General features: G+C 40.8%; 3 protein-coding genes across 3 annotated transcripts; 1 reads left to right on the top strand and 2 right to left on the bottom strand.

Annotated features, from left to right (window-relative positions):
- Positions 1–596: 596 nt before the first annotated feature.
- Positions 597–2475, bottom strand: LOC141588330 (protein FAR-RED IMPAIRED RESPONSE 1-like). Its single transcript, XM_074409777.1, has 3 exons — positions 2409–2475; positions 1312–1528; positions 597–1134 (listed from the first exon to the last, which is right to left on the bottom strand). The coding sequence occupies exons 1-3, from the start codon at positions 2473–2475 to the stop codon at positions 597–599; spliced, it is 822 nt and encodes a 273-aa protein (XP_074265878.1).
- A 15297-nt stretch (positions 2476–17772) lies between these two features.
- LOC141586973 (ferritin, chloroplastic-like) lies at positions 17773–21864 on the top strand. The gene is made up of 8 exons (XM_074408382.1): positions 17773–18307; positions 19825–19908; positions 20037–20097; positions 20514–20601; positions 20818–20879; positions 21281–21346; positions 21473–21536; positions 21629–21864. Exons 1-8 carry the CDS (start codon positions 18018–18020, stop codon positions 21661–21663), a joined length of 750 nt encoding a protein of 249 aa, XP_074264483.1. The 5' UTR covers positions 17773–18017; the 3' UTR covers positions 21664–21864.
- Positions 21865–31463: 9599 nt separating this feature from the next.
- LOC141586972 (small ribosomal subunit protein eS4-like) lies at positions 31464–34626 on the bottom strand. The gene is made up of 5 exons (XM_074408381.1): positions 34490–34626; positions 32877–32954; positions 32603–32783; positions 32304–32401; positions 31464–32025 (listed from the first exon to the last, which is right to left on the bottom strand). Exons 1-5 carry the CDS (start codon positions 34490–34492, stop codon positions 31594–31596), a joined length of 792 nt encoding a protein of 263 aa, XP_074264482.1. The 5' UTR covers positions 34493–34626; the 3' UTR covers positions 31464–31593.
- Positions 34627–72089: the final 37463 nt, after the last annotated feature.

Consider the following 72089-nt stretch of genomic DNA (forward strand, 5'->3'; position numbering starts at 1 on the left):
AACGCTTGATGCTAGATTCAGAACCAAGTTTCACAATTTTACGTTCCAGTTTCATAAAATAAGGATTCACAACGTTGACAAAAATAAAACAAGCTTAAAACTTGTCTTCTTCAATCATCTTCCTCTTCTTCCTCATTACATCATTCTTCATTCTCAACCTCTTCCTCTTCTTCCTCTTCTTCCGATGTGTCTCCCTATGTGAAGAATCAAACCTTTATTAGATACTTTTTTTTGAGAAAAGTTGCGTTTTCAAGCAACACTAAAATGGAAAGACAAGAGTAGAATTATACATACTTGATTCTCAGGAGGATGCTCTGCAAACTCATTTGGACAATTTCTTTTATCATGGTGTGACATGCGTTTACACTTAGCACACAACCTTTTTGGTTTTTTTGCCTTCATAATTGCCTTATTTTTCTCTTTGCTCACCATCCTTTTACCACTACCTTTGTTTCTAGAGACTTTAGGTGGTAAGATCTTGATTTCTTTTGGAGCCTTGCAGTTGAGAAGGGCCTCCAATTCTTGTTCTTTGGTCAAAGGCTTTGGGTTTGGCTCCAACTTCTCTCGGAATTCTTTTATTAGCTTGGCAAAGTCTCTCATATCTGACTCATCTTCTTTTCTTTTAAGCATACCAACGATTGCGTAAATCTCGGACACACACGAGACATCTTAAACTTACTATTACCAGTAAGATCATTGTTTTCCAGTAGATTTCCATTCAAATCATAAACCGGGTTTCTGAGTGCATTCTTACTCCACCTACGCAAAATGTATTTCTCAGGAATTTCCTTAAACTTCCCCGAGCAAATCCAAATGATGTGGTTGCATAAGATACCTTTCCTTTCAAACAATTTACATGCACAACGAACATCCATTGTTCTCCGATTGTACTCAACTGCATATCTCTTTCGCTTGTTCGCGTCCTCAACAATTGAAACTTCAAAGTTAGTTACTGGATCTGGTGGGGTGTATCCACAAACACTACACGCATTTACCGAAAATTTAACCTCCTTTTGGAAATCAAAGAACACTTCATGTGTATAGACCTTCACTGCATGGGCCTCCCAGTTTGACCCGAATAGGGTTTCAGGCATTGAGTTGTGGCTCTGTGCTTCGAGAAGCTTTAGATTGTGCCTTTGTTGGTCCATGGCACTCTCAAATCTCATCCAAAATTCTACAAGAGTCCCATATTTATTTTCAAATCTCTTGAAGAAGCTATTCGAACTCTCTGATCTTTGTGTGGTTTTTAAAATGTTGCCCATCGGCACATTCCTGAAATAAGCGGGTATCCATTGATCTCGTTCCGCGAACTTGTCAGTCAACCGTTTATTCTCTTCTAACGAAAACTCGCTAATGACTTTAGCCCAATTCTCTTCAAATTCCTCAGGCTCCAAGTCCTCGCTCCATACAACATTATTCAGACGGCTTAAGAAATCAGTCTCTTTGCAAATTGTGCTCCCAACCTTGTCTGTTACTTTCTTCATAATGTGCCACATGCAAAAGCGATGTCTTGCTTTTTTGAACACGGCTGCAAGTCACAAAATCCACATTATCTATTGTCAGAGATCTTTTGTCACAAATCAAGCTCTAACATTCACAAAACAAGGTCTCAGATTCACAAGATAAGAGAAATAACAATATAGGCAATTTCAAAACAAGGTCTCGCAAAACAAGTTTAAGAATATTAGCTTTGTGTGTCATATAACAAGCCCAAAGATTCAGTGAACAAAGTCTGAGATTCACAAGATAAGGTCTGAGATTCAGAAAATTAAGAGCAAAATAGATTATTTTAAACCAAGACCAAGTTTCACATAACAAGCACTGAGATTCACTGAACAAGGTCTGAGATTCACAACATAACGTCTGAGATTCACAAAATTAAGAGGAAGATAGATGATTTTAAACCACGACCAAGTTTCACAAAACAAGCCCTAAGATTCACTCAACAAGGTCTGACATTTCACAAGATAAGGTATGAGATTCACAAAATTATGAGACTGATAGATGATTTTAAACCACGACCAAGTTTCACATAACAAGCCCAAAGATTCACTGAACAAGGTCTGAGATTCACAAAATTAAGAGTAAAATATATGATTTAAAACCACAACCAAGTTTCACATAACAAGCCCAAAGATTCTTTGGACAAGGTCCGAGATTCACAACACAAGGTCTCGATTCACAAGTTAAGGTCCGAGATTCACAAAACAAGGTCTCGATTCACAAGATAAGAGAAATAACAAAATAGGCAATTTCAACAAGTTATGACCATGTTTAAGAATATTAGCTTTGTGTTTTACAAATCAAGATCTAACTTTCACAAAACACGCTCTATGATTCACAAATTAAACTTCAAGATTCACCAAATAAATAACCAGATTCACAAAAGTAAGATATTCCAAACACACCTGGAACTGCATTTATTATTCCGGCATCTTGGTCACTGATGATGTAATTGGGTTCTTTGCCACCCATTGCTTTCGAGGCTATTTGAAATGCCCAAATAAACGAGTCATCGTCTTCATGATCTAAAAGCACTCATCCAAATGTTATTGATTTTTTGTGATTGTCAATGCCAGTGAAAGGTGCAAATTTCATGTTATATTTGTTTGTTCCATAGGTTGGATCGAATGAAATAGCATCACCAAACAATGCGTAACATCTGATGGAATCCGCATTTGTCCAAAAAATTCTTGTCAAGGCACTGTCAGCATCTGTTTCATATGAAAATACCAACCCTTTTGTTTCTCGGAGGGTTTCTAAACGAGAGATGAACATATGTCCATCCTTGCCATTAAGTAGACACTTTACTTCCCTTTGGAAATTCTTGAACTGCGTAAGGGTAGCTCCAACATTTTCGAAACCCTCTTCTTGTTCCTTGCATAATTTGTATGTTAAACTAGCCCCGACATTCAATCTCGAATTTTTTATAATCAATTGCTTATGATATTCGTTCAGTTGATTTATATTAAGAGCAAGTTTCTCAAATTCCCTATTTTTTTGACAAAGGCGTCTTTGGGTGATTGTGACCCTCACGGAATTGTTCAATTTTGTACATCTTTTCATGGTACATGAATTTTATCATTGCTTCACAACCCCACCTTTTAATTTTAGTTATTCTTGTACCACTTTGCTTATTGGAACGCTCAGCTTCACCTGCACCTGCAACTTCACCCTTTTTCGTACTGGTTTTAGCAGTTTTTGTTTTTCTATTTGCACTTATTGCACCAGCTTTTGTTTTGTCACCAGTTTCAACAGTTGTTGTTTTTGCATCAGCTTTTGGAGGACGATTTTTCCTGTTATTAAAACCTTGACGATGACAAACCATGCATTTTGTTCGAATAGTCCCATCTTTAAACCTCTTAGTTGAAGACTTCCTTGCTTCAAACCCACAAGCAATAGCATAAATTTTATAGAACAACATTGCTGACTCTAAGTCCACAAATGTTTTGCCAAGCACGGGTGTAAACTTCTCTTCAATCCTAGTTATCCATTCCTCAGTGCCACCCGGTGTGTAAGTTACCAAAGTAGTAGGTGTGGAAATAGTTGGCATTGTAGGGGTTTTTAACACAGCAGTAGAACCCTCACCATCCTGACAAGAACCAACATTAGAGCAAGGAACCTCACCACAACCGACACGAGGCGTCACACTACACTGTGAGTTGTTGTTGACATTTGAATCAATACCTAAGAAGATAAAAGGTTCACAAAGTCACATCTCACATTCACAAAACAAGGTTTAAGATTCACTAAATAAGGTCTGTGATTCACAAATAAAGTCCGAGGATATTATCTGAGCAAGGAAGAGAGCAGAATAGGTCATTCCTCTAAAGGGTTCACAAAAGGAGCTCTAGGATTCACAAATACAATGACTGAGATTCACAAGTTCACTTTTTGGTTCAGATTATTAGTTCAGTTTTTAACTTTCACAAAATAACCTTCTAGTTTCACAAACTAAGGTCTCTGATTCACACAATAAGAAATAAATAAATTGCATTAGTAACGTTTAACAACAGAGATTCACAAAGTAAGGCCCAAGATTCACTAAATAAAGGCTGAGATTCACCAAATAAAGTCCGAGATTCACTAAATAAAGTATCAGATTATTAGTTCAAATAATTTAAAATTTTTTGGTGAAGATTATGAATTCACTTTTAAGAAAAAGTCAGGTTGTATGTATGAGGATATTTTGTTGATTTGTTAATAACACTTCCATTCCCAAGAAAAGGAAATTGAACAATCAAAAAATTTAATATATGGGTAATGTGAACAGGCACTGTTGGCAGTTGTGCCAAATACCAGGCCTATAAATATCTAATTTCTGAAACATAATAGTATATACCAATAACCTCTCCTCTCTTCTATAAAACATTTCAAAAATCCCTATTGCACACAATGTCTCATTTATTTGTATTTCCCTATACTTGTGTTTTGGCGAATGTTCCAGGTTATATGGATAAAAAAGGGAAGTATGTTTGTCCTGACCTCTCTAAATTGGCAGATTATTTAATGAGCCAAGGTTATGAGATAGAGTCTTATGTCCCTGTTATGTGCAGGCAGACTTGTCATTTTATGGGATTAGTACTAATTCAATTTGGCACAAATGACAATGGCTGCAAACAGGCTTTTAAGTTGCAGGAGAAGTTTGAGCAATTTGGGCGTACTAGATCCGAATGGTGGCTACTTATTCCCGAGTTCGGGGGCCCTTTCTATGGGTAGCATCAAGGCTTGATTCAAAATATTTTAACTACACTCCAGTATGTAGAAGAGTCCCATATTCATCTAAACATGCGGGAAGATCACTCATTGATGCGGATGAATCTTTGCACCTATAGCTATATCAATATTGCTCTATGTGCATTGCCTCGAACAAATAGGGGTGATTGATAAACTAAACAAATATCATATCTTGCTTAATTTTTCAGCTTTTCATTTTATTTTATTTTTGAATGTTGTTGTTTAGTTAATTCGAAAGCCATGAGTATGCGAATTTTTATGTGATGACAAATTACAAGATTTTTAAGTTTTCTGAATATTATGTTTTAATTAATTTTTCTAAGATTCACTGAGTAAGGTCTGAGATTCACAAAATAAGGTCTAAGATTCACTAAACTAGGTCTGAGATTCACAAAATAAGTAAAAGAGTAGAAAAGGTGATTCTAACCACTTATGATAAGTTTCACAAAACAAGCTCTAAGTTTCACTAAACTAGGTCTGAAATTCACAAAATAAGGTCTGAGATTCACCAAACAACAAAATCCACTCAATTGATAACTGTTACACTAACAATTCAACCAACTCTTACAGTCACACAATTAGGTTCTAAGATTCACAGAGATACAATATCAATCCATATATTGCATAATAATCGAGCAGAAATTTTGACAAATGCAAATTGAATGATAGAACATGAGATTTTTACAAAATTACATAAAAAACGATATACCTGATTCAATAACACTATTATCATCAGTCATTGTGATATCTACAATCTCCATAGCAATTAGAGCTGCAAAATCGTCAAAAACAATTTAGTAAGTAATACGAAATCCAGGAACAATCTCCATAGCATAGCAATTGAGAAAAAGGAAATCGCTCAAAATATTGGTCAAATTCGAACGTTTTATTTACAAAAATCGTTCAATTTGATCAAATTGAACCCGATATCATCAATTTATGAGTGAATTGACAGAATTGTATGAATATACTCAATTTTGATGAAAATTATGAAATTACACCGTAAATTATTCGATTTTTCTTCCGAAATTAATTGAATCAACGTTGTTGAATGTTGTTTTGATGAAATTCACGAACAATCGATGAACAAATTGATGAGCTCGCTTCTTTGAAGAATTTCCGTTGAAGACGAGTTTGCTTGATGAAGAAAATTTCAGAAAAAAAATTTTGTTTGTTATATTTTTAGAGAGATATTTCGTGATTGGGCTATTATATGATATAATATTTTAGTGAGAGAAAGTATTTTGGGCTAAATGAAAAGATTTGGAGTGACCCCTAAATTTTAAGCCCAATGAATAATAGGAAGTTAGTCCATATAATGAAGGATTAATGAAGGAATTTGGTGAGGCCGGCCGCCTCGCCATAATTAACGGCCTCACCGGATTCGGCCTCTATATATATATATATATATATATATATATATATATATATATATATATATATATATATATATATATATATATAAGAGGTAGGATCCGGTGAGTCCACCTAAATATTTGAGTCCATGAGTCCATAAAACAATATCACGCACTATACAAAACAATATCACGAATTTTTTTTTTTCAAAATAAAAAAAAAATTTCGAAAATTTTTTTTTTCGAAAATTTTTTTTCAAGATTTTTTTTTTTCAAATATTTTTTTTTTCGATTTTTTTTTTCGAAATTTTTTTTTTCGGAATTTTTTTTTCGTGTAAACTGTGATATTGTTTAGTATAACGTGTGATATTGTTTAGCATAACTTGTGATATTGTATTACAAAACAATATCAAGAATTTTTTTTTTCAAACTTTTTTTTTTTGAAATTTTTTTTTTCATGAAAACTTTGATATTGTTTAGTACAACGTGTGATATTGTTTAGCATAACGTGTGATATTGTATTACAAAACAATATCACGATTTTTTTTCAATTTTTTTTTTTCAAAAAGTTTTTTTTTTCCAGCTGTGATATTGTTTAGTATAACGTGTGATACTGTAAGCTGTGATATTATTTAATATGACGTGTGATATTATATCATGGACTCACGGACTCAAAAAGATAGGGTGGACTCATGTGATCCTAATTCTATATATATATATATATATATATATATATTAATGGGGCATATTCTGCACCCGCTGACCAAGTCAACATATTGAGCAAGGTCAAAGATATCCACAGCAAGTCAACGAGTTAGACAGCTTCACCGACGCAACCTGTCGGCCTGTCACCTATGTCCCGGCCACGGCGACTAGCCAGCCGGGGCACATATCCGCGTACTCATATCCAAGACCCCTCGGCATGGAGCCAACAGGGCCCGCCGGCCTGCCACGGGTCCCTCGGCCGAGGGTACATCAGTCTTTCCACCTGCTAGCCACTACGTGACAAAAGGTGAAAGTCTATAAATACTCCTCAACTCTCATTGAGGAAAGGATCCACAATTTAACCTAAACACCTCATAATCTGGTAATATCTTCCTTATCTCTCTACAACATATACTTCGCCAAGTAACACATAACTTAATCCCTTTAAGTTTACTGACTTGAGCGTCGGAGTGAGTACGCTCGGTGCAAAGCCGAGCCCTCAGTTTGTTCATTGTTTCAGGAGAGACCGAGAGAAGGATTCGATCAAAGACGTCATTCTACAAGAAAGTGTGGTAGCAAATAACTGCTCTGGAATTACACCCGGAACAATTGGCGCCGTCTGTGGGAAGAGAGATACTAGAAGCTAGTCACATTCATTCCCAAACAAAAAAAAAAAACAAACACAAAACAAAAACCCACCCAAAAAGCTAAGAAGATGTCGAAACAACAAGAAGTATTCGTGACTGACGAAACCGAATTCTGCCAACATGATACCGTCCACAATTCTGGAGTTGTGCAGCCCCCCATCGGCCGAGAATTCAACCGGCGTACGGGATGCCAATAATACCAGATACACCGCTACCCGCCGACCAAGTCACCATCATGGGACATGTGGTTGATGCAGCTAAACTGAAGCTACTCCTGGACCTAATGGGTAGCACGCCGGCTCACATTGTCACTCCGACAAGAGCGGCGGCACCCACACAGGAGACCAGGGCCCAAAATGTGACTCCGAGAGACTTGAACGGAGCATTGGAAGAAGCTGACCCTGTCAAGACGCCGGGGGAGCCCAGAGTGCTAGTGGTAGACCTGAGTCCTTCCCGCACTCGCGGGAGGACAGCGTCGCCGCAGCACCGACGAGGCCTGCCCCAGAGGAGTGAAAGAAGCCCGACTCGCCAGAGTCGGAGAAGAAGCCCGACTCACCAGAGTCGGAGAAGAAGCCCTTCCCGCCACGGGGAGAGGAGCCGGACTAAGGATGCGAGGAGCCGATCGCCGCGTGTCATTCGACACGTGGTCAGACAGCTCCTCAATGATTATGTCCTAGAAGTCCCGGTGCCGACTAAGCTAAAGTTGCCGCCCATATCATACAAAGGAGAGAGCGACCCAACCGACCATGCCGAGGCTTTCGAGTCTTACATGTCAGTGTGGGAGCAACCTGATGAGGTTTGGTGCAGAGTCTTCCCAACGACCCTGCATGGGATGGCACAAAGTTGGTACAAGGGGCTACCCGATGGGTCGATATACTGTTATTCCGACCTAAGGGACACATTTTTTGTGATATTCTGCAATAAGAGGAGGCCGTCGAGACATCGGATCTCCGACTATCGACGGGAGGGGGCGAATCTCTCCGAAGTTATGTAAAGAGGTTCGACGCCAAGGTTCAGCAGATTCGTGAGCTGAACAGCGAGCTGGCGGCCTTCGCACTGATGAAAGGCCTCCCAAGAGGAGACTTAAAAAACGAGCTCATCAAGTGCGGAGGCCTGAACTTAGACTCCGCCAGGAAGATGGCCGACCAAGCCATTAAGGTGGAGGACTACCACAAAACCTGGGTAGGCCCCAGCGAGACCGGGCACTCAGAGAGTAAGAGCCACCGGGAGGACAACCCGGATGAAAGACGCCGTGACAATAATAGGTCACGGTCTGACAGGTCCGCCAGGAAACAGAACTCGGCGGGCGCCGGGGAGAGTTCGGGGCCGTACTACCAAAAGCGGTACAATGATCACACCCCCCTGGTTGTATCTGCTGCCGAGGTCTTCGCCCTGAGCAAGAACGAGGGTCAGAAGTGGGAAAGGCCTCCCAGGCCGAGGGGAGACGGTGACACGAGCTAGTACTGTGAGTACCATGGCCACACCGGCCACTTAACTGGCAACTGCCGGCATCTCAAGAACGCAATTGAAGAGCTGATCCGGAAGGGGAGCCTCGGCAAATATGTTGCCAAGGGCCAAAAGACTGATGCCGGCGGCTCAAATAAGAAATCCGTCTTTGAACGGATAGGAGTAATCCATGTTGTCATCGGGGGCAACGAGAACGGTGGGTCCGCTCATGGGCACAAACGGCACCTGAACGAGCTGTATCAGGCCATCAACTTTGTGCCCAAAACAGCGATCCCCGCTTCCAACATCCCCGATATGACTATTGGAAAGAAGGACTACGAGGGAGTCATCGCCCCTCACAGCGACCCACTTGTAGTCCACTTGGACATATCCAACCACCTGGTCAAGAGGTGCCTGATTGACACAGGCGCCTACACGAACATCATGTTCAGGGAGTGCTTTCTCAACCTCGGTCTGAAGGTTGAAGACTTGAGCCCCTGCACCAATCCGCTGTACAGTTTTTCCGGGGCCGGCCTGGTACCCCTGGGATCAATCAGACTGCCAGTGATGTTCGGCGAGGGGAATGCGGCTAAGAATGTCCTAGCTGAGTTCGTGGTCATTGACGGCTCGTCCGCCTACAACGTTCTCATAGGCCGAGTCACTCTGAGCGAGGCCGATGCAGTAATGTCCATCCGGGCCCTGACACTAATGTATGTCTCGTACCGGGGGGAAGCGCACAAGCTCGTCTCAAAGGACGAGAAGGACGAGGTGGTCAACGTCCAGATATCTGTCAGAGGGTGCAACATGCAATCCCTCAAAGTGGCAAAGAAGTCAGAGAAGGGGAAAAGCCCATCCTTACAACGGGAGGGCGACCTCATGGATGCAACTGTCGGCATGGTCGAAGGAGCCGAGACCAAAGAAGTGGAGATTGACCCAGGGCGCACCGTAACTGTCGGTGTCAACCTGGAGCCAAAATTCAGGGCCGCTCTCCTAGACCTGCTGAGGAAGAACAAGGACGTCTTCGCCTATTCAGCGGCCGAGATGTCAGGCGTGAGCCGGGAGGTAATTGTTCACAAGCTGAACGTACTCCCCACTGCTCGCCCTGTCAAGCAGAGGATGAGGAACTCCTCAGCCGAGAAGGATGAGGCCATCAAAGCCGAGGTAGATAAATTACTAGCGGCGGGCTTTATCATGCCTTGTACTTATCCTGAGTGGTTAGCTAATGTTGTAATGGTGAGGAAATCATCGGGGGCGTGGAGGATGTGTGTAGATTTTACCAATCTTAATAAAGCGTGCCCCAAAGATTGCTACCCCTTGCCTCGAATAGATAGTTTAATTGACGCCACGGCCGGCTACACTATGCTGAGCCTGCTGGACGCCTTCTCAGGATATCATCAGGTATTCATGGCCGAGGAAGACATGCCTAAATGCGCATTCATCACCAGTAACGGCACATACATGTATAAAATGATGCCGTTCGGTTTGAAGAACGCCGGCGCAACTTACACAAGACTGGTGGACAAAGTGTTCCAAAATCAAAAAGGGCGAAACATTGAGGCTTACGTCGACGATGCTATTGTAAAAAGCAAGTCTGACGGCGAGCACTTAGCCGATTTACACGAGACATTTTGTTCACTAAGGAAATACAAGATGAAACTTAACCCAATGAAATGCAACTTCGGTGTCCGGTCAGGTAAGTTCCTCGACGTGCTTGTCAGCGCCAGGGGAATTGATGCCAATCCAGAAAAAGTCAAAGCAATACTGGACCTGCCGGAGCTGAGGAATCGAAATGAGGTTATGATGTTGACCGGGAGGATGGCGGCTCTCGCCCGCTTCATCTTCCGGTCAGCCGATAAAAGCACCCCATTCTTCAAAGTGCTGAAGGGGAATAAAGACTTCAGCTGGGGGGAGGAACAGAGCACAGCTTTCAGGCAACTGAAAGCTCATCTTCAAACTCTCCCAACCCTGTCCAGGCCGATGCTGGGGGAGATGCTATACCTATACATAGCAGTTACCTCGTCCACGATCAGTGCCGTAATCGTCAGAGAAGAGGACAAGCAGCAACACCCAATCTACTTTGTCAGCCATACATTGTTGCCCGCCGAAAGAAATTACCCACTGATTGAAAAAGCAGCCTTTCCTGTCGTCGTTGCCGCAAGGAAACTGAAGCCTTACTTCGACGCACATCTCGTGACGATCTTAACCGACCAGCCATTGGAGAAAGCATTGGAAAAATTTGAGCAATCCGGCAGGCTCATCAAATGGGCAGTAGAGCTATCCGGCTTCGGCATTCAATACAAGCCGAGGCCCTCGATAAAGGGACAGGCACTTGCAGATTTCCTGGCCGAGTTCACATATCAAGAAGAGCAAAACCCCGGAGTATGGGAAGTATACACCGACGGGTCCTCCACGGCAAACGACTCGGGAGCCGGCATACTTATCATCGGTCCAAACGGGACGAGTTTGAGTACGCCTTGAAATTTACCTTCCGGCCTCAAACAACGAGTCCGAGTACGAGGCGGTGATAACTGGAGTCGAGTTAGCTAGAGCTGCCGGCGCAGAACACATCATTTTGAAAACAGATTCACTTTTAGTGGCTAATCAAATCAGAGGAGAGTACGAGACTCGAGACGACGGAATGGTAAGATACCCGGAAAGGGTAAAGCGACACTTCAAAATTGAAATCTTTTCGATACAATGCATTCCAGTGCGAGAACAACCGAGCCGACGCTCTCTCAAAGCTTTCCAGTTCAACCATCAAGAATGTCGGTCGAACCGTCTTGGTGGAAATCGGGAATACCAAAAGCATTACTCGAGACCGTCGGCATGGTAGGCGACATAGAGGCTGAGACGACGTGGATGACTCCGATAATGAAATACAAACTGATGAATGAATTACCGGAGGACCGCAGTCTCTCACAGAAGATAAAGAGGATCGCAGCAAGGTACTTGGTGTTTGAAGGAGAATTATACAGGAGGTCCGTGATAAGGCCACTCTTGAAATGTGTCGGCCCAGCCGACGCGGAGCTATCTCGACGAGAAATTCACGAAGGCATCTGTGGTCATCACATGGGGGCAAGAACACTAGCCCACAAAGCTCTCCGAGCCGGCTACTTCTGGCCCACCATGCTTGAGGATTCCAGAGCCAAAACCAAAAAGTGCAACAACTGTCAAATGCATGCTCCGGTGATACATGCACCTTCCAGAGACTTGCAGCCGGTACTTAGTCCCCTTCCTTTTGCACAGTGGGGGATGGATCTACTAGGGCCGTTTCCAACGGCATCCGGAGGAAGAAAGTATTTGATTGTCGCCGTTGACTACTTCACCAAATGGGTGGAAGCTGTAGCAGATGCACGCCAAGACCACGCGCCGTAAAAAGGTAATCTGGGAAAATGTCATAACTCGTTTTGGGTTACCCCAAGTCATGGTATTTGACCACGGCCAAGAGTTTTGGAGTGACACAATAATGAACTGGTTGGAGGAACTTGGTATCAAATTTGCATACTCCTACGTCTGCCACCCACAGAGCAACGGACAGGCGGAGGCAGCCAATAAAACAATCCTCAACGGTCTGAAGAAGACAGTCGAAGACCTAAAGGGAAGATGGGCCGATGAACTACCCGGCGTCCTGTGGTCCCTCCGGACCACGGAGAAAGAAGCAACGGGGTACAGTCCATTCCACTTAGTCTACGGGTCCGAAGCAGTCCTGCCAATTGAAGCAACGGTGCCCACATTCAGAACGGCCACCTTTAACCCGGTTGAAAATGAGGAAGGTCTGAGAGCCTCCCTAGACCTGGTCGAAGAAAGCCGAGATACAGCACGCCTCAACTTGGCAGTATACCAAAACCGCATGAGAAGAGCCTACAACCGAAGAGTCCACAAAAGGGATTTAAAAGTAGGGGATCTAGTCCTAAGAAAGTCGGCCGCCACCAACAAAGGAAACATTCATGGTAAATTGACGGCTAACTGGGAGGGTCCCTACAAAGTGGTTGAAGAAATGAGGTCGGGTACATACCGGCTGACAGATATGGAGGGTGTGCCTTTGATGAGCCATTGGAACACTGACAATCTCAGGAAATACTTTGTATAGCGGCGGAGGTGTCCAAGACAACTGTTGGCACCCCGACGCGTGTTTATATCTAATAAAGAATCATCCAAGTTTTCCATCAAAGTGTTTATCCCCTCCGTACTCATATCGAGGTAGACGCCACGGCCCAAGCCGGGCAGTCACCCCAAGAAGTAGACGCCACGGCAGTCACAACCAGCGCAGTTGATACTCGCGAAAGCGACCAACATGCCTTAGGAACGTATAAGTACAGTTGAGACGCAATTCTAGCCGCCTCGGCCAACTGAAGGCCTGGCAGAGGAAGCGATCAATATGTCTACAGATACGAACGCTGTCGAGCCGTAACCTCTAGCCGCCTCGGCCAACCGAAGGCCTGGCAGGGGACACAACGGTCGATAAGCTCACATGTTTACAACGGCGGTTGGAAACGCAAATCGGACGCCTCGGCCAGACCGAGAGTGAAAGAGGAAGCGACCAACATGCTAACATGTTTAAAGAAAAAGACGTTAAACACAGTTGAGATACACATTCTAGCTGCCTCGGCCAGGCCGAAGGTAAAAACGAAAAAGCGCTCAATTAATAACGCAAGAAGACAAGTGAAGGATTGTGATCAAAACCCGGCCAAGCCGGGGGCCAATAATCAAGCTTTATTAAAAAATGATTACAAGTGAGGAGAATACAGACGACGACCGTCCCCATAGGGATAAGCCAAAACACAGCCTACCAAAGTTTTACAAAATACAAGGAAAAGAAAAGCAAAAGGTTACAGACATATCATTTGAAGCGCCAAAAGATGGCAGGGAGGAAAGGCTTAATAATTGGCCCCCGAACAGCTGAAGCTATCCGAGATGCCGGGTGAGCCTGGTGACGACCGCCCGTCTCCCTATGCTCTGTTCTTGCTTGCCATCGCAACGTTAAAAGATCGTCTTTGGTGGGCGACCCGGAAGCTGTCTTGGCGGCCTCGGCTTTCTTGGCGACCAATTTGCCTTCATCCTCTCAGCTTCCTCCTTGGCCGCCTTAGCCTTCTCAGCAAGGGCCGCCTTCTCCGCGGCCTCCTCTTCCTCCTTCTTCACCCTGGCCTCCTCTTTGTCTTTCGCCTCCGCGGCCTTCTCTTTAGCCTCGAGCTTGTCATCAAGCAGCTCGTCGAATTTTTGCCACGGAAAGGAGCCATCAGGATAGAGCTCCCCAATCACTTCCCTGGCGGCTTATTCGACCTGGTCCCGTATTGGGCGCACATGGTAGGAAGAATCTCGCTTTAGAGCGTCCCAATGTCCAACTCCCCGGGCGATGATGGCCATCTTATCCCGAAGCGCCTCCCCCGGGCCCGAACATGTCCCTCCACTCGTCCCTCTTCTTAGCATTGAAGTCGGCGACGGCCTGAAGCTTGTTGCGCTCCTCCTGCAGCTTAGCGAAATCGGCCTTAGCAGACCTCAACCTTGTTGTCTCTACAAGGACAGCCTTTTCGGCGTCCTCCCTAAGCTTCCGCTCGGCATGGACCGCCTTTTTAGCCTCGTCTTGGCCCTCTCGGCTTCCTTCTTCGCGACATCGAGCTCGAGCCCGAGCCGCTCAAGGCTGTGGGGTAGCTTCGGCCAAGACCTTTTCTGCTCCATAATATGAGCAGGCCGCCTCGGCCCACTTCATCCGCATCCCGGCCAAACTTAGACCCCCGCCCTAAGTCTGGGCGGGGGTAGGCTTCGGCAAGGAGGAAACGACGGAGGCATCTTTACCACCTGTCTGCATAGGTCGCTTGTCAAGACGCCGTTCGACATTGTGTTCGGTGGACGGCAGCGGTTGATCTACAAAAAATTCAATCAAATCATCCATGTCAACATTCATGGACAAACCGTAGAGAGCTTTGTCATCGAACGCCCAATGAACCAAGCTAAGTCCGAGCCATAGGATAGATCTGTACCAGGCTTGGACTTCTTGGTCGGAGGACCCATTTCCTTGCCGCCCTCGGTAGCGAGCAGCCAGATAAAAGCCGCGGCAACGAAAGCGGCAGCAGAGGGCTCCTTTCTCTTACGAAAGAGAGGAGGTTCCTCTTCCGCAGCGACTTCCTCCTCGGCGGTAATATCAACGACCTCCACCGTCTCTATCCGGATCGAAGGGATGGGAGGTGGAAGCGATGTCGACGCCGTCGCCGCCGAAGGCTTTGTTTTCCGCGTTCGGCGCGGTATGTTACCAGCAACCTTCGCCTGGGCCGCCTTCGTATCCAGGGCCTTCAGCTGCTGATCCATGAGATCATTTGGCGGCGGTCTGCGATCACGGGTTAGGGCCTTAGGATGCGAGTCAACAACTGTCTTGTCCTTGGCAAGCCCCATTCTCCTAAGGATATCCTCTAACAGGTCCTGGCCAAAATTATCTGCAAAGAAAACAAAGCAAGGGTTAAGTAGAAGGAACAAGTCAAAGTTCAAATAACAGAAACATTAAAAGCAGAGATGGGCCTCACACCGACCCCACTCACTCCGTCTGAGGGTCGGTATGAGGCCGACGTGGCAGAGCAGCTCATCCTGAAGAATGATCTGCGTCGGGGGCATCCATCCCTTCGGCATCCCGTTCTTCTCAGCCTCAAACAGCTTCATCGCCCGCTTCTCATCCGCATTAAGAGGGACCCATCGGCGTCCATCTTAAGCTTACTCGGAGACCCATTTGTCATGCTCCCCTTACTCTCGCACCGCAAATTGACGATCTTTGGAAGGACCGGGGCAGTGGGTAATCCTTCGTAACCTCGACGTACACCCACCGCTCCTTCCAGTCCTTGCAGGAAGAAAGCTTATCAACGGAGACATAACCCGGCTCCATCTGCACGCTGTACCATCCAACGCGACCAGGGGCTGACGGCCGCAGGTGATGTAGCCGGCGGAATAAGTTAACCGTTGGGGCTTCCCTCTTGAAAAGACAGAGCCACACAAAGCTGACTATAGTCCTAATGGCCAACGGGTGCAGTTGGGCCACGGCGACGTTCATAGCTTTAATTATGGGCACGACGTGTTCATTAAGAGGAAACCGGAGCCCATACTCCAGGTGTCTCATGTACACGCCGATGTAACCCGGAGGAGGACAACAGACGGCCTGACCCGCTCTAGGAATAACAATCTTATACTCCCTGCCAAAGGAGAAATGACGCCCAAAGTAGTCAGGACCAGAACAACTGGCAAATTTATGGGTCCAAGCACGGTCAGGGCCGATCTTACAGGCGTCGCCGTGATCTAGGACGTACGGCCTCTCGTCATCAAAATGACCCCTTTCCTCGTCATCACCGTCATCATCAAAGTCATCGGCATCATCGTCCCTCTCATCATCGTCATCCTCCCAATTCTCCAAAGCTTTTGGATCAACTTCGGGAGAAGGAGGCCTAGGGCCCCCAGACCTTATCGTAATGGCGTCTAGTATCTCCTCCTCATCAAGACGCGACGGGGAACCCCCCGGCGCAGGATTACTAGGTCCGGCGTCAGCAAAAGACATGTTTACAACAAAAACTTAAAAAGTTAAAAAGTTGGAAAATTTATTTGTTTACCTTGAAGAAAAAGTGCTACGCCGAGTAACGCTTCGAAGAATAGAGAGAAGTTTCGTCAAAGAAAATTAAGCAAGAAGAAGGAAATTTTTTGAAGGAGAAAATTTTTTGAGAAAATGAATTTGGAAGGCCAAATTCAAGGGCTAACTCTCCTATTTATAGGGCAAAGCCCACTCAATCCGACCAATCAGGGCAAAGCCCATGAAGCGTCAACCAATCAACGCTGAGCCACGTGTCAAGCATGCAGCCGTGGAATGTCAATCGACAAACAGTTGCAAAGCTTCTTCAACACGCTCCTTGACAGAATACCAATCGACGAATCTTCTTCGACACGCTCCTTAAATAATCTACTTGCCAAACGGCCAGCTGATCATCCAAGCTTGGCAGCACCGGCCGGGGGCAATCAAGGCATCCGCCACTCTCAACCTTAGACCCGCCGGCCAGCGACATCTTCTCTTCCACATTTGATGTCCATTACACATCCATGTGGAGGGGGGATATGGTACGGCCTGAACAGAACCATGCCGAGGTAGAAGAAGCCGGGGCAGAAAATTTTTACTTGCGCAGAATACGCTCAACACTCATCGAAGGTCCATACCACGGCATAGACTACGCTGGGGGCAAATTGATGGGGCATATTCTGCACCCGCTGACCAAGTCAACATATTGAGCAAGGTCAAAGATATCCACAGCAAGTCAACGAGTTAGACAGCTTCACCGACGCAACTTGTCAGCCTGTCACCTATGTCCCGGCCACGACGACTAGCCAGCCGGGGCACATATCCGCGTACTCATATCCAAGACCCCTCAGCATGGAGCCAACAGGGCCCGCCGGCCTGCCACGGGTCCCTCGGCCGAGGATACATCAGTCTTTCCACCTGCTAGCCACTTGGCCACTTGGCCACTACGTGACAAAAGGTGAAAGTCTATAAATACTCATCAACTCTCATTGAGGAAAGGATCCACAATTTAACCTAAACACCTCATAATCTGGTAATATCTTCCTTATCTCTCTACAACATATACTTCGCCAAGTAATACATAACTTAATCCCTTTAAGTTTACTGACTTGAGCGTCGGAGTGAGTACGCTCGGTGCAAAGCCGAGCCCTCAGTTTGTTCATTGTTTCAGGAGAGACCGAGAGAAGGATTCGATCAAAAACGTCATTCTACAAGCAAGTGTGGTAGCAAATAACTGCTCTGGAATTACACCCGGAACATATATATAAAAGAGAGCAAAGTTGAAAGTATCACATGAATTTTCGGAATATAAAACAAGAAACACAAATGGTTGATAATACACAAGGTGGAAGGGGATATTTCCAGTGATTCCCCATATGACACGAGGCCGCCACACGCCTCTGATCCACATTTTATCTAAACCGTACAAATCACAACTTGATCCAACGGCTAACATCCATCTCGAATACCATTCAAACACTTGTCGATCTCCTATATATCTCCTCCTCCTCCTTCCTCCCATTAATCCTCCTCATCACCTCATCAACATCGAATCTTTCCCATTTTACCCTTCTTCTCCTAAAAAAAATGATGCTAAGAGCTCCTCTTTTTACCGTCGCCCCCGGTGGCGGCTTCCCGGTCATATCGGACCGGACCCGTGTTAGAACCGGGGTGTTGGGAAAGAGGGAGAAAAATAATGGGTACGCGTTGGGAATAGTGGCGGCGGTTCAGGAATCCGGGCCGATGACTGGGATTGTTTTCGAGCCGTTTGAGGAAGTTAAGAATGATAATTTCATAGTGCCCACTTCTTCACAGGTGTCCCTTGCTCGTCAGAATTTCGTTGATGACTGTGAATCTGCTATTAATGAGCAAATCAAGTATGGAATACTAATTTTTTTTGTTTCCATCTATTTATTTCATTTTATTGACGACTTTTTGGTAGTGGCAAGTTTATTTAGGTAATCATTTTATGTGTCTTTCATAACACCTCTTTATTGTTGATCGTGTTTAAACCGACCCTTTTTTTAGTACGGTTTATTTATTTTCATAAACAAAGTGATTCATTATATTGTTAATAGTGACCATTTTTATCAATAAATCATTTATCATTGGTCTGGAATTATTAGCTAGTTTGTTTTAGTAATTTTGATACCATTTTTATTTTAAAATGTGAAATTGTCTCGTAATAAACTTATTTTGGGACAAATGGACAATCTAGATGTACCTAAACCGGGCAAACTAGTCGATTAGGTCTTGTTATTTTCGGCTTAATTCCAACTCTCTATTCATCTCAATAAATTTCAATTAAGTTTAGTGTCATTTAGCGTACTTCATCTCAATTTAGTTTCATTCAGCCCAAAAAAATAGAGCCTTAGTCATTCATATTGAATGTCTATAGTATGTTTTGGTGTTTGCCATTTTGGATATGTTTGGGGTGTTTGTATTGACCCACTATAGGATAGTGTCACCAAAGTTTAGACCAAATTGAATAAAATTTGGGTTTTCGGGTCATGTGGTAGGCATGAGCGATTTTAATGGGTGTTCATCTAGTTGAACACCTTTTGCCCGAGAAAATGTAATCCTCCCTCCGTCCCGGTCATTTGTTGTCCTTTGGTTTTGGCACAAAGACCAAGGAAATGGGAGGAGACCCATTACTAAATGACAAGTGGAATAAATTGAGTATGAATGATGAAATTACTCATCAAATTCATTCTTAAAATAGAAAGGACAACAAATGACCGGGACAGAGGGAGTATATATTGATAAGTTCCAACATAACTTCAATATATTCTCAATGGCGCAATGATAAGCTCATTTGGTTTGATGTTCAAATCCCCTGCTTGTTGTAATGTTGCTCGTTGTGTACACAACAAGTTTGGAAATAGAAGGTGGAGTTTGAAATTTGAACTTGGAAATACAACAAATGGAAGTTTAAAGCCCGTGGAAGTGACATGGAACAACGGGAAGTAGACAAGATGTTTGTTAAAATGAGACAACGAAATTCGGCATATGTAGTGTGTTCCTTGTCTGTGATTAGTGCTTGGTTTTTTTTATATAGATTGGTCTTTATTAAGGATTCGTTATATAAGAGGGGAAGTATTAAACCTTATAGGAAATAAAGCCAAGGATATAACATGGACCTTATTGGGTCGGTGTATTATAGGTTTTTGCTGTTTAATGTGTTATGTGTTATGTGTTATTTCTTTCACTCATGGATGACTCTATATATCCATTTTCCTGACGTTGTGCCATGAGGCTGTGTCGTCTTCTAAAATCTTTAAATGAAACGAAATGAGTTTGGATGTTTATATTATCAAACCACCTAATTGAGAATACTTGGTTTTCTTAGAACTATGACCAAACTCTAATGAGATTTCTTTGGTCTAATTTTCAGTGTGGAGTACAGTGCATCCTATGTGTACCACTCTCTTTTTGCCTACTTTGACAGGGACAATGTTGCTCTCAAAGGCTTTGCCAAGTAAGTGTACATTGTAACTTTGTAGCATAAGGTTTCACATTCAACCATTAAATATTGAAAATCTTGTTGCTTTGACTAGATGGATGTGTAATACTTATACAAATGGTTTGATCCATGGCATCGTGTAGATTTTTCAAGGAGTCAAGCGAGGAAGAAAGAGAGCATGCTGAGAAGCTAATGAAATATCAGGTATTTAGTATGCTGTTCTACGGATCTTTTTATTTTCTTTTTCAACTCAAAACTCGCCTACGAGGTGTGAATAAGCAAATGAGTAAGACTATGTTTATCCCCAGACCGGAAGTGAGTCTTAAACATCTACAATTTATTTTTAAGACTCGGTTAAGACTCTCTTATTTTTCCACTTTATCCTTATATCCACTAAAATTGCAAAAGACTATACAAAGGACCCCACAGTTCGTACACATAAAATACTATTCACGAGTCTTAACATGAGTCTTGGGTTTCCAAAACCCATCTTAAGACCCAATTATTTTTAAGCCACATTATTGCAAGTCTGAAGTAAAAGTGCTAAAATCTTAAGCTCAGACCGTCCTTTGAGACTGGGATAATCTTAGTCTAATGGTATCTTTCTTAATGCTTGTTAGAATATGAGAGGAGGAAGGGTCAAATTGTTCTCCATTTTGATGCCCCCATCCGACTTTGAGCACGCTGAAAAGGGAGATGCCCTATATGGTATGCCTTTATTCCTATTCTTCGGTTTACAGATTTGAGACCAACTAACAAAATATTTTTCAAATAATGATAAGAAGGTTATTTTATTAAAACAAACACTATGGTAAAACTGCATAAGGTTTCTAACAAACTATGATTCAAGACTTTAGCGACAAAGTGAAACATGATTCTCCTTTTTTATTAGGAATAACTTCTGATGAATTGTTATTGTTGCAGCAATGGAGCTCGCATTGTCTTTGGAGAAGCTTGTGAATGAGAAACTCTTGAATTTGCACAGTGTAAGTTATAAGAACTTGCTCCCTATTACCCAATAAACAAGGAAGAAGGATAATTTTCCGAAGCCGAAAAACTAGATAAGGGAAAAAATAGACAGTGAAATTGTTGATATTACATCCCGGAAAGCTCGGAACTGTGGCAATGACTGTAATCACGATGGTTCCTTTTTACTGAACTCAACCATTGCTTCACTTGGATAGTGGTTTTAATAAATGCAAAGGTTATAAGGAAGTTTTAATGTTGACGGGTTTCGAACCTATATTATGAGTTCCACCAGTTAATAACTTTACCATATAAACAAGCTCATAAGTGGGTAAGATCATATACGAGTTTGAATGTTGTATCTTTAAGATGGTCATTTCACTCATTTGTATGTTCTGCTGTTACTGCGTAACTTTTACAGGTTGCAGAGAAAAATAATGATCCCCAGTTACAGGAGTTTATTGAAGGCGAGTTTTTGGCGGAGCAGGTAGTCTATCTTTAACTGTAGAGCAGTCTAATAATTTCCCTGATGTGAAAGTGTCTAGTACTTGGGTTCAGTTCAAGCGTTTTCTGTGTAAGCCTAATCAATCCTTTTGTTTTCGACCACATTCAGGTTGACTCAATCAAAAAGATTGCTGATTATGTCACGCAATTGAGAATGGTTGGCAAAGGACATGGTATGACTTGGGACTCTTGGTTTAAATTACTTGAGTTGCTCTACATATATATTGCCGATATGGGTTCTGAATCAGTTTACTTGTACTTGCAGGAGTATGGCATTTTGATCGGATGCTCCTTAACTAGGGAAACTGTTGTGAACTTAGAAGTTTCGCGTAGCTGTAGGAATGAAGTTTTTCTCTGAATAAGTACGTCTTTTGTTTCAAGTGAATGTTAGAAAAACATAGGTAGCTTGTATAAAGTATCACGTGTGCATCTCCGATGATCTTCTATGTTCATGTAAAATGATAGCAAGTTTTTTTTGGCACAATTTTCACTATTTTCAGATCTTGCAGGTCTCCCGAAATGTCTATTTTTGGGTCCTGAGCTTTGACTAATTTCACTTCAGTATGACTATGGTGCAATCTATGATATGGAGTAAATTAAAGTCAAATTCCATCCAAGTAATTGTCACTTTTCGACGTAACAAAATGTTGAAATAAACGATAAACCCTACTACAAATTCTGTAAAGAAATGGATAGAAATCACTCTTACTAAATCGTCCTCTGACGATATTTTGAAGTGGCTTGGCAACCTAGAAAAATAAGATGTGAGCAAGAGGTTTAGGCCGTTTAGCGACCCAGGTCGGCTAAAAGAAGACATTAGCAAGCGGCCGGAATCCCACTGAAGTTTTGCTCTATCATTAGCTTTCTTCATTTCCTAAGAGAAACGCTTGGTCCATTTCTTCTCAACGTTCAAGATTTACACTTGTGGCGATTTTATGGACCACGTTTTATACCCAAAAATAAAGACAGAGAGTTGAGACATAGTTTACTTGCTCTCCTTATTACTTTCATTGTTTATTATGTCACCACCTACGGTCCGACCGACGGAGTAATTAATAAGCAATTTAGTCACACAGTTTACACAGATTACTTTCATTCCTTGCGTATTCGAATACATACACTTACAGAAATCGTCAATGTTGAACTATCCGACACTAACAACTACGGAGTAATTAATAAGCGCAATTTAGTCTCACACAAAAAAATGGTTAATCAGAAAATTTAAAATATGAAAGAAGATGAATTGGACCTACGTCGAGAAAATCAGCATTTCCATGTCCAAAACTAGTTACAACAATTCAGGTGGTGCTTGATGAGATCTCCATCTACTAATTTCACAACATAGGACCGCCCATTCGGGACATTATGAGATATCTCCCTGTAAATAGAACCTCACAATTGCTTGACGACATTGGACACTTGTAGAGCAAATCACAGAACGAATACTCCACTCGTTCAACTCCATCGGATCTTCTCTCTCTTAAACTCCACTTCCCCCACTGCTTTCCACCAGCGACAGTAAAATGCAAGTGCTCTAAACTTGACGCCCTTGTTAACAAATACCCTACCAGCTCCAAAAAATATTTTTTAAGCCTATCACCAAGTTCACGGCTTGAGTCTATCTCGATTCTCTTGACTCGTCCTAAGGTTCCTGGGGATGCACGCTTTGGTAGTAACCACCTCATATCATCTATAGGCATTTCCACAAATTTTAAGATAAGAACGTCTAATATTGGACAAAATTCCAAGAATTTTGAAACCATCTTGAAATTGCAGGGCGCTTTCATAGTCAATGTAAGACGAGTAAAATTGGGATACATGGTGGATAAGTTGAGCGCATTAAAATTTAAGGTGAGGATCGTAATATTGTATATAGCTTTGAAAAAGTTTGAGCTTAACACCTTCTCATCATCATTGCAAGGAAGGTGGTCATCGTAAAAATCGATATTTGCTTGGTGTAACCTATTCGGTTTGTCAGCGTAAGTGAATGTGGATGATTTAAGAGCGCAAGCAAACAAGTACTCCAAGTTTGGGGCACTAATCATAACGTTGCTCAATTTAACGAAACTTAGATTGATCGACAATCGTTTAAAATTAGGGCTTGAACAATTAAAAACAATGGCTTCATTAGAAGAAGACGTAACCTTGAAGGACAAGCCCTCGAGCAATGGACAAACATCAATCAATTTTCCAAGCCACACGCATTGCCAAGGTGTAACATATACATTCAACTTCTTCAAATTAGGAAGCCTAACAGGATCAGCACTGTTGTTGGCCAAGTTGGACCTCAGATCAATCGAAACCAACGACGTCGTTTGGAAAATACAAGACGGCACTTCGAAGACATAGTCAGCGGAACCCAAACTTTGTGGACATGTTAACTTTAAGGTGACGAACGCTCCGTTCACAAACTTGACGAATCCAGGAATCAATCATAATCTGGTGATATGGCCTCCCATGAAATACCCCAAACTCGAGGATGAAAGTTTGAATCAAAGGTGAGGAAAGTTTGTGCATGATTGTAACAAACCTTCTAACAAACTGGACACGTCAGCAAGATAGTTAGGAGTTTGTTGTTAGGCGGTTAGAAAGTTGTTATACTTCTTGTTATAAATAAGCTCATCTTACACTTAGAATCATTCATTCAATCATTTTACTCTCACATTTCCTCTATCTTTCTCTCTGTAATCTTCTGTAAAAATCAGTTACCAAATTAATAATCAATTGTCCAAATTCTTTTCTTGTTCTCAAGAATTTCTGCAATTGTTTCAATTGTGTACAACGATTAGGAATTAATCCGATTGTTGTTACAATTGGTATCGAGACCCTTCGGTCCGAATATCACACGCCATTTCCGCCATTATAGCTAGGGTTTCAAGCTCCAATTGCTCTTTCTGGATAATTTGGGGAAAAATTCGAATCAACACTGGCTAAGCTAACAGTTGCTCAATTAATTACAATCTCAAATGGAGGAAAGAATGAAGCTGATGGAGGATTCCATGGGGTTAATGCGGGAGCAAAACCAGAGAATTGAGCAATTGCTCTTGGAACTGCAGAACAATGGGAATAACATCAACAATAATGGTGGAACTCGGGAAGGTATACCTCAACAAAACACTCGCAATTTCAATTTTAATCCCAGAGTTGAATTCCCTGTTTTTGATGGAAGTAATCCGCGAATTTGGGTCAAAAAATGCAAGAAATACTTTGAATTGTGTAAAGTTCTTGATGATCGAAACTCAATCTTGCTTCCTTGTATATGGTGGGTAAAAGTGAGTCTTGGGTGCACAGTTATATGAGTATGAGATTAAATGTAGATTGGGATGAATTTGTGTTGGATTTGTGTGCCAGATTCAAAGAAAATTTGGGAAGTAATGTTGTGGAGGAATTCAATAAGCTCCAACAAACTGGGTCCTTGGAAAATTATCTTGATGTCTTTGAAAATTTGAGGGGATTGATGTTACAGAGGAATGCATTATTACCTGAGTCATATTTCTTGGATAGTTTCATTGGTGGTCTAAAACCCTTGTCAAGCCTTTCGTTAGAGCATTAAAACGATACAATAGGCTGCAGCAGTAGAATTAGCTAGATGTCGGGAAGAAAGTCCGCAAAGCGTGCAAGAAGCGTGAGTAGACCTTTGCTTGACAGACCCCAAACAAAATTACACACGAAAATACCCAAAGATTCACCAATCCAGGTTATCGAACAATAATAATACCAAATTCACACAACCCTTCCGAAATCAAACACTTATCAAAGACCCACAAAACCAAACTACAAAAGATTAACTCTGCTTTGAGATTGAGGAGAAAAGGAAGAAAAATCTTTGTTTTCGGTGTGATGAACCATACACATTTGGTCACACTTGTAAAGGGAAGTTGTACAATATTGTGTTAGTGCCTATGGAGCCGGAGGAGGACGGTGACACATTAGACTTCCCTGGAATCCTGGATACACTGAATTCGGGGGAGGAAGGTGAAGCTGAAGTGGAGGACATGGGGACGAGCAACCTGTGATCTCTCGAATGCCATCTCTCGGTCATACTTCTTATCGGACTATGAGAGTACGGGGGCGGGTGGTCAAGCATCTGCTGTCCACATCCTCATTGATTCTGGAAGTACACATAATTTTTGTGATACAAAGACTGCACAAAGGCTTGGTCAAAATTACAACAACATATCCTCTAGAAGTTTCATGTTGCCAATGGGGAAAAATTTATGACTTCAAAAGTGTGTAAGGGGTTCAAATGGTTACTACATGGAGTTGAGTTCACAACTGATGTCATGGTTGTGCCTTTAGGTGGGTGTGAGATGGTGTTAGGAGTCCAATGGCTCTCATCTTTAGGGTAGGTGGTATGGGATTTTGACCAGCTGAAGATGGAATTCATGTATCAAGGGAAGAGGGTGGTCCTTAGGGGTATCACAAAAGGCAGTCTAAAATGGATCTCTGGTAGGCAAATGGTTGCTGAACTAAGCAAAGGGGGAGAGTATGATAAGGGTCAATTCTTTGCCATTCAAGTGCAACCTACTTCCTCACCACTATTGATACATGATCGGTATCTCTTGTACCCCCTGAAATTCGAAGGTTTTACATGAATTTGGTGATTTATTCATTGAACCAAAGGAGTTACCACCCCATAGAAATCATGATCATAGGGTTCACCTCAATCCTGGAATCCCACCCATTAATGTAAGGCCATACAGGTATCCTATGATACAAAAAAATGCCATTGAACAAATTACTAGGGAGATGATGGAAGCTGGTGTGGTCAGACCTAGTCAAAGCCCATTTTCTTCTCCTGTTGTTATGGTTAAAAAGAAAGATGGTACATGGAGGTTTTGTGTGGATTATAGGGAGTTAAAAAAAAATACTGTCAAGGACAAATTCCCTATTCCAGTTATTGATGAATTACTAGATGAGTTACATGGGTCATGCATATTTTCCAAAATAGACTTAAGGTCTGGATATTGGCAAATTAGAATGCATCCGGAGGATATTCAAAAAACTGCTTTTAGAACTCATGTAGGGCATTATGAGTTTGTAGTAATGCCTTTTGGCCTTACCAATGCTCCCTCAACATTCCAGTCACTGATGAACTCCATCTTTAGTGAGCAATTAAGAAAGTTCATATTAGTGTTTTTTGATGATATATTGGTCTATAGCCCTGATATTGCATCTCATGTTGTGCATTTGAGGGATACATTGGGAATTTTGAGACAACATCAGTTGTTTGCTAAGATGAGTAAGTGTAGCTTTGGAGTGGACCATGTGGAATACCTGGGACACATAGTGTCTGAGGGAGGAGTAGCTACTGACCCTACCAAAATACAAGCCATGCTCAAATGGCCACCTCCTAAGTCAGTTAAGGAACTCAGGGGATTCTTGGGCTTAACTGGATATTATAGGAAGTTCATTAGGGGTTATGGGATCATCAGTAAACCCCTAACTAATCTACTCAAGAAAAATGCATACATATGGAGTCCTGAGGCAGAAGTGGCTTTTGAAACCTTGAAACAAGCAATGACAGCAGCCCCAGTACTTGCCTTACCAGACTTTAACTCACAATTTGAAGTAGAAACTGATGCATCTGATATTGGCATAGGAGCTGTCTTGACTCAAAAGGGTCATCCTATTGCTTTTATAAGCAAGGCCTTGGCTGACAAACATAAGTCTCTATCTACATATGAAAAGGAGCTGCTAGCCTTAATATTAGCTGTTGATAAATGGAGACCTTATTTGGTAGGCCAACACTTCATCATTAAAACGATCACTTCAGGTTTAAAGTACCTATTTGAGGCGAGAAAATAACAAGCTCATTTCAGAGCAAATGCCTACCCAAGTTGATGGGATTAGATTATGAAGTGCAATACAGGAAGGGGAAGGACAATACAGTAGCTGATGCTCTTTCTAGAGTAGGAGGGGCTGAATTATTGACCATATTAGTATCTCAAGTGAGAACTGATCTCTTACAAAGGATCAAAGATAGTTGGCAGACCCCTGAACTAACACAGCTGATACAAGACCTTAAAGATGATCCTAGTGTGAATACCAAATTCCAGTGGCAGAATGACCAGTTGGTGAGAAAGGGAAGATTGGTTATAGGTCCTGATGTTGACCTGAGATTGGAAATTTGTGCCTTAATGCACAATTCTTCTCTTGGAGGACATTCTGGTGTTCATGCTACATACATGAGAATGTCAGAGCTGTTTTATTGGAAGAATATGAAGAAGAGTGTGAGGCAATGGATTAAGGAGTGTGGGGTGTGTCAGCAAAATAAAACCCTATTGCAAGCACCTGCTGGTCTCCTACAACCATTACCAATACCTGAGGCAATTTGGGTTAATATTTCTATGGATTTCATAGAAGGTCTTCCTAAGTCACAAGGGAAAGACACGATTTTGGTGATAGTAGACAGATTGAGTAAATATGCTCACTTTCTATTACTCACTCATCCTTTCAAGGCATCTGATGTGGCAAGGGTATACTTGGATCAGGTCTTCAAATTACATGGGAACCCCAAGTCCATAGTAAGTGACAGAGACAAGATCTTCATAAGTCAATTCTGGCAAGAGTTCTTTAAACTACAAAAGGTGGATTTATTGATGTCCTCTGCTTATCATCCCCAGACAGATGGACAGTCAGAGGTAGTTAACAAATGCCTTGAAACATACCTTAGATGCATGATAGGGGAAAAACCTAAGGACTGGGCACAATGGATACCCTTGGCAGAATGGTGGTACAATTCTAATTTTCACTCTGCCATAGGGACAACTCCTTATGAAGTGGTGTATGGGCAATCACCTCAATTACATACCCCTTATGTTAATGGTGATAGTGCAGTAGCTGCAGTGGATAGGAGCTTAAATGCTAGGGAAGAATGCATTCAAATGTTGAAATTTCATTTAAAAAGGGCTCAAGACCGGATGAAAAGTCAAAGTGATAAGCACGGGATCGACAAAGAATATCGGGTGGGAGATTTGGTGTATGTCAAATTGCAACCATATAGACAACAATCAGTGGTATACGAAGTTGTCGAAACTCTCACCAAGGTACTTTGGGCCATTTGAAGTGTGCAAGAATTGGCAAGGTGGCTTATAGACCGAAGTTACGAGCAGGTCCAAGATTCATCCTATGTTCCATGTTTCTCGATTAAGGAAACATCATGGAACTGTGCCTGTCATTAGTGTGGTCCCTATGCTTGATGACGACCTACAACTAAGGGCAGAACCTGTAGCTATTTTGGAAAGGAAGATGATGAGGAAGGGCAATGGTGCAGTTGTATATTTTCTGGTGCAATGGTCTAATGGCACTACTGAGGATGCTACATGGGAACTGTCAGATGATTTCATTAAGAGGTTTCTGCATTTTGATTTCTTAAGCTTGAGGACAAGCTTCACTTTGGAAAGGGGATGTATTGTAACAAACCTTCTAACAAATGGACACGTCGCAAGATAGTTAGGAGTTTGTTGTTAGTGATTAGAAAGTTGTTATACTTCTTGTTATAAATAAGCTCATCTTACACTTAGAATCATTCATTCAATCATTTTACTCTCACATTTCCTCTATCTTTCTCTCTGTAATCTTCTGTAAAAATCAGTTACCAAATTAATAATCAATTGTCCAAATTCTTTTCTTGTTCTCAAGAATTTCTGCAATTGTTTCAATTGTGTACAACAGTTCCGGAATTAATCCCTGATTGTTGTTACAATGATTTCATTAAAAGTAGGGTAGAAATCAATGAGGGATTTGAAAAAAGGATTTTGGAAACGGACGGAGATTAAATGGGTCCAGAGATGACGCCATCGACTCGATAAAACATCGGTAATAATGACAGCTTTGAGAGGAAGAAGGGAGAGGATTTCGATGAGAATGGCGTGAGGTAGTGAGCTTAACCTGTCTTCTCTGTTGTCCGCCATCATCAATAACCTTCGCTTCCTTTTGCTCGTCTGCAAGGATTAAACGTGCTTTCTCTATATAATATTTAGGGTTTTAATAGCTCACAAATTCTTACGTAATACATAACACAAGCTCCGTGTAACCAGGAGTAGGAAGAATCAAATTAAGGAAAAATGCAAAATAAAAAGTAGAAAAACCCTCCACTTGGGAGTCGAACCCGAGTTGAATGCGTAAAAAACTAGTATCAGACCACTACAACACAGGTAAAGCTAACTTATTAGTTTTTTTTTTTTTTTTTTTTGAGCTAATTTATTAGTACTCCCTCCTAGTCTGATTGTTGGTTCCTCTTTCCTTTTCCATGCTAGTCGGGTGTTGGTTCCTCTTTCCTTTTTTGGTAAGTTTTGTGTGGTCCAAATTTAATTCCATGTGGGGTAGGCTGTTTTGTGTGGTTTAAATTCATTTCCTTAATTTTGGTGCCCAAAAGAAAGAGAACCAACAATCAGACTAGGGGAGAGTATTAAATAACGTATATATTTGTTGCCTGAAAATCTACTCGGGCTTTAGCCCCAAATGGGGTTCTTTAACAAACTAATTAACGAAATAGGTCGAGTTTGAAAGTATTTGCCGAAAATGGGTCCGCGTAGGATCGGATTTGGCGAAGCTGTGGGAAGAGATCAAGTCGCTCTGTCGGACAGCGACTTGCTTGGCTGCTCTAATCAAAACAAAAACACCCCTTTCTCCCTCACTTCGTTCATCCCCAATTAAGGGCCTGTTTGGCTTGGCTTTTAAAACTGTTTTTGTACTATAAAAATACAACCTTGGTCAAACACTAATTTTTGGAAAAGTAAAAACAGCTTCATCTAAACCCAACAAACCAAAATAACCCCCTAGAAACAGAAGTAGAAAATAGGAGTTTCTGCTTCTACTTCTCAAAATCTTCTATTTTCAACACCATTTTCTTTTACGTCTAATAAATACGTACATATATGATTTGCTCCATAAAATACTTGTGTTCTCCGGGAGTACCGTCTTCCTTACACCTAAGCCTTTATAATATTTTATTTAGTAGATTGCTTTTAGGTGTAAGGAGGACGGTCCTCCGGGAGGACACAATGATTTTTCTTTGCTCCATATATTTTTTTTCAATGAAAATTGTTTTAATTATCATTTTTCGTAAGTCGGTATAATTGTATGATTCTTGTTATTTTATTTTTAAAATGGCATTGTTTAGCATTACATGAAAATTTTAAAAAGAAAATAAAATTTAAAATTTGTTAGGCCAAACATCAACAAACTAACAAAAACAATTTCTTATAACTTTTGGCCAAACATTGAGAGCTTTTTCAAAAAACAGTTTATGCAAAACTAGTTTTTAAAAGTAGAAAATCATTTTTATAAGTTAGGCCAAACAAGCCCAAAAAAAAAAAAAAAAAAATGAAAACCGTAACACAACCACTTCATTTTTTCCTCAAAATCCCCTCAAATCAATCAATTATTTCAAATAAAACTCAAATTATTAGTTTCTAGGCAATATCAAACAACTATTTAGGTCTTTTTTGTTCAATCTCCATTGAAATCCAAGGTATTAGTAGTGTCTTGTTCAATCTCCATTGATGATGATTTTTACATGGCAAATGGAAGGAGATAAGAAGAATGTATTGCAGATTATGGAGGATGATCGTGTGTAGGTTTGTATGGCAAATTTTGAAATTTTTAAGCAAGCCCAAGTCTCTCAGGGGGACGACGATTTGACCTCCCTTAGCGACTTTATTCTGAGAGGGAGGGTGAAAAATTTGTGAAATTAAGCTAAATATTGCCCATTAAGTCGCTCAAGGCTCAGGGGGAAGGCGTCTTTAGCTGAAATCGTTGTCCGGGTGAGCGACTTGCCTTGCTGTGACATTGTAAGGTTTGTGATCTTCTAAACAGCCACTGCCTTGGCTATAGTCGCTAAGCGGGAGAGCGACTTGAAACCGAACTTAACTACAATGATGACGTGAGAACAAGTCACAAATGAGAATTTGTGTTATTGCAACTTTTACTGTAGATGCAACTATAGCCGCTCTTTGAAAAAACAGTTCTACGTGGATCCAATGATTACAGATTATTTCAACACAATCCATAAATTTCTGGACAGACGGTGTGATGTGAAAAGCCGTGATCAGTTCAGCTATATCAAAATCACCAAAGCAAGCAAAGACAAGATAGAGTCAACAAAAGTTGCAAGTCGAGCTACAATAAACACCGCTTCAGAGTCAAAATTGTACACAGATAAACGAGAAATTCAAATTTAAAAGACAATGTGAACTAAAATAAAGTCGATATTTCACTACATTATTATGCAGTTGTAGCGTCCTTCTGCATTCTCTTCCTAGCCTCCTCGATGATTGTCAATTTGATACCCTTGCCCTTTGGTAGAGACACCCATGGTTTGGTTCCCTTACCCACTACGAAAACATTGCCTTGACGAGTGGCAAACTCATGCCCTGCAGAATCCTCAATGTGGATAGTCTCGAAACTGCCCTTGTGCTTTTCTCGGTTCTTGATCACTCCAACACGGCCTCTATTCCTTCCTCCCGTCACCATAACAACATTGCCAACATCAAACCTGACAAACTCGACAATCTTTTGGGATTCCAGATCTAGCTTGATTGTGTCATTAGCCTTGATAAGGGGGTCTGGGTAACGGATGGTGCGCCCATCATAGGTGTTCAGGTATGGGATGCCCTTCTGTCCGAATTGAACAGATCGGACCTTGCATAGCTTGTACTGTGCACCCAAAAAATAAAATCAGAATATGAACGAAAAGAATTCATTATTTCATATCAGTGAGTCAACGAGGAAGAAGGGCACTCCACTTTATCTTTTGTGATTCATAGGCCACTACACAGGTTAAATTGCGGATAAAGGAAACGTTAATGAATCCAATCAAGGGAATAATGAAAAGCTTAATAGCACAACACTAGCAATGATCTTCGATGTTTAAACCAACAAAGTTGCATAGATGCTTCAATTGGATAGTCAGTCACAGAGAGAGTGAAAGATACCTTGGACTCTTCATCTCTAACAGAATGCAAGCGAAATCGGCCCTTTGTATCATAAAGCAGACGGAAGCTCTCATTTGTTTTGGGGATTGTGACAACATCTAAGAACGAAAAAAAAAAAAACAATTTTAACAATGGCCAAAGGAGCTCCAACAAAACAACTCTAGAATTAGATACAGCAGCTGAAGTCTTGCATCACAAAATAGTTATAAACATGGAGTAAACAGATGAATGACATGAAACCATCGACAAGGATTTGTCTTTGCAAATTATAAAAGATCTTCCAAAGACAGAAAACATACCCATGAAACCAGCAGGATAGGTCTTGTCAGTTCTAACTTTCCCATCAACAAGGATTTGTCTTTGCATCAAAATTGAGACAACCTCACGGTAGTTAAGGGCATACTTCAGCCTGTTACGCAAGATCAGAATCAAAGGCAAGCATTCCCTGGATTTGTGGGGTCCAGATGATGGCTTAGGAGCCTACATACAAAAGACAAAATTAATCAAGTAAGAATGCTAAAGAAAGAAACTGGTATGAAAATGTTGAAAAAATAAACACAGAAAATGACTTACAAATGCACCACCGAGCTTATCAAGCATCCAATGCTTGGGGGCATTGAGCCTCTTCATGTGCTTCTTCAATCCTCTAGCCTGTGACCATAAAAATTACAGAAATTAATATATGCCTTGCCAAAAATAATACTCCGTATCAATAGCTAGCTGCCCTTTCTCAAAAGAGGACTTTATTTTCTATTACTCTAAAAGTACTAATTTCTGAAGCAAACAATTTTTAAAATGAAAAACTAGTCTGATCCTCCAGCGGACAGACTAGCAGTATAACCACTAAAAAGAAAAAACAAAAGAACAGCAGATTTATTCTACTGATCAGAATATGAAATGTCTTCATCTTCATATACTTCCCCTCTAATCTGTAAATCCAACTACTACACAAGCAACCTTCAATATCCCTAAAGAGACGACATGTGAATCAAGTACATCAATTTCATTCCACTGTAAGAAATTTTACAGAAGAAAAGTGAGTCCAAAATCAAACACATAATCACAACGGTCAAACAAAAAAAAAAAGTATCGGCAAATAGCCATATAAATACATATACAACAAATGCTCAGTGATAAGAGTCTACGGTCCAATGAGGATAAGAGTCCAAACTCAAACACGTAATGCTTAATATGAAGTATAGCATTTAAATTGTACTAACATCTCACACTCAAATATCCTCTATATTTTTCATAGGAACCTTAATTATCTGTGGAGAAGAAGCATACTGACAGGGGACAACAGATTGAGCATTGCTCCCATACCAAGTCACTGAGCGTCACATCGGAAATGAGTATGGCCTGAAGTAGCATAGGACATACATGTCCTAAATCTGTTAATCATAGAAACCCTTGAATCTCATTTATCTACCCCTCAACTTGTTTTGAATCCCCATACCAAGAGACAGCGACCATATAAACACATTTTTGAAAAATCAATCCTAAGATGGCACCACACCTGTTAGTCTCCTACATTACACATCAGGCTACAACAAATATAGCTTATGGCCTTCAATAATCTAAACCATTAGAAAATTTGTATTCTCATTCTTCTGTTTTCGAATAAAGTTCTACTCCCTATATTTTAAACTGATTCAAAAAAAATTCCAACGCCAAAAACTTTCGCAGATGTATCGTCTCTATTATTCCTAAATCAGCGCCACGAGCTCTACGATAAATTAGCATCAAAACCCCAATTTTGAAAAAGGCTCAAAACACTAAAATGTTTAATATCTCAAACTTGACAAATTTTCATGGCTACGAATACCCAAAATAACGAATACGGAGTACTTCATCTGACTGATACATTTGATGGGATGCGTTTTTGAAGAGAATTTTAGAAACATATACAATCAAAACAAAGAAGAAGTAAACCCCATCTCATTTCTTATCAATACCTTCTAAGTACACGATCTAAAACACCCAGTTCAAGTTTTTGCAAGAGATTCATCATCGAACAATAAAGACACAAAATTTGAAGAAATTATATAAAAAAAAACCCAACAAATGAGAAGGTGATACATTATCATCATCATTTATAACATCAAAATGCTATGTACAAAAGATCACACCATATAACAAAAAGAAATGAAGTAAAATAGAGATGAGAGAGGGAAGATTAGACTGACCATGGTTGAAAGTGAGGTAGGATCCCAGTAATGTGAAAACGAAGAAGAAGAATGGTGGCAGTGAGCGAAGAAAAGAGTTATAAGGAGGTGTCTCAACAAAACCCTAATGTGTGTGTTTTCAACTGTCTCTTTGTGGTTTGGGCCTATGTTTATTAACAGGGTTAGTCTTATTTGGGTCTTTCGAGTTTGGTATAGAGTATAGACGTATAGTTGTCCTTAGACTATGTTTATCCACAGACTTAATATAAGTCTTAAAAACAGTAATATATTAGTATTTTATTAGTAAGACTTACCTCAGACTCCTTTATTTCTTTCACTTTATCCCTCAAAAGTCTCATACTCATAAAAAATCTCAACAATAGTAAATAGGACCTACTTCTTACCCACACAAAACACTATTTATCTATCTTAAGATGGGTCTTTGAAACCCAAGACTCCTGCTAAGATTTTTCTACAGTAAACTACCTTTATGCCTATTTTTTGTTGAAATTTTGCTTTTACTGTTACTCATACCCAAGGTTGGTACTGGGATAAACTTAGTCTTAAAGCATCCACAATAACAAAAACTTTTTGTTGTTTTTTGTGGGTTCCAACCCATCCACCTCATCTTATCATAAGATGATATTTTTTGCAAAAATTTTACACAACAACAATTAGGCATTGTTTGGTAAACGACATATGGCCAATTTTTAGCATATTCAAGGGTTTTAGCATGTTTGACCAATCAATATGCTAATTTTAGTGTTTGGTAAATAGCATATTGAAACAACATATTTAGGGTCAATATGCCGTTTTACAATATGCTCCTTACCCCAGCATATTGGTTAGCATAATGTAAAATAGGAAATGTTTTTCCATTTTACAAAGAAAACTAACAATCTGCTAATCGTAATCTGCCAATTAACAAACACTCAAATTAATTCTGTTAATTATAATATGCTAGTCAAACCTTCTGATAAAATCTGTCATTTATAATCTACTTTTACAATCTGCTTATGCTGAAATTAATCTGCTGTTTACCAAACAGGGCCTTAGTTTTAAATGGGTCTTTACTTCTACTCAACAACAGGATCCCATAAAAAACAAAAATGAAAAAGAATAAAAATACTTACCAACACCCACAATTCTCATTGTCAAACTCATCACATTTGGATGAGAGTGACAAAAAGTCATTTTTAGATTAATACTTTTTTTTTGTTGTGTAGTGATGAGTGTAAAAATATCATGTTTAGGCATAGATGTTTTTGTTGTTGTAGATGGTCTTAGACCATCAAAATATGGACCCGACCCAAAAACCGACCATAATCTAGCTCAAAAATAACCCTTTTCTTAACGCGAATCCATTTTGACCCGTAAACAGTGGGTCAAAATCCAACCCATTTCGTCTTGTTGAGTTAAGACAGCATGTATTCCTTGAAATACATGGTCTCAAATAAGTATTGACTTTAAAAATTTCGAGAAAAATATGTTTATATGGCACGTCATCCCCCGAACTGCATGTCACCTCATCACTTCAAACTATGTGTCACGCTATCACTCCAACCTCAACACGATCGAACCGTATGCCACGTAATCACCTCAAATCGTGTGTATGCCACGTCATCACTACCATCTCATCACCATAACCTACATGACATGTCAAAATTACCACCTCATGACTTATAATCGCGTGCCACGACTTCATTGCCGCTTTTGCCACTTTATTTGAGCGTCACTTTTGTATATTATAAGTTAGTGAAATTAGCGGCGATAATGATGATGGGTGGTGGTGATAATTAAGATGACCAGAGTAGGAGACAGAACTTATAAACAGTAAAAACTATATTATAAAAAAGTTTTTATAAATCCGAGAAACACTCGTCGATCAACCCTTTTTTTACCCTAAACCTGTATAGACTTAACCCGTAATTAACCTTACCTGGTCCATAACCAGACGAGTCTTATACTGCCATAGTGCATCAAATCATTTATCATGTTTCCGAAAAACCTTTTAATATTTCACCTATCACTTGCACTAGTTCTAAGACTCGTGCAGATTTGCACGGATTACTTTTATAATTTTGATATTGAAAGTATATATTAATTAATACGAATATAATTAGTCACAACGTTCTTATGTAATAATAATATGATACTAGTTTAGACCTCATGCATTATATGCATGGTATTTAAAGTTTTATATTTTTATAAAATTATTTATATAATATTGATACCTTATAATTGTTTACATTTGTCATCATTATATTTTGTTTGGATAAATAAAAGTTAGAACTAGAAATTAGTTAAGAAAAATTGAGTCATGAGTTGAAATATATTCTAATGAAAATATTTTTATATAGCATAAAACTAATGAGTTTCAATTAATATTTTTTTGCAATTTTCTTTGTCACGAAAGTAATAACAAGGATCATTTTATACAGAATATGGGTCAATTCATCATCTAATAATAGGATTAATAAAGATTTAGCAATTTATAGTTTTATATCAAATTTTTTTATTTTAATTAAAATAATATAGTTTAGAGTTTAATGAAAATAATATAATTTGATGAAAAGATTAATTTTAATGAAAAATATATAATAGATGAATTAAATTGTAATAGTTAGTTTCCTTGTTTAGTGAATGAACATAATGATCTTTAGTTTCCTTTTTTGAGAATATGCTTTTTGGCGGGAAAATGGTAGAGTTCGCCTATTCATTTTGTAGATAGGGGATGGTGTATGATAATAGCATACACCATCAAAATTTTGAATACGTGCGCATCTACGTAGGATTAGATGTTTAATAGCAGACACCATCAAAACATTTCCTCGGTAATCGTTACTCCTATATGCCAAACATATCTTCACAGAACTCATTACCCAAGTAATTAACTTCTCCAGTAATTATCGCCCAATTAAAATTTACCCCATGATTATTCCATGAATTCCAGGAAGCTCTTAGGAACGAAATGGATTGGAACGAGAAACCATAGGAGTATGGGGTTCCAATTTCATACCTTCCAAAATATGTTTGGTTCAATAGAAAAATAAATATGAAGGAATGGAGTTTGAATCCATGGGGGGTGGGTATGGGATTCCAAGTGGTTGGAGTAGAATGAGAATCCATCAGAATTCTAACTCCATTTCAAAATATCCCAACCAAACACTAGAATGACTAGAATTCATTCCACTCCATTGCAAACTTCCCAACCAAACACCCCATTAATTCTAATAGTACAGAATTCATATTATTATATTATAAATCACTGCCATAAATAAAGAGAAAACCTTTCAATAGTATCGGTCATTGTGAATATTGCTCGAAAAAATTCTCTTTTAGTGCAAAATGATTAATATGTTCAATTCGAACAAGGTATTGCTGAAATTCATGTTGCGTGCAGGGACATCGACTCTGAATTATAAGGTGGAATTGTCATAACATTGGCGTTTTTGTTAGCAAGAATTATTGTAGTATGGAATTTATATTTTGTTTACTAAATCATATAGAATTTTTGCACATACAATTTATATACTCCCTCCCATCCAAACCAAAGGTAACACTTGCTTTTTGACACTATTCATGGTTGTAGGAAATTTTTGATATTATTCTTAATCTCTAAGACAAAATATAGTCATGTGAGATCTTGTTTGATTTATCGTTATGAATGTTATAAGAATATCAAATTTTTATAATTTTTAATAATGTATAACTAAAGATATTCACGTTGCAAAACGTGTCTCGACAAGTGTGATAAAACAACTATTACCTTTGGTTTGGATGGGAGGGAGTATATGTCAGCCAAAATAGCTTTAAAAAAATTATAGTCATCATAGTTTACTTAGCTTACTTTCTAGTTTCTACAATGGAGGATTCAAAAAATATGAAGGTACAAATTAAAATAAAAGAAAATTGAGGAGTATAATTGGAAAGATTTAGAACAGTTAAAGATAAATGTTTATTGTGACTGATAATAAATAAATGTTTATTGTGGTTGAGTAGAGCTGGCAAAAGTTGACTCGACCCAAAAAACCTGATCCGGCCTGCCCGAAACCCGACCCGATAATCGATAGCAACCTTATTTTTTTCAACCCGAATCCGACATGAATCGATTCGACCCGTGACCCTATATTTTCTCAACCCGATAGATGACTCGATAATGAACTAGCTTAATAATAGTTTAAATAAAATCAAATTGACATTCATATTAATTATTTTCACTTAATACTATAATTAATAAACCTACTGTAACACCCCCTCATACTAAGGTACCTTACCAAGGACTACCCTAGCATGAGAAGCTGTTACCATCTCGGTTTCCCGAGGTTAGTATATCAAAGTTACCAATTCCAAACAACCTTTATTAAAGTATAAAGAGTTAGTGATTACATGTTTTCAAAACCAAACCAAATCATAACTGCAAAATAACTATTAATTACAAAGAAAGCAAGCTAAGTCTCTCGACGGTGGAAGCTAGACTCGAGTGATGACTCCCCATAACTGTCCCATAGCTAAGCATCTGTATTACCTGTCACAGTCTGCTCACCATCCCCGAATGGATCACCGCAGGTTTTATAAAACAACAACAACGGGGTCAGTACCATTCAATCAAAGTAAGATAAACAAACATTGTAACCGGCTGATCATTCACACTCTCCGGTCTCCCGATCTCACATAGTAACCGACTACACACCGAAGTGTGTAGCCCTGCCAGATTACCCATCACAACGGGTAATCCACGCCGCCGATTGGTGACCGGCCGATCCCACCAAGTCCGGCTCATCAACGAGCGATGAAAATCCTGTCCCTTAATGTGCACATCCCCTCCCGTGACGGGTTCCACGGAGGGCGAACTAGGGTGTGAAGCCACTCCCGCAAGTGACTCCATCACAATCACACACAGCATTACAGCTGTCACAACACCACAACCGTCACAACATAACCACACCAACACCGTCACCACAACACCCATCCTCCGATGATCAGCAGATAACAACAATTATATACAGTACAATCACAACATCTCAAATTAATTAAACAGAACTGAGTAGGGAAAGCCTACCTTTTCGCAATCCGCTATGCTGCAATCAATCATACAAATGACTAACAAATACCACATCGTCACCAACAGTAGAATGAAGGATTGAATGCAAGAACTACGACGATTGCACACACACACAATGGAGGATTAGGGAATGATTAGGGAGTGATTAGAGAGTGATTAAAGTAATCGTAAAATAATTAGGGTTGAAATGACGTTTAGAAACTGATTCTTAATATTAAATAACCCTATACACTCCCGCATCAAACCATTTGAAATATTACTCGCTGCATCAGGATACTCGGTCGAGTAAAGAGTATACTCGGCCGAGTATCCTCTATTCGGTCGAGTATTCATCATACTCGGCCGAGTATTCCTCGGCAGAACCAAAACAGAATACACAATTAGCACTACTCGGCCGAGTAGGCTCTACTCGGTCGAGTACTTAGCTTATGAAAATCCGTAGTATTACAGTCTTCCCCCCTTAAAAAGAACTTCGTCCCCGAAGTTCCAACCCAACCTATAAAGCATGGACACCTAACACTAACTCCAACAAGCACACTTACTAGTTAACATATCCTCTCGATATAAACTCCATAATACCGTCGAATAACCACAATATAATGTTGCCAACCTTGTCTCACTTCCATAACACTCACTAGCAACTAAATACCAAGAAAATCCACAAAATAACATCAACTATCAAGACAGAATGTTACATTCTACCACCCTTAAAACGAACTTCGTCCTCGAAGTTTACTCACATACATAAACATCCTCACACAATCCGTTACTCACACTCCTAAACATCATACTACTACGAGCACTGCCATTACCTGTAATAAAAGCAACCCCAACACAAATCCATCCTTACTCTACACCAACACTCAAACTTCCAATTGTACCATAACATGTACAATCATCAAACTCCCTTTGTCGCATCCTACTCCTCTTAAGATAAAAGTTACGTCCTCGTAACTCATTAATACTAGGTCCATTGCCATACCTCCCATAAACCTCATTACCACCGCGTGTCAACGATAACCCACTATAACCTCAACACCTACAACCATTCCTATATCCAGGACTCTCTTTCTCTAACAGTTCTCGTGCCTCCAATTATTCTGTACTCCCATAACATATATCATAAAATCCTCAGTATAACCACTACTCCATCTCTTCTACATTTAAACCGACATACTTCTATATACATATACACTCATCTCCACAATCTTATCTCACAATCCTCAAGTGTTACACATACTCCCATTAGGTTCTCAAGTTCATCTCTTCTATTACCACAAAACTCACCCTTGACTTGACATGATACTAAGTCCTAAAACTCCGTACTCCCTGTCCCAAGAAAAAGTGCTAAACCACCTGTAGTTTCAAGTTCAATACCACACATGTTCCACTATTTCTTTCCACAACTATGTCCACAAATGCCTCATCTAACACAAGATTAAAAGTACTCCAACAACCTCTCACAACTGTGTCCCATTAACAGAATATTACTATGCCATGGCAACAACAGAACCATACCCAACTCTTTTTCATATCATACTCTATATAAAAAAAACCAATAGGGCCATACCCATACCGACACTGGTAAGAAACATCGGAAAACAACACAACAGTCTATATGCCCCGACCGACACTGACAAGGAATAGTAGTAAACAAACAATAATCTATGACAACACGAAAATACTCATATCACAACACGAATTACCGTGCACAGTGCACAACAACTACATCGATAGCCATCACAACTTTTACAATCTCATAACACTGACTCAGCACAACTTCCTTGACCACAAGACTTTCTTAAAACTGCTCTACCAGATCACGACGCAGCATATTAGGCGGGATCACAAATACCAACCTAATGAGTATTATCCATACCATGACTCTTGAGGCCGAAACCTCACGCCATCACTTACAGATATCATACATACACATATAAGTATAACATATGACACGGAACACACACATAACGACTCGTAACAATCACGCCACACCATTACTCGTGAGGCCAGGACCTCACACAAAGTTTTACACACCTCATGGACCCATAATCGAATCTAACTAGCCAATCCTGACCACGTAAGTTACCACTTGACAATGAATACCTCTCATCCGGACTTAACTCAGGTGCCTTTCATAACATAGCCTCTCATACACACAATTATCACCCCTCCGGCAAATGTATCCATAACATCAGTACCCAACTTCGAGCGAACACCTCATATATCCACATCTTATACTCCCTCACAACCAAACATACTAATCATCTCCACAAAATCAACCTCATAAGAACAACTAACTTCCCTAAAGTAATATTATCCTCAACCACTAGTGACAATACTATGACACCAACATCCTCTATGCGACTACTCTCTCACTATCACTTCTTAATATAACAATCCGTTTTCTTTCCCTGGTTATCATCCCAAATGACGAACATCAAATCCATCAACAAAATCTACCTCAACATTATTCCCAATTGTATCCTTTATCACATCGTTACCTAACTCTCCATCAAGATCTCAGATCGTGCAAACACTCTACAAGCTTCTCATTCCATTACTACCTCGAAACTCACGGCTAACATGTCGTCCTACTCTCCTATATAACCATTAACTCACACCCTCTAGTGAGGCTATCGTACATTTCCATAATTTCCTACCTTCATGCTTCTCAACTCCGGTCAACGTTCTCTCAACTTACTTTCATCCCTCTTCCCACCCTTTTTACTCAATAATACCAATTAATAATTCACCTCCTTTCCCCTTCTACCTACTCTTTAGTAATTTGTTTATTTTTCCATAGCTCCACAACTCTAATTCCATTAATTCATATCAATATCTTATCATTCTTCTTATCATTTATCCCCTCTCATTTTGCTTCTCTCTCACCCTTGTCACCATCAAGTCTACACACTAATGGTTACTCCTCTATTAGTCGTATCCCCCTTTCGTATCTCCCTTTCGTATCTCTAGAAAACCAAAAATTTACCTCATACCGATAATTTCCCAAGGAATTACATACTATGCTCACCTCTCGATATTCCAAATTCCCAAACTCATTCATTTTTTTACAAATTCACATCGCGATATAGCTCCACCTAAGTCCACTTAATACCCTTCTTCTCAATCCCTCTATAACAACCTTTCATTACCTATATATTTTTAACCAACATAATCCTAACCATCTCCCTCTATAAATCCTTACACCTCTCAAGTTATCACTATTCACATCCCTCATCTCAATATTTCATTATCACATTTCTGTAAACCTACATCACCCTTGCTTATGTATACCTACTTTTATATTACTCAACACACAACTATATCACTCACCATATCTCACAAAACATGCTCTTTACCTCGATTAGCTCACCATTCTTCCCTTTCCTTTTTCCACTATCGCTCACAACCACATATAACTCATGTCCTTTATATCCAACACTTATCCCTCATAAGTCGGCATTCTCCCTATCATAGCATTTGGTAACTTACGTATCAAGACCGTCACATATATAAACGAACGCTTCAAGACCCAAAATATACATGTGTACATAGCCCACGACTCACAACAAATGTAAGAACATAGCCGCCGACTCATAACAAAAGTAAGAACATAGCCACCGATTAAAAATTAAGGTAAAAACATAGCCACCGGCTCAAAATGGCCGCCCACTGAGGTACTCGGTCGAGTACATAGCATACTAGGTCGAGTACAGGATACTCGGTCGAGTAACTATATTACTCGGCTTTTTTTTTAATTATCACAGAGGATTACTCGGTCGAGTATTGGGAATACTCGGCCGAGTAGTCCTTACTCGGTCGAGTATTACTTTACTCGGTCGAGTACCAACACAATTCTCAACATCGTCCAGTTTTCGTAAAACAGTCATATCTCACTCGTTACTTGGTCGTTTTGGGCGTGTGACCTACCGTTAGAATCGTAAGAAGACAAGCTATCACCTCAACTTGGAATTACAGCAATATCATTTCTAGAACTCAACTTATGAAAGTTTTAAGACAACCCTTCCATAATCGATCATCATACAAATCAAATTTCCTAAACCAAAACAATTTGAACATGCATAAGGCAACAACAACTCAATACTTCAAGAAACCAGTACGCAAGTGAACTCTTATCATACTCACATGAAAATTAAACACAACATTCATATATATATAGACGCATGACCTTAATCACATGTTACTACCAATAAACCAAACATTAACATCATCATGCTCATTTATACATGTTCTACTACCATTCATCATACTCAATATCGTATTAAATAGGTAACATACTCAACATACTTCATGCTCAAGATCTATCATATGCGAATTCAAAATCCACCTTTCATATACTACCATATTCCAACACCTTCACCATGTCATCCAACCACTTCACAAGGCTCACGTTACAAGTATTACACACACATGACTCAAACATACAACAGTTTCCCCCTAAGTGACCGCCTTGAGATCGTAAGGGCCTTAATGTGACTTTGGGACGTCTCCCAAGTCTTTGCGGTAGCTCCAAACAACTCTCCCCGAGTTCATTTTATTTAGACTCCCTAAGTTCATTGGGTTCATTAGTTTTAGGTGCCGGGATCGTCGGCTCTGATACCACTTTGTAACACCCCCTCATACCAAGGTACCTTACCAAGGACTACCCTAGCATGAGAAGCTGTTACCATCTCGGTTTCCCGAGGTTAGTATATCAAAGTTACCAATTCCAAACAACCTTTATTAAAGTATAAAGAGTTAGTGATTACATGTTTTCAAAACCAAACCAAATCATAACTGCAAAATAACTATTAATTACAAAGAAAGCAAGCTAAGTCTCTCGACGGTGGAAGCTAGACTCGAGTGATGACTCCCCATAACTGTCCCATAGCTAAGCATCTGTATTGCCTGTCACAGTCTGCTCACCATCCCCGAATGGATCACCGCAGGTTTTATAAAACAACAACAACGGGGTCAGTACCATTCAATCAAAGTAAGATAAACAAACATTGTAACCGGCTGATCATTCACACTCTCCGGTCTCCCGATCTCACATAGTAACCGACTACACACCGAAGTGTGTAGCCCTGCCAGATTACCCATCGCAACAGGTAATCCACGCCGCTAGTGGGTGACCGCAGCCGATCCCACCAAACCCAGCTCATCAACGAGCGACTGAAAATCCCTGTCCCTTAATGTGCACATCCCCTCCCGTGACGGGTTCCACGGAGGGCGAACTAGGGTGTGAAGCCACTCCCGCAAGTGACTCCACCACAATCACACACAGCATTACAGCTGTCACAACACCACAACCGTCACAACATAACCACACCAACACCGTCACCACAACACCCATCCTCCGATGATCAGCAGATAACAACAATTATATACAGTACAATCACAACATCTCAAATTAATTAAACAGAACTGAGTAGGGAAACCCTACCTTTTCGCAATCCGCTATGCTGCAATCAATCATACAAATGACTAACAAATACCACATCGTCACCAACAGTAGAATGAAGGATTGAATGCAAGAACTACGACGATTGCACACACACAATAGAGGATTAGGGAATGATTAGGGAGTGATTAGAGAGTGATTAGAGTAATCGTAAAATAATTAGGGTTGAAATGACGTTTAGAAACTGATTCTTAATATTAAATAACCCTAAACACTCCCGCATCAAACCGCTGAAATATTACTCGCCAGACCGGATACTCGGTCGAGTAAAGAGTATACTCGGCCGAGTATCCTCTACTCGGTCGAGTATTCATCATACTCGGCCGAGTATTTCTCGGCAGAACCAAAACAGAATACACAATTAGCACTACTCGGCCGAGTAGGCTCTACTCGGTCGAGTACTTAGCTTATAAAAATCCGTAGTATTACACCTACCTATTGTTTAAACATAAAATTACCATCTAAAACTAAATATATAAGATAAAATATATGCTGATAACCTGACCCAACATTGACCCGCTAATGACCCGACCTGACTTGCCACCCGTTGATGACCCGTGCCACCCGTTGATGACCCGACATGAACCGAACCAACCTGAACCAGTCGCTGACCCGGCATAACCCGAACCCGATACGACCCGACCTGCTTTAATCCGACCTATAAGGCTATAGCTAACACAAATGACCCGATTGTTACCTCTATGGTTGAGTGAGAAAAAAAAAAGTGCTTATATAAATTATATGTACATGAGATGGTGCAACCGTGCAAAGTGGTAGTATTGAGTCTCATGAAAAAAAGATGGGATATTCTGAACTAAGTATTACCCTCCCATATACCCGCGTTGCGTTTGTAGGTTTTGTCATTTCCATGGTGCTGTATAACAGCTTGTGAAAAGGCGGTAGAATTAGATAAATCCGATAACACCCAATTTTATTGTCACTAAAATCTTTAATGAATATACGATAAGTGTTGGAAAATAAGGACATACCTTTATGCGGAAGCGATCAGACCGTTGTGCTCGCTAATTGCCTACTAATGTATATCGTACCTCCGACGGCTACTAGAATGCCGGAATATATCCACACCCCAAATCTCAAGTCACATAGATGGTAGACTTAGAAAGTAGAGAATATGTTTTTGTGTATTAGCAAGTCTCTTTCATATTCTTTTTCTCATTATATTCTCTCCATATAGGGAGTTACATAGGAGGAGTCAATCACACATAATGACTCATTAAGTGTGATTTATGAGCATACTAATGGAGCCATTGAATGAGATTAAAGGTGGCCGTTATATTACTTAATTGTAGATACCTCATTTCTGCACATCCCGCAAACCACCCGGTGATGATTGGGCCGCATGTTTGGTACGCGGAACGATTTGTGACAGTTCTTAAGTTTATCGTCAAGTGATCGCTCAAACACTTGTGTCTACCTCTTAACTAGCATCTACGTGCCGATACGGTCGTTTTGGCAGTAATTAGAGTACATTTGGAGTCCGGGTAAAAAAACCGTCTTCATTTTCTAAAACCGAGTCAGAATGTTCCAGAATGTTCTGGATATTTCTATTCCATATTTTGCAATCTTTTAATCTTTGGTAAAGAATTTTCCGTAATATTCACACAAAATATTAAGGAAAACAAGATTAATCCGTTATTCCATAATCAAAACACGGAAATCTTTTTTCCGCAGGAGGAAACCACTTGGCGAAAGGACGCAGCAAGTGTTGCGCCTCTTCCAAGAGACGCAGTGCCTGCTGCGCCTATTCCCAAGTCCTTTTCTGCGTATTTTTTCGTATCTTTTCATATCTTTTTTAGATTCACTTTCAAAGTTTCTCCGAAAAACCCTATTTCCTCCGTGTTATTAGTATAAATAGAGACCTTCGGTCTCACATATTTCTCACGCGAGTGTCCGCCCTTCTCTTCTCCCTGCATTCTAGACCACGTTCTTACTTTTTGGCGTCTACGTGCTTGAAATTTCGACCACGTAAGCTCGGATCCTTCTGAGTACCAGCCTCGTTTTGCATGACCGACCAATTTGACCAACTCCACATCAATTAACTTAATCAATCTTGTTCGTTTTCCTCCTAGAGGGCACTTTCGTCTACATTCGAGTCGAGCATCACTAAACGTTAACTTAGTTCATCTCGTTTCGTCAAACATGTAAGTCTGAGGGTGTATAATCCTTCTTTTATTTATTGTTCTTTATTTATTGTAATCATAATATAAGGTTTATGTCGAAAGTATTCTTAAAACCGATTTATAAAACCATTGTTTTAAACCTTTTTTACGAATTATCAGAAGACAGACGTCGAGAAAGGACGTAGCAACTGCTGCGCCTCTTCGAAGGGACGCAGTACCTGCTGCGCCTCTTCGTGAGGCTGCCGCAGTTCCTGATTCCTTTCTTCTTCCTTCGTCTTTTGTCAATTCGTTTCTTTTATTTTCTTTCGTTTGTTCTTCGATTCTTTGATATAACGATTTAAGCATAATAATTCTAACATGTAATATATTATTCATCATAATTAGTATTGAATTCGTCATTAAATCCCGACTTAAATCCCTTATAAGCCAATATTTGCGGGTTTTTGTTATCAAGTCAATCCGGGTTTTATAGGTTCGATTCATTAATATTGAGTCTCTGGAATTCATCGTTGATATACTTGTATCTGTTGTTTATCGTCACCGTCATTAGTTCGTCATTAGCAACTTATTTAACCTAATTAATTCATTAATTAACCTTTTAATCTTGTAATTAATTCGTATTGTTTAATTCCATCCATGTTCATGCTTTGTCACCCCAATCATATGTAAATAATCTGTTAATCACTTTCATCCGAGTCAATTATTCATAATCAAGTATTAAAATCACCAACGAATATTAACAGTTTGCAATTCCGGCTTCACAGCCAGAACTGAACCAAGGAACGAACGCAGCAACTACTGCGCCTCTTCCAAGGGACGCAGCTCTGCTATGCCTGTTCCTGGTTGATTTCTGTCTCTGAACTCCCGTTTTGCTTTGACTTAGTTATTTAATTACGTATTTAATTAAGTATTAACCGTATTATCATCCCTAATCTGTTCGTTTATTTATTTATTTATTCTTTTCCCAAATTATCCGTTTTAAATGTATTTTCGACATAAATCATTAAATCCGATATAATTATTGTAATTTTCTTTATTGTATTTTTATTGTATTTCTTTTATCGTATTGCTTGTATGCTCTCACATGCAATTAACCTAAATTTCTACCTCGACATTAATTGTATGTTAAATTACGTGTTTACCAACTTAGTCTAATTCTCACATGTTAGGATCAAAACATTGTTTGTTGCATTGCATGCATATAAATCGACAATATATCAAGTATAGACAATTTCCCTAATCATTAGTAGAGGCCGCTATCGAGGCGGGCGGGATTAGGTGTTCGATCAAAAGAGCTTCCTAATACGTACCCTCACCCCTTACTCCAGATCTCTGTGAACATCCGTGTTCATTGCCATCCACGAGAGTCATTCTAGACATAGAATGCTAAGGGTAACGAATTCTTGGTGTTCATGTCACTACTTTGTGTCTTGACATGGCACGAGGTATTCGAACGGTTTCCAATTTTCCACAATAAATTGGTGGCGACTCCACAAATGGAAACGCTTGTTCCCAAGCGCCCCCGTGGGCCCGCGTCCATAGTTTGGCGACTTCACTAGGAATAATACACTTACGTGTAGCCAAAAGGGTGAAACTTGAATAAGGTTAGGGAATAGTTTGTACAAGACAATTGTCAGTTTTCATAACTCGGTCTTCCTAGATCGTTTCATTCGGCCTTCTTAGGCCCAACCCAACCCATTCGACCAATCGTCCCGTCTAAACGGTCCTAATTCTTATTTGGGCCTAAGGATGGATAACGATTGACGTCATCCATACCATGGTACTTACTCTTGTTTGTATCAAGGACTTTCACTATTTGAGGAAATGGACTAGGAATCGGCCTTACTCTTGTTTGGTACGAGCCTCTTCACAGACTTCGGGTTTGATTGTTCGGTATGGCAACCCACCCTTTAAACCAAAACCCTTTTAAACGCACGCAGCATCCCGTTATAATGCTTGTATAATGTTTGTACCATGTGTGATCACCATTTATAAACAAAACCATGACGATTTTTGTAAAAATCAAAATCCTTCTTTAAAATGTAAAAATTTCGAACCTTAGGCCTAATATTAGCGCAAAACCAGTCGAAACTCTGTCCAATTGTCGAGTCAAAATTCGGGCCTTAAAACCCATTTCAAAACCTGTGGACGCGGGCCCACGGGGGCGCTTGGGAAGGAAGAGAACAAGCGTTTGCATTTTGTGGAGTCGCCACCAATTTTTATGGGAAATTGGAACCGTTAGAATACCTCGTGCCATGTCAAGACTCAAAGTAGTGACATGAACACCAAGAACTCGTTACCCTTAGCATTCTATGTCTAGAATGACTCTCGTGGATGCCAATGAACATGGATGTTCACAGAGATCTGGAGTAAGGGGTGAGGGTACGTATTAGGAAGCTCTTTTGATCGAACACCTAATCCCGCCCGCCTCGATAGCGGCCACTACTAATGATTAGGGAAAATCGTCTATACTTGATATATTGTCGATTATATGCATGCAATGCAACATTCATAGAATTAATCCTAACATGTGAGAATTAACTAAGTCTCCCCCGAAACTTAAGGACCCCGGTAGCTATTCTATTCCTTGCACTATAGGCACATATACCATTGATAAGGCCCTTTGCGACCTAGGTGCTAGTGTGAGTGTCATGCCTTACTCTCTTTATGAAAAACTTAACATGGGTGCTTTAAAATGCACAAGTACAACATTGCAAATGGCGGACCGTTCTTTAAAGCGACCTTTAGGTGTCTTAGAAGATGTACCCGTCCAAGTTGGCAAGTTTTTCATACCCGTTGACTTCCTCATACTTGACATGGCCGAGGATTCACAAACCCCAATTATATTGGGTAGGCCATTTTTACGCACCGCGGGTGCGCTAATTGATGTGAAAAATGGGAAGTTGACGTTGGAAGTAGGTGATGACCGGGTTTCTTTTAGCAAAAACAACACCATTAGGAGCCCAATGTTACAAGAGTCTTGTTATTTACTTAGCACTGTGGACTCTTATTATGCCTCTACTACGCTTGAATCCTCACTAATGGATCCGTTAGAGGACGATATGGGTGTTGTTTGTTTTGTAGGTGACGATGCTAAGGGCACTAATGCTAAGAGTGTCAAAAAGAAGAAAGGGAAATTTTATTTGAAGAATTTCAAATGGTTGAGAAATGCAAAGATAGCTATGAAATGGAGCTTGGTTGGTGGCGAGCTCAATGACAAAACTTGAATCAAATAGCTTCTTACGTCGTGCGGGACGTTAAACCAGCGCTTCTTGGGAGGCAACCCAAGCTTTTTATTGCTTTTATTTATTTTTGTTTTTAATTTTCTGCAATTTATTGTTTTTCGTAGATTAGTAATAAAATGTTCGACTTGACGATGTTTCTTTTTGTGATTTTTAGGTGAAAATGAAGAAATGAGGTTTAGAAGTGAACATGGCACGCTTCCCCATGCAGGAACCCCGTTCGGGGACGTGGTTTTCGAAAAACAAGAAAAGAATTCACTTTCATAGACAAGCAAGTCAAACACGGGAAGAGGAGGTCAACCCCGATCGGGGTTGGGTGGCCCCGATCGGGGTCGTGGTTCTGTGACTTTCTGGCCTTTGCTTTATACGGGTAAAAAAAAAGAGATAGATTTCTTTCTATCATTCAAGCATATCCGACGATACTCATTTCCTCCTTTCTCTCTCGTTTCTTCACATTTTTCACCTCAATCACAAGGAAACATCATTCCCCCGAATTCATGCTAGCTTGGGGGAGATTAGCAAGTTGAGTAAGTTTTTCATTGCTTTGCATATTAGTTTAGATCTTGCAACCCATTTAACATAACCTCTAGTCCTTCCTGTTTTATGCTTTGAGCCATTATTATGGTTTGATTGGGTGATTTGGATAGTTGGCACATTGAGGACAATGTGATGTTTAGCTTGGGGGGAGATATTGCATTTGCATATAGCGTAGTTTGCATGTAGTGTAGAAATTTTGAAATTTTTTTGAGAGAAATTTTTGCTTTATGCTTGCTTGTAGCCTACTTTCCTCTTTGCTTATCCTTATAATGGCTTGTTGCTAATGATTTATTCTTTAATGATGGGATATTAGCTACATGGGGATGTCTTGACATAGTAGGTGGGAGATGAAGAATGAACCGAATAGGCTTGATCTTGACTTGTGGCAAGCTATAAAATGGTAAGGTAGATTGCCTCTTTTGACCGATGCATCCATATCCGGTCTCTCTTAGGTGAGTGTAGGTCTCCTTATGATGTGTGTTTCATCAAAACGCACAAGTATGGTTCTCTTGTCATCTCTTGGTAAGCATGCATTCACTTGTTATAGCATTTTGGAGCCATTCACAGGATATAATTGCCTTTTTGACCCATTTCATAAACATTTTCCCTAGCTACATTATAACTTGCCTACCCTTGTTGAGCTAGTAGCTTTATTTGGTTTTGTTTGGGTGCTCAATTGGGATTTATTTCAAAGGTTGGAAAATCATGTGAGCTTGGTCTTAATGCTCGAAAAAAAATGAAAGAGAAAGATGAAAAAAAGATGATGAAAAAAGCAAAAATGAGAATGAAAAAAAAAGAAAGAAAAAGAAGAGGAAAAAAAGCATGAACAAAAGAAAAAGTATGAATTGAAAAATAAAAAAAGAGAAGAAGAAAAGAAGTGAGAAATTCTCAAGCATTATCCACATATTTTGGAGAGTTTTCTTATGATTTGAATTGCAAAATTGGGTTAGAAATGGGATTGAGCACCTTTACAATTTGGTAGTTGCTAGCTTGACTTAGCTCCACATTACCATAATTCATTTGTTTCCCCTTCTTACCCATGTTTATTTGCCTTCTTCCTACCCATTTGGCTTCTTTATCATGCTTACATGTGATTACCTTTGCTTGCTAGTTTTGACATGTTTACCATATTAGATTGCGGGCACATTATTATAAGTCGAGGATAGTTGAGTGTTTATTCACAAAATTGTCCTTTCACGTAAAAAGAGTTTTGAGTGCCCCGTGAGAGTCCATAAGTCGAAAGATTATGCAAGAGCTCAAAGGTTCATTCAAAGTTTTTTATGCTACGCCGTCATGTAAATCTCAACCATGCTTTGCTTTATTCCTTGCCCATGTTGCTTCAGGTTTCTAAATCATTATGCTTAGCTTGTTTGGATATTGCAATTGATGGGAATTGGTTTCTTGCTTAGGGACAAGCAAGGGTTTAGCTTGGGGGAGTTTGATAAGTGCATATTTTATATACTTTCATCCCCTATATTAGCTTCATTTTATTTGTTATTTAGCACTTATCATAGTGTCATAAGCTAATATTTGTTGTTCTAGTGTATTTACTTGTCTTAACATGTTTTTGTAGGAATCTAAGCATTTAGAGGCTTTTTCCTATCATTTTATACACTAAGTTCACTAAGCTAAACAAGACCAAGTGTTGGACAAGCATGGAGCATTGGATTGGGTTTTGCATGGAGAAATTGATGGATTGTTATGTATAATGCAAATATTGACAACAACCAGAGTCAAGGCCCAATGATCAAATCCAAGTCAAGGTGGAAAGCATAAGATTCCAACATGCTTAGGATGCTTTTTGGGAGCTCTAAAGATCATAGATGAGGCATTTACCCGGGTGATTAAAGAGCATTAAAGTATGAACTTTGGATTCCTCACGCAATTAAGTGAGGAGTTAAGAGAAAATGCCCGGAAACACACGACCCCGATCGGGGCCGCATGCATCTAGGCTTTTACGTTTTGCTCTCCTCTCCTATAAATAGGAGAGGTATTCCGAGGCTTTGGGCATCCAATTTTTACGTCTCATTTTAGTTCTTCATAGCCTTAAGCATTATATTTCTCTCAATAGTTTTCATATTAGTTTACAAATTAGTTAATCTTGTAGTTCTTCAAACATTTGGTTCTAAGTTATTTCAAGCTTTTGGTTATACATTGTTCTTCCATACAAGTTCTCTACTTTTAAGGTATTTCTACTTATAGTTTATATCTCTACATTTCTATTTCAGTTTATACATAGTTTATAATTAAATAATTTGTTAGGTTACTTTAGTTTAATTCTTCCACATGTTAAATCAATTAGTTTATATAAATCATACAATTATGTTCACCATTTCTCTTAATTTAGTTTGCAATTTACATTTTAGTATGAGTAGCTAAATTTCCTAGTCTAATGGCTAGGGGAGCCATGCATAAATCAAGTGTATAACATGATAAAATAGATTAATAATAATATTATTGCTTCTTTCACATGCTTGTGCCACAATGTTTAATCTTTGTTTAGGGCCCTATTCATTTGATTAAGTTTGTTTATTAGTTCTATAAGTCGAGAGGCACGGAATTGAATTAGACTAAGCATGTATAGTAGGACGACCTAGTCATGGACGAGAGTTTCTCTAGGACCCGGTCTATGGTTGATGCTAATATCGTAAGATGGGTATCTTTAAGCCTAAGCAATTGACAATGTTATTAGTACCAAGTTTATCATGTTTATATGTTTACCTTTGCATGCGTGATCCGAACCCCTTAGACTCCCTTTTATTATATAATTTACATCTTAATTCTTATTAATCATCAAACAACCAAACCAAACCAAATCGTAATCGACCTTGATAAAAATCTACCCATAGCAATTCACGAAGTAATTCCCGTTTCCTTGTGTTCGACCCCTATTGCTACATTAACTTGTTGTTTAGGGAATTTATCTTTGCATAGGTACGCGACAAGCCTATCAGTAGTTACTAGCTTGGCCTTAACTCCTCTATTCCAAATTCATTTTAGCCTCTTCTTACCCATTACCTCACATATCCATATTTACCTCTGCATGTGTCATGGTCATTTGTTTGGTTGGAATGCATATGTACGGTTGTAGAGATCATTTTCATATTAGATTGCAGGCATGTTCTTATAGGTCGCAGTTAGGTGAGTGTCATTACAATATTACTTCTTTCTATCTTTACATATATTCACCTGTATTTATTGTGTGATTAGAGCGACCCGTGAGAGTCCATAACGATAGGTCTCTATAGTTGACGGTTCAGTAGTTTTTAACGACTACATAACTCGTTTGCATGATTCATATTACTAATTGATTGTTGATTTTTAGCATTAAACTGGTTTAGGCTTTAAAGTTGCATTTCGCTCTGAGATTGAACTCGTTCCATTAGGTCCTAGGATCGAGTCTAGTTCTTGCTTGGGGACAAGCAAGGGTTTGGTTTGGGGAAGTTTGATGCGTGTCCTAAATATGTAGTATTACACCTTATTTTACACGCATTTCAGAGCTCATTTGTGTAGTTTATGCTACTATTTTCCCATTTCCGTATACTTTCGTGTTTTTGTGTAATATTGCAAAAATGTGAAGAATCAGCGAAAATCGAGCCGAATCCGTCCCCGAGTACTTAGCATTGCATTTGACATGGAGTAAAGACTCGGGAAGCGAACTTGGTGTGCGTATCGAGGCCCGAAAGACGAATTTACGAAGCTTTTGGAGCCAAGTACCAGCTACTCCAGTCGATCGACTGACCTACATGGTCGATCGACCAGAGCACGATGATCAGAAGCTACTGTACAGCACGTATCAGTCGATCGACCGGTGGTCGATCGACCAAACCGTGAATCTGACGGGAACTAATAGAACGAGAAGTTAGAAGCCCAATGTAATTAGGTTTTATGAATAAAGGTTACGTAGGATTATCTATAACGTAACTTTGGTTTTCAGAATAATCATCAAGTCTTTTATCATCAAATTAATTAGGGTTCTTTAGTTTAATTTTCCGTCAATAAGTTTCCTTTTGCATTTGGTTTTGATCCTTTCTCTGAAATTCCTCTTTACGGTATTCTCTGTTCCAATATTCAATTTTATTGCTTCCATCCGTAGTTTAGAATTGCTAGTTAGAATTCCCAAAGCCAAATTATTGTTTTATGTTAATCATTTATTTAGTTAAGTTAATCATGAATTCGATTGCTTATTTTGTTAATCTTATTGTTGTTTTTGTCATAATCATGAGTAGCTAAACCCCATGTGCTAAGATGTAGGGGAATTGTATTGTAGGCGGCGTAAAATTAGTAGACCTGAAATCGCGCCATGGTCGATCGACTGGCCTACTTGGTCGATCGACCGGCCACGTGAGATTAGCTCCGTTTTAATTAATTTAATTGCTATATTTGACGAATCGAGTGCACGCGACTAGTTAAATGCTTAGGAATTGACCGACCCGATAAGATCGAAAGATAGGGGAGGGAAATAGACTACCTAATTAAGACGACTAAATTAATAAGATCGAGAGATAAGTTAATTTAGGCTTTTTAGTCACTTTTCAGGACGAAAGTTAGCATTAGTGATATTAGGAACCTGTGGCTAGATCGAAAGATGCTGCCTGTTAAGAATGGACCGAGAGAACTTCTTATTTTCCCGTCTCACGTGATTATTTTAGACTTACTTAGGATACTGCCGCCGAAACTACAGTGAACCGACCATCTTAGTACCCTTTTAATATTTGATTTCATACATTTTCATTCATTGCTCATTTATTTTCTTAGTTTACTTTTCAATTTCATTGCCATTAGTTATAGACCAATTCAAATCAAACCCCCTCACAACTGTTACCTTGGACTGAAATTAGACGACTAATAATTGCATTGCCTCCCTGTGGTTCGACCCTGACTGCCACTAGCTATAGTAGTAGTTTGGACTATAAATTTATCTTTGGTACTCTACGACGGTATCACACATCTTGGTCTTCACCATTTTGGACTATTTCCTTGACTAGGGAGTGTTCAATGAGATACTCCTCTTCATCATAATCGGCCCATACCCCATTGATTGTAGCTAGTTCCCTCATTCTCATGATCTCGTCCTCTAATTGTGTGATTTGGTCGACTAGTTTATCAACCACGACGACTATTTCTTGCATAGTAGCATTTTGAGAAAAGATTAGTGGCGCATGTTCTTTAGGTGTTGCATTGAGGTTATGTAAAGTTGTCACCACATTTTCCAATTCCCAAACTTGCCTATCCACACTCCTTGCCCATGTGATGAAGTCGGCGATGGTAGGGGAAATGATAGAGTAGAACCCTTCATTCTCGATTGCGTGGATTTCATCTTCGACTGGAGAAATGAGGTGTGAACAATCTAAGGTAGATTCTTCACTTGTGATCACTAGAATTCCAAGAGGATTCTGAGTGTTGTTGGGTTTGCCTCCCGGCGGTATTGGTAGTCGACCATCCTCAATCATGTCTTGAAGCACATTTTTCAATTTGTAGCATTTTTCTGTGTCATGTCCCTTACCCCTATGATATTCACAGTATGAGTTCTCATCCCAGAACTTGGATTTCATTTCTGGTTCGGGAGTAGGTCCTATGGGTTGGAGTTTTCCTTGCTTCATCGACCTTTTTAGAGCATTGGAGTAAGTGTCCCCAAGATTTGTGAATTTCCTTGGTGAGGTACTCTTCTTGGATGGCTCGAGAAGGTTAACTTGATCGGTCTTGCTAGTGGAGCCGTAAGAACGACTTGTTGAGCCTTGATATCCTCGTCCTACTATTTTGGACAAGAGCCCTTTACGGATGTCATCTTCAATCCTCGTTCCTAGTACGGTTAAGTCCTTGAAAGTTTTGATGTTTTGGTATCTCAAATGGTTGGCATAGACGGGCTTTAGGTTGTCCACGAATTTCTCCACAAGGGTAGCCTCATCCGGGCGTTCAACTAGTTGGGTACTAGTCTTCCTCCACCTACTTAGGAAGTCGGTGAAACCTTCTTTGTCATTTTGGGTAAGAACCTCTAGAGTACGCATGTTAACTTGGATCTCAGCATTATCCGCATATTGCTTAGCAAACTCAATCGCGGCGTCTTCCCAAGTAGTGATCTTCTTGTGTTCTAGAGAGTAGAACCATTGCTTTGGGATGGTGTCAAGAGATGAAGGAAAGATCCTTAAGAACATCTCGGGTTTAATGCCTTTGATAAACATTTAATCTTTGAAAGCACGGATATGGTTCAAAGGGTTTTCATGCCACTTGAATTTAGGGATATCCGTCATGTTGAAGTTGATTGGTAATTAGGAACTTACGGCCTCATACTTGCGATTATTCTCCTTATAAATGTCATCCCCTTTAAGATACATCAATTGCTCCTCTAAGTATTGGAGTCTTTTCTCAGCTGTAGTCATTCCCATGGGAGGGTTTTCATCCCTAAAGTCATTCACGAAGTTATCAACGATTTCACTTTCTCGAGGAGGCAACCTCGCTTCTACGGCATAGACCCGGCCCTCGATGGTGTCAAAGTGATCATACACTTGATCTTGGGTAACTTGGATTTGAGCTAGCGCAGTTAGGATTCGATCATTACCATCTTGGAGTTGATTGAAGTTCAAGTCGCTTGTTTCAGGCATCTTGGAAACTGGATAAGAGATCGACGACGAATCAAAACACGATCGACCATTCTACCACACTTACTAAGAAAGAAATGTTTTGACTCGTGAAGTGGGTGTGTGCCACTTGTATTGAGTGAGTTTTGAAGAAATGACAAAGTTCGAAAATGTGTGTCCTAGTCAACTATAGTGTAGTTGCAGGAGTGGACTCAAAGTGAGGTTTTGAAATGGGCTTGGGCCCGAATTTTGACTCGACAAATGGACAGAGTTTCGACTCGGTTTTGCGCTAATCATGGGCCTTTTTCGAAATTTACACTTTAAAATGGATTTTTATTTTACAAAAATCGTCATGGTTTCGTTTAGAAATGGTGATCATGTAAGGTACAAACATTTATACAAGCATTATAACGGGATGCTGAGTGCATTTAAAAGGGTTTTGGTTTAAAGGGCGGGTTGCCATACCGAACAATCAAACCCGAAGTCTATGGAGAGGCTCGTACCAAACAAGAGTAAGGCCGATTCCTAGTCCATTTCCTCAAGTAGTGAAGGTCCTTGATACAAACAAGAGTAAGCATCATGGTATGGATGACGTCAATCGATATCCATCCTTAGGCCCAAATAAGAATTAGGACCGTCTAGACGGGACGATTGGTCGAATGGGTTGGGTTGGGCCTAGGAAGGCCGAATAAAACGGTCTAGGAAGACCGAGTTATGAAAACCGACAATTGTCTTGTATAAACTATTCCCTAACCATGTTCAAGTTTCACCCTTGGCTACACGTAAATGTATTATCCCCAGCGGAGTCGCCAAACTATGGACGCGGGCCCACGGGGGCGCTTGGGAAGGAAGAGAACAAGCGTTTGCATTTTGTGGAGTCGCCACCAATTTTTATGGGAAATTGGAACCGTTCGAATACCTCGTGCCATGTCAAGACTCAAAGTAGTGACATGAACACCAAGAACTCGTTACCCTTAGCATTCTATGTCTAGAATGACTCTCGTGGATGCCAATGAACACGGATGTTCACAGAGATCTGGAGTAAGGGGTGAGGGGTGAGGGTACGTATTAGGAAGCTCTTTTGATCGAACACCTAATCCCGCCCGTCTCGATAGCGGCCTCTACTAATGATTAGGGAAGTTATTCATACTTGATATATCGTCGATTATATGCATGCAATGCAACATCCAAGTTTTGATCCTAGCATGTGAGAATTAATACTAAGTCGGTGAACAATTAATTTAACAAACAATTGGGTCGAAGTAGGGATTTAAGGTTCAATTACATGTGAAAACATACAAGTGATACAAAGCACAATGATAAATACAATAAAGGAAAATTACAATAATTAAATTACAATAATTACATCGGGTTTAATGATTTATGTCGAAAATACTTCTAAAACGGATAATTTAAGAAAAAGAATAAAGGAACGAATTAATGAACAAATTATTAGGCGATAATACGGGTAATAGTTAATTATACGTAAGCTAATTAATCAGGTCAAGGCAGGACGGAAGTACAGAGACAGAAGTCAACCTGGAACAGGCGCAACAGGACTGCGCCCTTTGGAAGAGGCGCAGCAGTTGCTGCGTCTGTTCCAAGGGTGAGTTCTGGCTGTGAAGCCGGAACTACAAGTCGTTAATGTTAATTGGTGATTTTAAGGATCGATTATGATAATTAACTCGGATAGAAGTGATTTAATTCATTAATTACATATGAATGAGTCATAAAAGCGATAAAACATGGATTAAACTAATGTGAACGAATTATTTACATGGATGAAAGATCGATTAATGACATGGGCGAACTAAATAGGTTAAACACAACGAATTAATGAAGAACTAATGACGAATATGACAATAGACAGATGGAAATATATCAAAGACCGAATTCCAGAAACTCAATATGAATGAATCGAATCTCTACAACCCGGATTGCTTTTAATGACTAAAACCCGCAAATATGAATTATAAGGGATTTAAGTCGGATTTAATGATTAATTATATGCTAACGATGATAAACAGTGTACATGTGAGATTATTATGCTATTATACCAAAGAATTGACGAAAACAAACGAAAACACATAAAAGCAAACGAGTTTACAGAGGACGAAGGAAGAAGAAAGGAAGCAGGAACTACGGCAGCCTCACGAAGAGGCGCAGCAGGCACTGCGCTCCTTCGAAGAGCCGCAGCAGTTGCTGCGTCCTTTCTCGACGGTTATCTTCTGGCAATCCGTAAAAAGGGTTTTAAACGTGGTTTTATAAATCGGTTTTAATAAGCTTTTTGGACATAAATCTTACATTAATGATACAATAAATAAATAAATAAATAATAATAAATAAAGAAGGATTTACACCCTCAGACTTACATGTTTGACGAAACGAGATGAACTAAGTTAACTTTTAGTGATGCTCGACTCGAATGTAACGAAAGTGCCCTCGTAAGAGGAAAACGATTAAGATTAATTAAGTTGATTAGTTGTGGAGTTGGTCAAATTGGTCGGTCATGCAAACGAGGCTGGTACTCAGAAGGATCCGAGCTTACGTGGTCGAATGTTCAAGCACGTAGACGCCAAAAAGTAAGAACGTGGTCTAGAATGCAAAGGGAGAAGAGAAGGGCGGACACTCGCGTGAGAAATATGAGGAGCGAAGGCTCCTATTTATACTAATCACGTGAAGGAATAGGGTTTTCGGAGAAACTTTGGAAGTGAATCTCGAAAAGATATGAAAAAGATACGAAAAATACGCAGAAAAGGACCTGGGAAGAGGCGCAGCAGTCACTGCGTCTCTTGGAAGAGGCGCAGCACCTGCTGCGTCTGTTCCCAGGTGGTTTCCTCCTGCGGAAGAAAGATTTCCGTGTTTAATTTATGGAATAACGGGATAATCTTATTTTCCTTAATATTTTGTATGAATATTACGGGAAATTGTTTACCAAAGATTAAAAGATTGTGAAATATTTATAAAATATGGAATAGAAATATCCGGAACATTCCAGAACATTCTGACTCGGGATTTAACGGTTATCAGAAAATGAAGACGGTTTTAGGCCCGGACTCCAAATGTACTCTAATTACTGTCAAAACGACCGTATCGGCGCGTAGATGACAACTAAGAGGCAGACATCAGTGTTTGAGCAATCACTTGACGATAAACTTACGAACTGTCACAAATCATTCCACGTACCAAACATGCGGCCCAATCATCACCGGGTGGTTTGCGGGAGGTGCAGAAATGAGGTATCTACAAAACCTCACTTCGAGTCCACTCCTACAACTACACTAAAGTTGACTAGGACCAAAATTTTCAAAATTTGTCATTTCCTCAAAACTCACTTGACACAAGTGGCACACTCCCACTTCTCGAGTCAAAACATTCCTTTTCAAGTAAGTGTGCTAGAATGGTCGATCATGTTTTGATTCGTCGTCGATCTCTTAACCAGTTTCCAAGATGCCTGAAACAAGCGACATGAACTTCAACCAACTCCAGAATGGTAATGATCAAATCCTAGCCGCGCTAGCTCATCTCCAAGTCACTCAAGACCAAGTGTACAATCGCCTTGACACAATCGAAGGCCCAATATATGCCGTGGAAACGAGGATGCCTCCTCGAGAAAGTGAAGTGTCTGATGAATTTGTGAATAACTTCGGGGACGAAAACCCTCCCATAGGTATGACTACAGCTGAGAAACGACTCCAATACTTGGAGGAACAATTGATGTATCTCAAAGGGGATGACACTTATAGGGAAAACAATTGCAAATATGAAGCCGTAAGTTCCAAGTTGCCAACCAACTTCAACATGATAGATATCCCTAAATTCAAGGAGCATGAAAACCCTTTGAACCATATCCGTGCTTTCAAGGATTACATGTCTATCAAAGGCATTAAACCCGAGATATTCTTAAGGATCTTTCTTCATCTCTTGACACCATTCCAAAACAATGGTTCTATTCTCTAGAACCTAAGAAAATCGCCACCTGGGATGATGCCGCAATTGAGCTTACCAGACAATACGCGGATAATTCTGAAATCCAAGTCAACATGCGCACTTTAGAGGTTCTTACCCAAAATGACAAAGAAGGTTTCACCGACTTTCTAAGTAGGTGGAGGAAGACTAGTACTCAACTTGTTGAACGTCCAGATGAAGCTACCCTCGTGGAGAAATTCGTGGACAACCTAAAGCCCATCTATGCAAATCATTTGAGGTACCAAAACATTAAGACCTTCAAAGACTTAACCGTACTAGGGACAAGGATCGAAGATGACATCCGTAAAGGGCTCTTGTCCAAAACGGTAGGTCGTGGATATCAAGGCTCAACAAGTCGTTCTTACGGCTCTACTAGCAAAACTTTTGAAGTTAACCTTCTCGAGCCATCTAAGAAGAGTACCCCACCAAGGAAATTCATAAATCTTGGGGACACATATTCCAATGCTCTAAAAAGGTTGATGAAACTGAGTAAATTTCAACCAATAGGCCCTACACCCGAACCAGAAAAGAAATCCAAGTTCTGGGATGAGAATTCGTACTGCGAATACCATAGAGGTAAGAGACATGATACAGAGAAATGCTACAAATTGAAAAATGTACTTCAAGACATGATTGAAGACGGTCGCCTACCAATACCGCCTAGAGGTAAGCCTAACAACACTCAGAATCCTCTTGGAGTTCTGATGATTACAAATGACGAATCTACCTTAGATTGCTCACATCTTATCTCCCCAAAAGAGGAGATAATCAATGGGATATGGACAGATAGTGAGGAAGATGTCTACCTCCAGGATCTTCCCTTAATCAAAGAAGCCGAACGCATCATGGATGAGATCATTACCACACTGGGCACAGAAACCAACACCAATCAGCAGAAAGGATGGAGAAAATCGATCAAATGGACAAACAATCAAGGAAGACTCTCCAAGCTCACCACTAGAGAAGGAGATATGTTCAAAGGAGAACCAGAAGACGATGAATTCGAGTCAGAGTAGAGTCGGAGTCAGAGTCGGAGTCTAGAGAAGTTCCTAGAGAGTCTCCTCCTGTCGTCATTCCCACTCCCCTTGTTTCTCCTAGCCTAGTGTCAAGTAGTAACAGTAGTTCGAGAAATGTCCCAACGGCTGTCCCTTTACCCGTACCCAAAAAGGATGGGAGAATCCATGTTTGTGTTGACTTTAGAGACTTAAACAAATCAAGTCCCAAGGATGACTTTCCTCTACCACATATCGACATATTGGTGGATAATACAGCAGATTACGTGTTACTATCCTTCATGGATGGATACGCAGGATATAACCAGATCAAGATGGCCATAGAAGATATGCATAAGACCGCCTTCGTCACTCAGTGGGGAACCTATTGCTACACGGTTATGCCGTTTGGATTAATCAACGCCGGAGCTACATACCAACGCACCGCAACCACGCTCTTACATGACATGATGCATACAGAAGTTGAGGTATACGTAGATGACATGATTGTCAAGTCCAAGGATAGAGAGGGGCACATTGCGAACCTCGCAAATTCTTCTCAAGGCTACGGAAGTGCAACATGAGGCTCAATCCTCAGAAATGAGCATTCGGGGTAATAATCCTACGCTGTCTTGATCATTCACAGGCACGGAAAGTGATGGAAGAAGTCCATGATGGATAATGTGGCCCTCACATGGTTGGACCCATGATGGCAAAGAAAATCACATGTTTGGGGTATTATTGGACCACAATGCAATCCGATTGCATCAAATATGTAAGACATTGCCATAATTGCCAAATCTTCGGGAATGTGCAACATATCCCTCCTTCATTGCTTTACACCATGACATCTCCCTGGTCATTTTCCGCTTGGGGAATTGACATTATCGGCAAGATCACTCTAGCTGGAACAGGAGGTCACTGCTTCATCCTAGTAGCAATCGATTACTTCACCAAATGGGTGGAAGCGGCTTCTTACACCAGTCTTACAGCCAAGAACGTGGCAAAGTTCATACAAACCAATATCATCTGTCGATATGGTTGCCCACACGAGATCATCAGTGACAATGGATCACATTTCCAAGCTGAGACTGAACAATTGCTAGCCAAGTAGAAAATTAAGCATCACCACTCCTCGCCATATAGGCCACAAACCAATGGCGCGGTAGAGGCGGCAAACAAAAATGTTGTCACGATTCTCAAGAAAATGATTGACAACTATAGAGATTGGCCAAGCAAGATACCCTTTGCTTTATGGGGATACCGTACATCAGTTAGGACACCCACTGGAGCTACCCCTTTCTATTTGACCTACGGCATGGAAGTCGTACAACCAGTCGAGCTAGAAATACCATCCTTGCGTATTTTAATCGAAAGTCAAATCCCAGAAGCCGAGTAGAAGAGGGATAGATATGAAGAACTCATCCTCCTGGATGAACGAAGGTTACGTGCATTACATAATGTGCAAACATATCAGGCACGTATCAAACGCGCCTTCAACAAAAGGGTTAAGCCAAGAAATATAAAAGAAGGAGACTTAGTCCTCAAATCAATTAGAGCTCTTTTACCTGTCGATCCACGAGGAAAGTTCAAACCCAATTGGGCCGGGCCATTTCTAGTCAAGTCCATACTTCCAGGGGGTGCGGTTAGAATTACAGACCTAGATGGGAACGAATTTACTAACCCGTCAAACCTCGACCAACTGAAACGTTACTATGCCTAGAATAGGAGCAAAAAACGCGCCTCGCGTAACCTCACGTGTTGCTCTTGTGGCACGAAATAAACGGCCCCTGGCCAAGCTGAATTAAGCTAATGTCATCTTGCTCTTGCATTTTGACAATTTGTCATCCTCATATCATCAAAAAAACTAAATTGCATTTTAGGAGTAAGTAAAAGCTCATGCTTATTTTCTAAGTTCATTACAAGCTCTTGCTTAGAACAATTATTCTTTTACATTTACTTGAACTACGCGCAAGGGTTTGATTTCATTTTTTTTTAAATGAATACGTAGGCAATCCTTCACGGGATACAACCCATTTAATTATTTTAAATGTAAATAGAAGGACATTTGCGAATGCATTTGAAATTCGAAAAGAATAATGAAAAGAAAATCACAACGGTTTCATAACCAATTAACCTCTTTTATTTAATTTCTAATAATAATACGCTACATAATAAAAGATTTAAAAATAAAAATAAGCTAGGATTCTAAAAACCCCAACTTCTTCTTATAATAATAATAATAATAATAATAAATAATAATAAAGACTCAGGCTATTCTTCCATTTTCCCTTTGCCTTTGTCATTTCTATCATATTTCTTGTCCCGACCTCGAGCCGGACGCTCTTGCGCCACTTCCGACCTAATCACCAATGGTCTCTCTCGTGGTCTAGCTTTGCCATTCTTGTCAACCACCATCTCGACGGCAGGAGAAGTCTTCGGTTTCTTTGAAGGATGAACAACTCGAAACCCGGCTTCTTCCTCTCCCTCGGTCAGATGCTTCTCTTTCTCCTTTTCTACCTCACGAACCTTGTAATCAACAGGGTCGCGTTTCCTCAGTCTCTCGCGCTCCTCCGGAGTAGTAGCTTTCCTCCACCGCAGATAGGAATCTGACACCCATAGAGCACTAACAAAAGAATTCAAGAACCAAATGTTCCTTTGAGCCCATTTGATGGCCCATTCTCTTCGACTCTCAGTAGTAAGCGCCACGGCAGTCTGCGGGACAGTGTCAAGCTTCGAAATCGTCTGCTTCAATCCAACCTGCCTCATCAACCTCTCTGGAAAGATGCATACCATAAACTCCAAGCCAAGGATGCGCACGGACCGGGTAGGATCCAAGGAAGATACCCCAGTGACAGATTTAAGATGCCTCCATGGTACGATCCATCTGGTCAGGGGACCATCTTCACTCTTCAATTTGTTTTCCTAATAATTGCAGACTCGAGTGAAGTCCACCATGTAGAGCCTAGTCCTCATTGCAATTGAGCGAGCATGATAAGCAAGAACATTAATTGGGGGCTCGATCAATCGAAGGCGCACCATAAGCCAGACTTAATAAAAGCGGGTATAAAAAAACAAAAAAAAAACAAAAAAATGAAAAAGAAAAAAAGAGAAAAAATTTCTTTTACCTGCAAAATAATGGGACTTCCCAGATAAGGAAGGTCACGGTTGGCTTTCCTGTTATCTAAACCCAATAGGATCTCTCCTAAACACAGGCAAGCTGGGCTCCTGCGCAGCTCCATTTGCTCAATCAAGCTCAAGTAACGAGGGTCGCCTCTCACATCGTCATCGACATGTCCTTGAAGGACATATACATGTAATAGGCAAAACCCGAATGCCCTTCGCCTCGCAACATAAAAGATGGTGGGATCTTCCCTATTGATGAATCGATCAATGAAGTCCAACATTCGCACTCCTTTAGAGGTCACAAGACGGTCAACATCAGCTCTTGCCAACCCAAGCAAATCCCTAAACTTGTTCTTATATCCTTGAGAAGTAGAGGGTATAGCAGGCAAATGTTCCGGGTCCCAACCCCCAATCGTAGCAATTTCTTCGGGAAATGGGCAAATGTCGCCTCTAGGGAAGGCAAATACGTAATAATTCGGGTCCCAATAATCAAGACAAGCATCTAGGAACGGTTTGACCACCTTGATCAACTTCAAACTCAAGAATGATCCAAAATTATAAGCACCCATGTCGTGTTTCTCCACATTGGAGAACTCATTTGTCCACTCTTTTAGACGAATTTCGAGAGTATTCATGATGCATGCTTATTTTGAGAGCTTTATGTAATAAGACGAAGAAAAGAAGGAAGAATTATGTGAATAAAACCTCCCTCGACGTCTCTATTTATACTAAAAGCTGTTTCCTAAAATCCGTCAAGACGGATGCATCAGGGAACAGCGCAAAGACTGCGCCTCTTGAAGGGACGCGACTCTTCTTGCGCCTCTTCCTCAGCCTTCTTTCTGTGATTTTCCGCGTTGGATCTTTCCTAAATTCCTCAACGAATAATTTCCTATTCATACGGGTTATTATTTTGGTAAATATGTCAAGTTGCCATATTTCGAGTTTCCTAATTTCACGGGCACGCATTTCGAGGCGATATCGACATTTTCGTCATTTTAGCACACTTATACATTTCTTTTTTATTTTTCTTTTTTGGGGAATCACCTCACCAATTTAATTTAATTTATTCATTTTTTTTCAAACTTATACATTTCTTTTTTATTTTTTCTTTTTGGGGAATCATTTCACTCTCCCATCCCACATTAACCTTCAAACTTATATGTTTCTATTTTTTTCCTTTTTTAGGGGGTAACCCTCCCTACCGTCGGGTCATTCCCGGCAAATTTTTGCATTTTTGAGTCATTGTTTTGCGCTAATTTAGGCCATGAGTACAAATGTATGTTTTATGTGATTTCTGTGTAAATTCAGCATTTACATGACTGACGCAAACCGTCATCTACCAAACTGTTCAAAGCTAACTGCAGGCTGGACAAAGCAACCCAACAGCAAAGGCACTCAGGCCATCATATATACAATCAAAAGGGGATATGTACACCAAACTGGGGGCTCGAGCCCCAAAACAAAGTCCGAATGCCCAAAATGTAGGTCCTAAAAATGTACAAAATATATAAAATACAGCCGAAAACAAAAAGCAACAATCAAGCTACTGCTGGTCGCCGTCTATTTCAGCAACTCTCGCCTCGAGAGCAGCAACCTCGGTGTCACGAACCTCGAGCTCCCTCAGTAGGCGAGCCGTCTTCTCCCGGGACTGGGCAAGCTCTCGCTCCAGCTCACGCTCCCTCTACAAGCAACAAGAATTGGCTCATGTCAATCATTTCAAACATAAGGAAAGTTAATAAATTCGAAAATGAAGTAAACGGAAGGTTCATACCTGACGTCCTCGGCCGCCAACAAGTGCCTCGACGGTCCGATGAGTCCGCATGTGGTTGGCTACCCTCCACAAAGCCACAAACTTAGGGATGGCGCGACCGCATTTCAAAAGAAGAGATTCTTAACGATCGGACAAACTCAAGCAAATGTGTTCTTACACAAGATTATACAAGTTAGGAGACTCACCCTCCGAATCGATCTCGCCACTCGTCAAACCAAAGATCTCTCACCGCCGCATCAAAGTCGCGCAGTTCGGAGATCGTTGTCATCCCCGTCGCGTCGGTGTACTCAAGGGTCTCGGGGTACTCTGGGGGCTCAATGCCCACCGCCTCGACCTCCTGCAAAGTCAAATGATTTCCATTAAGCCGATGATCATTCATCGTGTTCTCAAATTGATCAAAAGGAGAGTAAATACTTACCACGACTGGCCAGTACGCCAGCCTCCCATAAAGGAACGCCGAGTAGTCCTCGCCCGGAACAAGGAGGGCGTCACCACCAACACCAGCCAAGTCAGCCTCCCTCTCAGCCTCGGAAGGCTCCCTGAACATCGTCCTAGAAGGATCGATGGGAACAGTCAAGACATCCCGAGAGCACTGACGAGCCAAGCGCTCACCCAAGTACCACACAGGACCCATCGACGTCCTCAACAGCAACCGGCTCGAGCTCCTAGGTCGAAGGACCTCAGCCACGAAAGGAGGAGCGCCAACGTACTCCTCCCAAGGCCTGGGCACCCACTAGAAAAGCAAACGAAGGGTCATTCTTATGATCAGTTCTAAAAGTAAAGAAGAAAGACAAACAACGCAAGGTGAAGTACTCACGCCGTCCAACTGAAGAGCGTTCACCTCCCGCCGACAGACGTCATGGAAGGAACGCCGGCTCCTCGTGCGGCACATCACCCAATCCCTCACAACAGGATAGGCCCTCTCCACCGGCTCCGTCCTCTTGGGAGCGAGGCCCGGAAAGTAGGAGTACACCCACGCCTGTAACACAAGATAATCAAAAACGATCTTTCGTGGTTCGATAAGAAAAGGAAATGATCTTTCATGAAATAAGATGAAGGTTCATACCTCCAACAGCAGTCCAGGGCCGACAGCAGCAGGAGACGTCCCCTTCTCCAATAACTCCGGACGAACCATGGCCCTCATAAAGCGAATGAGGACCGCAAAACCAGCAGTGACCCAGTCCCAACGGCCTAGGTCGCTTAGGTCAGAAACGAAGGGAAGAAGCTTCGTCGATAGCCTCTCTCCCTTGTCTCCGAGGTAGATCGAACACAGGAACCACCAGAGCCACAAACGGACTCTCTGCTCTGCAGTGCAGGGAGGAGGAGCCATCTCCCTCCAATAGATCACCACCGACGCCGGGGTCTTCCCCCCCAAAGTAGTCCCGAACGTAATAACTAGGCACCAAACCGGGTACCGCAGCAGCCTTCGGCGCCAAGTTCCAGCCGATCAACCTCCTCGCCTCAGCCGAGTCTACCCTCATGGCTGTCTCCGGCCACTCCACCGCCTCAGTCCAACACGACAAACCAGAAATCATGCCGTAATCCTACAACGTGACTTCCACCTCACCAAAAGGCATGTGAAATGTGGAGGTCGTGTCCCAAAACCGGTCCAAGAAAGCTCGAACCAGACTGAGGTTGGCCCGAAGCTTCCTTTTCGTGATATCCCTCCAAGCCTGCACCAAAGCACCGAACGCTCCCCGCTCGATCATGGCTCGCTCCTCAGCCGACAGCCTCTCGTAGCACCCCATCGCCATCGTGTAGCCCGAGAACGATCTGATGTTCCCGGCCTCCTATTTTGGATTCGAAACAAAAGCCATCTTTAGTTTGAAGAAGAAAAGGAATGACAAATATAAATGAAAGAAGATAAATGAAGAGTGATGAATTCGATTTACCAAGCTCTTCACCGTCCTGTAGGACAGGTGACCCTCCGCAGCCTAAAGCAGGTGCCTACTGTCCCAGGTCTCAGCCCACGCAGGTGCTCCCCTCAGTTGGCGACTACCTCGTCCAACGTTGGCCCGTCTCGGGGCCTCCTCCTCCTCAGGAACCTCCTCCTCAAGGACCTCGTCCTCAGCAACCTCAGCAGCCGTCACCGCAGCGGTGAAAGCCTCCTCCAACACCTCCTCAAGCATCTGAGAAGGGTCAAGAGTGGTGTCCACGTCCATGGGATCTCTCCCAGACGTAGAAGCCTCATCACCTGCAAAATTAAAGTGAATTTAGGCCGCGTCAAGTGACGACAAGCCTTAATTAGAGGATTTTCGAGTTTTCGGAGCTCCGAAATCGCTCTTTTCTCGCCATCTTTGGCAGTTTTCCCACAAACCCGTCCGCTCATGTGGTAATTTGGGTCAAGTCAAGCCTAAGTTGAAGCCTAGTCATGGGTTCGAGTCAGAATTTCGACAGCATTTCGTTATAATGGCGATTATGCCCTAGAAAGTGTCCTGAAAAAGCCATCACAAATCAAAATTCCGAGATGGTAGGAAGTTTACCCATAGTACAAGAATTCCAAATATCAAGTTTCATCACAAATGGGCAATCCTAAAGCTATTTTCGAAGCGATTTACGATTTAGCTGTGAGACCGTCTCAATTTCACTAAAATGCTCAAAACTCAACGAAAATTCGAAACAAATACATGGTTAAGATCCTTATATTACTAATTAGCCATTTATAAGGTCAATTTTGCAAGGCAAAATTATTCGGGGGAAAAGCCCCAAATTTTCGACTAATTAGGCTTGAAAACCCTGATTTGTTGGTCCAATTCGATCAAATATGGAAGATAAATGCAAGATTAATACACATACCTCGATTAGTCATGACAAATGTAAGCTTTTAGATCAAATTTTGACGGAAATGGTTGGAATTTGAGAGAGAAATTGAGAGTTTGTATTTCGAAATAATGAAATAAACCACTCTGTTTCATCGGGTTTTTACGCAGGATTGACACGCCCAGGAAAAGACGCAGCAGGTGTTGCGCCTCTTCCAAGGGACGCAACTCTTGCTGCGCCTCTTCCTCAGTTTCCCTCCATATGAATTTTCGAAGATTCGTTATAAGTTCGTTATTTCGTGGGCCCATCTTTGGTGCGCCTCTTCCTCAATGTCATATCGCATATTTGGTCCATCTGACACTTATTCTTCACCCGGACACGTATTACCAAGCCAGCAGCAAACTGTTGCCCTACTTTTTGCCAAGACCTAGCTTGTCACAACGAGCAGTTCTTCTTTGACAGGTGTTTCGACACGCCTTTATTATGTTCCCCCAGCGAGAGTACACGGATAAATATTCCCACTCGAGACATGGAGATCAGTTCCCGATTACGTTCCCCCAGCGAGAGTTCACGGATATATATTCCCTCTCGAGACATGGAGATCAACATCGACCCCAAGCTCTTCCGAAGTTTGTTTGAAGCCGACCACAAGCAGATTTCTCCCAGCAGTTCCTGACTATGCCCTGCTGTCTTCTCCCAATATCGCGTTTTGTTCCCCTGGAGTTTCAAGGAATTTCAGGTATGGTCTCTTCTTATGGCTAGCTAGCCTCCTTACGTAGTCTAATGGACTTTAAACGACCCTCCCCGATAGTCGACAGACTCTAAAATGCTCCCTACGACAGGTCCTTCGCTCAGACCCCTTGAGCCGCCTCGTGTCGCCATAGTCGTCAGGTTGTAATCTTCAATTGACCTGATGGCTATACTTTGACTTTCGCCTTGTCCAAGCCTCTGTCAAAGTGGGGGCTCTGTAGATACCTCATTTCTGCACCTCCCGCAAACCACCCGGTGATGATTGGGCCGCATGTTTGGCACGCGGAACGATTTGTGACAGTTCGTAAGTTTATTGTCAAGTGATCGCTCAAACACTTGTGTCTACCTCTTAACTGACATCTACGTGCCGATACGGTCGTTTTGGCAGTAATTAGAGTACATTTGGAGCTCGGGTCAAAAAACCGTCTTCATTTTCTAAAACCGAGTCAGAATGTTCTGGAATGTTCCGGATATTTTTATTCCATATTTTCCAATTTTTTAATCTTTGGTAAAGAATTTCCCGTAATATTCACACAAAATATTAAGGAAAACAAGATTAATCCGTTATTCCATAATCATAACACGGAAATCTTTCTTCCGCAGGAGGAAACCACTTGGGAAAGGACGCAGCAAGTGCTGCGCCTCTTCCAAGAGACACATTGCCTGCTGCGCCTCTTCCCAAGTCCTTTTCTGCGTATTTTTTCGTATCTTTCATATCTTTTCGAGATTCACTTCCAAAGTTTCTCCGAAAAACCCTATTTTCTCCATGTGATTAGTATAAATAGAGACCTTCGGTCTCACATATTTCTCACGCGAGTGTCCGCCCTTCTCTTCTCCCTTTGCATTCTAGACCACGTTCTTACTTTTTGGCGTCTACGTGCTTAAATTTTCGACCACGTAAGCTCGGATCCTTCTGAGTACCAGCCTCGTTTTGCATGACCGACCAATTTGACCAACTCCACATCAATTAACTTAATCAATCTTGTTCGTTTTCCTTCTAGAAGGCACTTTCGTCTACATTCGAGTCGAGCATCACTAAACGTTAACTTACTTCATCTCGTTTCGTCAAACATGTAAGTCTGAGGGTGTATAATCCTTCTTTTATTTATTGTTCTTTATTTATTGTAATCATAATGTAAGGTTTATGTCGAAAGTATTCTTAAAACCGATTTATAAAACCATTGTTTTAAACCTTTTTTACGAATTATCAGAAGACAGACGTC

Source organism: Silene latifolia, chromosome 6 (genome assembly GCF_048544455.1).
Source record: "Silene latifolia isolate original U9 population chromosome 6, ASM4854445v1, whole genome shotgun sequence".
Lineage (NCBI taxonomy): Eukaryota > Viridiplantae > Streptophyta > Magnoliopsida > Caryophyllales > Caryophyllaceae > Silene > Silene latifolia.

Excerpts from the sequence above, each read along its gene's own strand:
- LOC141588330 (XM_074409777.1), bottom strand. The coding sequence starts at position 2,475 with ATGGGTGGCAAAGAACCCAATTACATCATCAGTGACCAAGATGCCGGA. Across the intron at positions 1,529-2,408 it reads AATAATAAATGCAGTTCCAG|CCGTGTTCAAAAAAGCAAGA; the intron begins GTGTGTTTGGAA and ends TGTGACTTGCAG. Across the intron at positions 1,135-1,311 it reads AATAAACGGTTGACTGACAA|GCACAATCTAAAGCTTCTCG; the intron begins GTTCGCGGAACG and ends GGACCAACAAAG.
- LOC141586972 (XM_074408381.1), bottom strand. Across the intron at positions 32,402-32,602 it reads CTATCCTGCTGGTTTCATGG|ATGTTGTCACAATCCCCAAA; the intron begins GTATGTTTTCTG and ends TTTCGTTCTTAG. Across the intron at positions 32,026-32,303 it reads TTAGAGATGAAGAGTCCAAG|TACAAGCTATGCAAGGTCCG; the intron begins GTATCTTTCACT and ends TTGGGTGCACAG.
- LOC141586973 (XM_074408382.1), top strand. The coding sequence starts at position 18,018 with ATGATGCTAAGAGCTCCTCTTTTTACCGTCGCCCCCGGTGGCGGCTTC. Across the intron at positions 20,098-20,513 it reads AGAAGCTAATGAAATATCAG|AATATGAGAGGAGGAAGGGT; the intron begins GTATTTAGTATG and ends AATGCTTGTTAG. Across the intron at positions 20,602-20,817 it reads AAAGGGAGATGCCCTATATG|CAATGGAGCTCGCATTGTCT; the intron begins GTATGCCTTTAT and ends TTATTGTTGCAG.